At 45.5% G+C, this 72,089-nt stretch overlaps 3 protein-coding genes and 3 long non-coding RNA genes across 6 annotated transcripts; 2 read left to right on the top strand and 4 right to left on the bottom strand.

The window, feature by feature from the left end:
- Window positions 1-21,942: 21,942 nt before the first annotated feature.
- On the top strand, window positions 21,943-23,136 carry LOC127316005 (uncharacterized). Its single transcript, XM_051346432.1, has one exon. The coding sequence runs from the start codon at window positions 21,943-21,945 to the stop codon at window positions 23,134-23,136; it is 1,194 nt and encodes a 397-aa protein (XP_051202392.1).
- Window positions 23,137-31,271: 8,135 nt separating this feature from the next.
- Window positions 31,272-33,784, top strand: LOC127317380 (uncharacterized). The gene is made up of 2 exons (XR_007861097.1): window positions 31,272-31,891; window positions 33,472-33,784. It is a non-coding gene; the product is annotated as an uncharacterized lncRNA (long non-coding RNA).
- On the bottom strand, window positions 32,408-35,218 carry LOC127317379 (probable peroxygenase 5). Its single transcript, XM_051347940.2, has 6 exons — window positions 34,982-35,218; window positions 34,751-34,864; window positions 34,202-34,287; window positions 34,032-34,126; window positions 32,975-33,100; window positions 32,408-32,769 (listed from the first exon to the last, which is right to left on the bottom strand). Exons 1-6 carry the CDS (start codon window positions 35,067-35,069, stop codon window positions 32,619-32,621), a joined length of 660 nt encoding a protein of 219 aa, XP_051203900.1. The 5' UTR covers window positions 35,070-35,218; the 3' UTR covers window positions 32,408-32,618.
- A 2,799-nt stretch (window positions 35,219-38,017) lies between these two features.
- On the bottom strand, window positions 38,018-41,870 carry LOC127317378 (probable peroxygenase 5). The gene is made up of 6 exons (XM_051347939.2): window positions 41,696-41,870; window positions 41,445-41,597; window positions 41,212-41,297; window positions 39,243-39,343; window positions 38,478-38,603; window positions 38,018-38,385 (listed from the first exon to the last, which is right to left on the bottom strand). Exons 1-6 carry the CDS (start codon window positions 41,724-41,726, stop codon window positions 38,226-38,228), a joined length of 657 nt encoding a protein of 218 aa, XP_051203899.1. The 5' UTR covers window positions 41,727-41,870; the 3' UTR covers window positions 38,018-38,225.
- Window positions 41,871-52,487: 10,617 nt separating this feature from the next.
- On the bottom strand, window positions 52,488-54,856 carry LOC127317376 (uncharacterized). Its single transcript, XR_007861093.1, has 4 exons — window positions 54,803-54,856; window positions 54,651-54,714; window positions 54,463-54,541; window positions 52,488-53,005 (listed from the first exon to the last, which is right to left on the bottom strand). It is a non-coding gene; the product is annotated as an uncharacterized lncRNA (long non-coding RNA).
- Window positions 54,857-55,165: 309 nt separating this feature from the next.
- Window positions 55,166-56,947, bottom strand: LOC127317377 (uncharacterized). Its single transcript, XR_007861096.2, has 3 exons — window positions 56,094-56,947; window positions 55,854-55,985; window positions 55,166-55,240 (listed from the first exon to the last, which is right to left on the bottom strand). It is a non-coding gene; the product is annotated as an uncharacterized lncRNA (long non-coding RNA).
- Between the last annotated feature and the right edge of the window lie 15,142 nt (window positions 56,948-72,089).

Genomic DNA, 72,089 nt, shown 5'->3' on the forward strand with positions numbered 1-72,089 from the left:
TTTCCACGAAGCTTCTAGAAGACCGAAGAGGATAAGAAGTGGGTCCACGAGGCGGCCACACACTAGGGCGGCGCGGCCTGGACCTTGGCCGCGCCGGCCTGTTGTGTGGGGCCCTCGTGTGGCCCCCTGACCTGCCCTTCCGCCTACTTAAAGTCTTCGTCGCGAAACCCCCAGTACCGAGAGCCACGATACGGAAAACCTTCCAGAGACGCCACCGCCGCCAATCCCATCTCGGGGGATTCAGGAGATCGCCTCCGGCACCCTGCCGGAGAGGGGAATCATCTCCCGGAGGTCTCTTCATCGCCATGATCGCCTCCGGATCTATGTGTGAGTAGTCCACCCCTGGACTATGGGTCCATAGCAGTAGCTAGATTGTTGTCTTCTCCTCATTGTGCTATCATGTTAGATCTTGTGAGCTGCCTATCATGATCAAGATCATCTATTTGTAATGCTACATGTTGTGTTTGTTGGGATCCGATGAATATTGAATACTATGTCAAGTTGATTATCAATCTATCATATATGTTATTTATGTTCTTGCATGCTCTCCGTTGCTAGTAGAGGCTCTGGCCAAGTTGATACTTGTGACTCCAAGAGGGAGTATTTATGCTCGATAGTGGGTTCATGCCTCCATTAAATGCAGGACTGATGAGAAAGTTCTAAGGTTGTGGATGTGCTGTTGCCACTAGGGATAAAACATCGATGCTTTGTCTAAGGATATTTGTGTTGATTACATTACGCACCATACTTAATGCAATTGTCTATTGTTTACAACTTAATACCGGAAGGGGTTCGGATGATAACCTGAAAGTGGACTTTTTAGGCATAGATGCATGCTGGATAGCGGTCTATGTACTTTGTCGTAATGCCCTGATTGAATCTCATAGTACTCATCATGATATATGTATGTGCATTGTTATGCCTTCTTTATTTGTCAATTGTCCAACTGTAATTTGTTCACCCAACATCTGTTTATCTTATGGGAGAGACACCACTAGTGATCTGTGGACCCCGGTCCTATTCTTTACATCTGAAATACAATCTACTGCAATTGTTCTTTACTGTTCTTCGCAAACAATCATCATCATCCACACTATACATATAATCCTTTGTTTACAGCAAGCTGGTGAGATTGACAACCTCACTGTTACGTTGGGGCAAAGTTCTGTGATTGTGTTGTGCAGGTTCCACGTTGGCGCCGGAATCCCTGGTGTTGCGCCGCACTACACTCCGCCGCCATCAACCTTCAACGTGCTTCTTGGCTCCTACTGGTTCGATAAACCTTGGTTTCTTTCTGAGGGAAACTTGCTACTGTACGCATCACACCCTCCTCTTGGGGTTCCCAACGGACGTGTGTTTCAGGCGCAATCAAGCATTTTTTCTGGCGCCGTTGCCGGGGAGATCAAGACACGCTGCAAGGGGAGTCTCCACTTCCAATCTCTTTACTTTGTTTTTGTCTTGCTTTATTTTATTTACTACTTTGTTTGCTGCACTTAAACAAAACACAAAAAAATTAGTTGCTAGTTTTACTTTATTTACTGTCTTGTTCTCTATATCAAAAACACAAAAAATTTAGTTACTCGCATTTACTTTATCTAGTTTTCTTTATTTACTATTGCTAAAATGAATACTCCTGAAAACACTAAGTTGTGTGACTTCACAAACACAAATAATAATGATTTCTTATGCACACCTATTGCTCCACCTGCTACTACAGCAGAATTCTTTGAAATTAAACCTGCTTTACTGAATCTTGTTATGAGAGAGCAATTTTCTGGTGTTAGTTCTGATGATGCTGCTGCCCATCTTAATAATTTTGTTGAACTATGTGAAATGCAAAAGTATAAGGATGTAGATGGTGACATTATAAAATTAAAATTGTTTCCTTTCTCCTTAAGAGGAAGAGCTAAAGATTGGTTGCTATCTTTGCCTAAGAATAGTATTGATTCATGGACTAAATGTAAGGATGCTTTTATTGGTAGATATTATCCTCCCGCTAAAATTATATCTTTGAGAAGTAGTATAATGAACTTCAAGCAATTAGATAATGAACATGTTGCTCAAGCATGGGAGAGAATGAAATCTTTGGTAAAGAATTGCCCAACCCATGGACTAACTACTTGGATGATCATCCAAACCTTTTATGCGGGACTGAATTTTTCTTCGCGGAACCTATTGGATTCAGCTGCTGGAGGTACCTTTATGTCCATCACTTTGGGGGCGGCTACAAAGCTTCTTGATGATATGATGATAAATTACTCTGAATGGCACACCGAAAGAGCTCCACAAGGTAAGAAGGTAAATTCTGTTGAAGAAACCTCCTCCTTGAGTGATAAGATTGATGTGATTATGTCTATGCTTGCGAATGGTAGATCTAATGTTGATCCAAATAATGTTCCTTTAGCTTCATTAGTTGCCCAAGAAGAACATGTTGATGTGAACTTCATTAAAAATAATAATTTCAACAACAATGCTTATAGGAATAATTCTGGTAACAACTATAGGCCATATCCTTCTGCTAATGGTAATGGTTATGTAATTCTTATGGGAATTCTTACAACAATAATAGGAGTGTACCCCCTGGTCTTGAAGCCATGCTTACAGAATTTATTAGTACACAAACTGCTTTTAACAAATCTGTTGAAGAAAAGCTTGATAAAATTGATATTCTTGCTTCTAAGGTTGATAGACTTGCCTCTGATGTTGATCTTTTAAAATTGAAAGTTATGCCTAATAAGGATAATGAAAATAAGATTGTTACTACAGCAAATGCCATCCAAGTTAGAATTAATGAGAATATAAGATTGATGGCTGAATTGCATGCTAGATGGGAAAGAGAAGAAAATGAAAAACTTGCTAAAGAGAATAATGTAGCTAAAGTTTGGACTATCACCACCACTAGTAATGATAATGATTCACATGTTGCTAAACCTCCTACTATCAATGGTAAAATAATTGGTGTTGGCAATGTTTCTACTCCTAGTGCAAAGCGTGCAAAAATTACCTGAAACTGCTAAAACTGCTGAAACTGCTTGTGATAAAACTGCTGAAATTTTTCAAAACGTTGGGGACAATGATCCCATTGCTGTAGGTCATAATGATTTAGACTTTGATGATTGTCACATCTCTGAAGTTATAAAGTTCTTACAAAAACTTGCTAAAAGTCCCAATGCTAGTGCTATAAATTTGCCCTTTACAAAACATATTACAAATGCTCTCATAAAAGCTAGAGAAGATAAACTAAAACTTGAAACTTCTATTCCTAGGAAGTTAGAAGATGGTTGGGAGCCTGATACGTCTCCGACGTATCGATAATTTCTTATGTTCCATGCCACATTATTGATGATATCTACATGTTTTATACACATTATATGTCGTATTTATGCATTTTCCGGCACTAACCTATTAACGAGATGCCGAAGAGCCAGTTGCTGTTTTCTGCTGTTTTTGGTTTCAGAAATCCTACAAAGGAAATATTCTCGGAATTGGACGAAATCAACACCCAGGGTCCTATTTTGCCACGAAGCTTCCAGAAGTCCGAGGGAGAGTCGAAGTGGGGCCACGAGGTGGCGACACACCAGGGTGGCGCGGCCCAGGCCCTGGCCGCGCCGGCCTGTGGTGTGGGCCCCTCGCGTCGCCTCCTGACCTACCCTTTCACCTACTTAAAGCCTCCGTCGCGAAACCCCCAGTACCGAGAGCCACGATACGGAAAACCCATCGAGACGCCGCCGCCACCAATCCCATCTCGGGGGATTCTGGAGATCACCTCCGGCACCCTGCCGGAGAGGGGAATCATCTCCCGGAGGACTCTTCACCGCCATGGTCGCCTCCGGAGTGATGAGTGAGTATTTCACCCCTGGACTATGGGTCCATAGCAGTAGCTAGATGGTCGTCTTCTCCTTATGTGCTTCATTGTTGGATCTTGTGAGCTGCCTAACATGATCAACATCATCTATCTGTAATGCTATATGTTGTGTTTGTCGGGATCCGATGGATAGAGAATACTATGTTATGTTAATTATCAATCTATTACCTATGTGTTGTTTATGATCTTGCATGCTCTCCGTTATTAGTAGAGGCTCTGGCCAAGTTTTTACTCTTAACTCCAAGAGGGAGTATTTATGCTCGATAGTGGGTTCATGCCTCCATTAAATCTGGGACAGTGACAGAAAGTTCTAAGGTTGTGGATGTGCTGTTGCCACTAGGGATAAAACATTGATGCTATGTCCGAGGATGTAGTTATTGATTACATTACGCACCATACTTAATGCAATTGTCTGTTGTTTTGCAACTTAATACTGGAAGGGGTTCGGATGATAACCTGATGGTGGACTTTTTAGGCATAGATGCATGCTGGATAGCGGTCTATGTACTTTGTCGTAATGCCCAATTAAATCTCACAATACTTATCATATCATGTATGTGCATTGTTATACCCTCTCTATTTGTCAATTGCCTGACTGTAATTTGTTCACCCAACATGCTATTTATCTTATGGGAGAGACACCTCTAGTGAACTGTGGACCCCGGTCCTATTCTTTACATCGCATACAATCTACTGCAATAGTTGTTCTACTATTTTCTGCAAACAATCATCTTCCACACAATACGGTTAATCCTTTGTTACAGCAAGCCGGTGAGATTGACAACCTCACTGTTTCGTTGGGGCAAAGTACTTTGGTTGTGTTGTGTGATGTCTACTTCCCCCTCCTTTTCCTGTAGACAGTGTTGGGCCTCCAAGAGCAGAGGTTTGTAGAACAGCAGCAAGTTTTCCCTTAAGTGGATCACCCAAGGTTTATCGAACTCAGGGAGGAAGAGGTCAAAGATATCCCTCTCATGCAACCCTGCAACCACAAAGCAAGAAGTCTCTTGTGTCCCCAACACACCTAATAGGTGCACTAGTTCGGCGAAGAGATAGTGAAATACAGGTGGTATGAATATATATGAGCAGTAGCAACGGTGCCAGAAAATAGCTTGCTGGCGTGTAGTTGATGGTGGTAGTATTGCAGCAGTAGTAACACAAAGAAACAAAGAAACAAGCAGTAGTAACGCAGCAGTATTTAGGAACAAGGCCTAGGGATTAGACTTTCACTAGTGGACACTCTCAACATTGATCACATAACAGAATAGATAAATGCATACTCTACACTCTTGTTGGATGATGAACACATTGCGTAGGATTACACGAACCCTCAATGCCGGAGTTAACAAGCTCCACAATTCAATGTTCATATTTAAATAACCTTAGAGTGTAAGATAGATCAATTCGACTAAACCAAGTACTAACATAGCATGCACACTGTCACCTTCATGCATATGTAGGAGGAATAATACACATCAATACTATCATAGCAATAGTTAACTTCGCAATCTACGAGAGATCATGATCATAGCATAAACCAAGTACTAACACGGATGCACACACTGTCACCATTACACCGTGCAGGAGGAATGAAACTACTTTAATAACATTGCTAGAGTAGCACATAGATAAATTGTGATACAAATACATTGCAATCATAAAGAGATATAAATAAGCACCTCAATATGCCATTCAACAGTGAATAAGTATTCTGTGAAATATAGCCTAAGAGACCCACACGGTGCACACACTGTCACCTTTACACACGTGGGACAAGGAGTCTCCGGAGATCACATAAGTAAAATTCACTTGACTAGCATAACGACATCTAGATTACAAGCATCATCATATGAATCTCAATCATGTAAGGCAGCTCATGAGATTATTGTATTGAAGTACATAGGAGAGAGATGAACCACATAGCTACCGGTACAGCCCCGAGCCTCGATGGAGAACTACTCTCTCCACATGGGAGCAGCAGCGGTGATGAAGATGGCGGTGGAGATGGCAGCGGTGTCGATGGAGAAGCCTTCCGGGGGCACTTCCCCGTTCCAGCGGCGTGCCGGAACAGAGACTCCTGTCCCCCAGATCTTGGCGTCGCGATGGCGGCGGCTCTGGAAGGTTTCTGTGGGTTTCGTCGAACGTATCAGGGTTTTCGCGACGGAGGCTTTAAATAGGCGAAGAGGCGGCGCAGGAGGGTCGAAGGGGTGCCCACACCATAGGGTGGCGCGGGCCCCCCCTGGCCGCACCGGCCTAGGGTTTGGTGGGCCTGTGCCCCCTCCCTGGTGGCTCTCGGGTGTTCTGGATGCTTCCGGGCAAAATAGGAACCTGGGTGTTGATTTCGTCCAATTCCGAGAATATTTCGTTACTAGGATTTCTGAAACCAAAAACAGCAGAAAACAGGAACTTGCACTTCGGCATCTTGTTAATAGGTTAGTTCCAGAAAATGCACGAATATGACATAAAGTGTGCATAAAACATGTAGATAACATCAATAATGTGGCATGGAACATAAGAAATTATCGATACGTCGGAGACGTATCATTGTGCAGGTTCCACGTTGGCGCCGGAATCCCTGGTGTTGCGCCGCACTACATCCCGCCGCCATCAACCTTCAACGTGCTTCTTGGCTCCTCCTGGTTCGATAAACCTTGGTTTCTTTCTGAGGGAAAACTTGCTGCTGTGCGCATCATACCTTCCTCTTGGGGTTCCCAACGAACGTGTGAGTTACACGCCATCAAGCATATTTTCTGGCGCCGTTGCCGGGGAGATCAAGACACGCTGCAAGGGGAGTCTCCACAATCCAATCTCTTTACTTTGTTTTTGTCTTGCTTTATTTTATTTAATTTCTTGTTTGCTGCATTATATCAAAACACAAAAAAATTAGTTGCTAGCTTTACTTTATTTACTGCCTTGTTCTCTATATCAAAAACACAAAAAAATTAGTTACTTATATTTGCTTACTTATTTAAACATGTTTCCTTTTAATTTTACCGTAAAAGACATACCGGTAGGACGTGGGTCTATAGTTGGGAGAAATAATATAGAAGAATTTTTCAATCATGTTAGTACCGTTGAAAATTTTGAAGATAGACACTTGGTAGAACTTGCTCCTACTTATGAAATTGCTGCTGCTGCTTTAGTTCGCATGTTGGAAACTAAATTTGTTAATCTCAATCCTATAATCCAACACATGTTTCTTACGCTCGGTGATATGGAAGAAGGGGAAAAGAAAGATTTTGTTTTAGAAACCCTTCTTAGAGAATTTGGTAGTATAGCAAGAGAGGCTAGAAAGGTCTTTATTAAATATAAGATGCTTGGTTCTTGCACCAATTTTGTTAGTATCCTTGAAAAGATGGACATGGAGAGAGTAAGGTACACTAATAATATTAATGATGGTGGGGAGATCAAAGCACCAATACCATGTAAGCTCCTAGCGATGAATGAAGCGCTAGAAAATAACTATGCTTGGCTTGTTCCTGAAAATTTGTTTGATGAGAGTAGCAAGCCCAAGACTAATGAAAAGGGAGCCGCTGAAACTTATGTATCCAATATACTATGCATGGTTGAGAAAACTCCAAACCCCGCTGAAGATGCATCATCTTTCGATAATACTTGATATACACTTTCTGCGCCTAGCTGAAAGGCGTTAAAGAAAAGCGCTTATGGGAGACAACCCATGTTTTTACTACAGTATTTTTGTTTTATATTTGAGTCTTGGAAGTTGTTTACTACTGTAGCAACCTATCCTTATCTTAGTTTTGTGTTTTGTTGTGCCAAGTAAAGTCTCTATGGTAAAGTTGATGCTAGATTTGGATTGCTGCACAGAAACAGCATTGCTGTCTGTCACGAATTCGCGCAGAAGTCTCTGTAAAAAAATCAAAAACATCTGCAAATTTACGTGCGTGATCCTCAGATATGTACGCAGCTTTCATTAGTTTTGAGTTTTTCCGTTTGAGCAAGTTAAGTGCCCCTTCCTGGTTCGTATTTACGGACTGTTCTGTTTTTGACAGATTCTGCCTTTTATTTCGCATTGCCCCTTTTGCTATGTTGGATGAATTCCTTTGATCCATTAATGTCCAGTAGCTTTGTGCAATGTCCAGAAGTATTAATAATGATTGTGTCACCTCTGAACATGTGAATTTTTGATTGTGCACTAACCCTCTAATGAGTTTGCTTGAAGTTTGGTGTGAAGGAAGTTTTCAAGGGTCAAGAGAGGAGTATGATATACTAAGATCAAGAGGAGTGAAAGCTCTAAGCTTGGGGATGCCCCGGTGGTTCACCCCTGCATATTCTAAGAAGACTCAAGCGTCTAAGCTTGGGGATGCCTTGAAAGCTCTAAGCTTGGGGATGCCCCGGTGGTTCACCCCTGCATATTCTAAGAAGACTCAAGCGTCTAAGCTTGGGGATGCCCAAGGCATCCCCTTCTTCATCGACAACATCATCAGGTTCCTCCCCTGAAACTATATTTTTATTCAGTCACATCTTATGTACTTTGCTTGGAGCATCTGTTTGTTTTTGTTTTTTTTTGTTTGAATAAAATGGATCCTAGCATTCATTGTGTGGGAGAGAGACACGCTCCGCTATTGCATATGGACAAATATGTCCTTAGGCTTTACTCATAGTATTCATGGCGAAGGTTGAATCTTCTTCGTTAAATTGTTATATGGTTGGAATCGGAAAATGCTACATGTAGTAATTCTAAAATGTCTTGAATAATTTGATACTTGGCAATTGTTGTGCTCATGTTTAAGCTCTTGCATCATATACTTTGCACCCATTAATGAAGAAATACATAGAGCTTGCTAAAATTTGGTTTGCATATTTAGTCTCTCTAAAGTCTAGATAATTTCTAGTATTGAGTTTTGAACAACAAGGAAGACGGTGTAGAGTCTTATAATGTTTACAATATGTATTTTATGTAAGTTTTGCTGCACCGGTTCATCCTTGTGTTTGTTTCAAATAACTTTGCTAGCCTAAACCTTGTATCGAGAGGGAATACTTCTCATGCATCCAAAATCCTTGAGCCAACCACTAAGCCATTTGTGTCCACCATACCTAACTACTACATGGTATTTCTCCGCCATTCCAAAGTAAATTGCTTGAGTGCTACCTTTAAATTTCCATCATTCGCCTTTGCAATATATAGCTCATGGGACAAAATAGCCTTAAAAACTATTGTGGTATTGAATATGTACTTATGCACTTTATCTCTTATTAAGTTGCTTGTTGTGCGATAACCATGCTTCTGGGGACGCCATAAACTCTTTGTTGAATATCATGTGAGTTGCTATGCATGTTCGTCTTGTCTGAAGTAAGGGCGGTTTTCACAATCAAATGGTTTGAGTATGCATACTGTTAGAGAAGAACATTGGGCTGCTAACTAAAGCCATGAATCATGGTGGAAGTTTCAGTTTGGACATAAAACCTCAATCTCTTATGAGAATATTAACTATTGTTGAATGCTTAAGCATTAAAAGAGGAGTCCATTATCTGTTGTCTATGTTGTCCCGGTATGGGTGTCTAAGTTGAAGAATGATCAAAAGCGAGAAATCCAATACGAACTTTCTCCTTAGACCCTTGTACAGGCGGCATAGAGGTACCCCTTTGTGACACTTGGTTGAAACATATGTTATGCAATGATAATCAGTGTTAACCCAAGCTAATTAGGACAAGGTGCGAGCACTATTAGTACACTATGCATGAGGCTTGCAACTTGTAAGATATAATTTACATGATACATATGCTTTATTACTACCGTTGACAAAATTGTTTCATGTTTTCAAAATAAAAGCTCTGGCACAAATATAGCAATCGATGCTTTCCTCTTTGAAGGACCTTTCTTTTACTTTTATGTTGAGTCAGTTCACCTATCTCTCTCCACCTCAAGAAGCAAACACTTGTGTGAACTATGCATTGATTCCTACATACTTGCATATTGCACTTGTTATATTAGTCTATGTTGACAATTATCCATGAGATATACATGTTATAAGTTGAAAGCAACCGCTGAAACTTAATCTTCCTTTGTGTTGCTTCAATACCTTTACTTTGATTTATTGCTTTATGAGTTAACTCTTATGCAAGACTTATTGATGCTTGTCTTGAAGTACTATTCATGAAAAGTCTTTGCTTTATGATTCATTTGTTTACTCATGTCATTACCATTGTTTTGATCGCTGCATTCATTACATATGCTTACAATAGTATGATCAAGTTTATGATGGCATGTCACTCCAGAAATTATCTTTGTTATCGTTTACCTGCTCGGGACGAGCAGGAACTAAGCTTGGGGATGCTGATACGTCTCCGACGTATCGATAATTTCTTATGTTCCATGCCACATTATTGATGATATCTACATGTTTTATACACATTATATGTCGTATTTATGCATTTTCCGGCAATAACCTATTAACGAGATGCCGAAGAGCCAGTTGCTGTTTTCTGCTGTTTTTGGTTTCAGAAATCCTACAAAGGAAATATTCTCGGAATTGGACGAAATCAACGCCCAGGGTCCTATTTCGCCACGAAGCTTCCAGAAGTCCGAGGGAGAGTCGAAGTGGGGCCACGAGGTGGCGACACACCAGGGCGGTGCGGCCCAGGCCCTGGCCGCGCCGGCCTGTGGTGTGGGCCCCTCGCGTCGCCTCCTGACCTACCCTTTCGCCTACTTAAAGCCTCCATCGCGAAACCCCCAGTACCGAGAGCCACGATACGGAAAACCTTACTGAGACGCCGCCGCCGCCAATCCCATCTCGGGGGATTCTGGAGATCACCTCCGGCACCCTGCCGGAGAGGGGAATCATCTCCCGGAGGACTCTTCACCGCCATGGTCGCCTCCGAAGTGATGAGTGAGTAGTTCACCCCTGGACTATGGGTCCATAGCAGTAGCTAGATGGTCGTCTTCTCCTTATGTGCTTCATTGTTGGATCTTGTGAGCTGCCTAACATGATCAACATCATCTATCTGTAATGCTATATGTTGTGTTTGTCGGGATCCGATGGATAGAGAATACTATGTTATGTTAATTATCAATCTATTACCTATGTGTTGTTTATGATCTTGCATGCTCTCCGTTATTAGTAGAGGCTCTGGCCAAGTTTTTACTCTTAACTCCAAGAGGGAGTATTTATGCTCGATAGTGGGTTCATGCCTCCATTAAATCTGGGATAGTGACAGAAAGTTCTAAGGTTGTGGATGTGCTGTTGCCACTAGGGATAAAACATTGATGCTATGTCCGAGGATGTAGTTATTGATTACATTACGCACCATACTTAATGCAATTGTCTGTTGTTTTGCAACTTAATACTGGAAGGGGTTCGGATGATAACCTGAAGGTGGACTTTTTAGGCATAGATGCATGCTGGATAGCGGTCTATGTACTTTGTCGTAATGCCCAATTAAATCTCACAATACTTATCATATCATGTATGTGCATTGTTATGCCCTCTCTATTTGTCAATTGCCTGACTGTAATTTGTTCACCCAACATGCTATTTATCTTATGGGAGAGACACCTCTAGTGAACTATGGACCCCGGTCCTATTCTTTACATCGCATACAATCTACTGCAATACTTGTTCTACTGTTTTCTGCAAACAATCATCTTCCACACAATACGGTTAATCCTTTGTTACAGCAAGCCGGTGAGATTGACAACCTCACTGTTTCGTTGGGGCAAAGTACTTTGGTTGTGTTGTGCAGGTTCCACGTTGGCGCCGGAATCCCTGGTGTTGCACCGCACTACATCCCGCCGCCATCAACCTTCAACGTGCTTCTTGGCTCCTCCTGGTTCGATAAACCTTGGTTTCTTTCTGAGGGAAAACTTGCTGCTGTGCGCATCATACCTTCCTCTTGGGGTTCCCAACGAACGTGTGAGTTACACGCCATCAGAGCCCATCATTAAGATGAGGGTCAATGATTTTTATTGTAATGCTTTATGTGATCTTGGTGCAAGTATTTCTGTTATGCCTAAGAAAATATATGATATGCTTGACTTGCCACCATTGAAAAATTGTTATTTGGATGTTAATCTTGCTGATAATGCTATAAAGAAACATTTGGGGTGGATTGATAATGTTCGCATTATGGTTAACAATAACCTTGTCCCCGTTGATTTTGTTGTCTTGGATATTGAATGCAATGCATCTTGTCCCATTATATTGGGAAGACCTTTTCTTCGAACTGTTGGTGCCACCATTGATATGAAAGAAGGTAATATTAAATATCAATTTACTCTCAAGAAAGGTATGGAACACTTCCCTAGAAAGAGAATGAAGTTACCTTATGATTCTATTATTAGAACAAATTATGATGTCGATGCTTCATCTCTTGATAATACTTGATACACACTTTCTGCGCCTAGCTGAAAGGCGTTAAAGAAAAGCGCTTATGGGAGACAACCCATTATTTTACTTCTGCACTTTTGTTTTATATTTGAGTCTTGGAAGTTGTTACTACTGTAGCAACCTCTCCTTATATTTATTTTATTGCATTGTTGTGCCAAGTAAAGTCTTTGATAGTAAAGTCAATACTAGATTTGGATTACTGCGCAGAAACAGATTTCTTATTGTCACGAATTTGGGTATGGTTCTCTGTAGGTAACTCATAAAAATCTACCAATTTACGTGCGTGATCCTCAGATATGTACGCAACTTTCATTCAATTTGGGTATTTTCATATGAGCAAGTCTGGTGCCTCTTAAAAATTCGTCTTTACGGACTGTTCTGTTTTGACAGATTCTGCCTTTTGTTTCGCATTGCCTGTTTTGCTATGTTTGATGGATTTCTTTGTTCCATTAACTTTCAGTAGCTTTGTGCAATGTCCAGAAGTGTTAAGAATGATTATGTCACCTCTGAATATATGAATTATGCACTGACCCTCTAATGAGTTTGTTTTAAGTTTGGTGTGGAGGAAGTTTTCAACTTTCAAGAGAGGAGGATGACACAATATGATCAAGAAGAGTGAAAAGTCAAAGCTTGGGGATGCCCCCGTGGTTCATCCCTGCATATTTTAAGAAGGCTCAAGCGTCTAAGCTTGGGGATGCCCAAGGCATCGCTTCTTCATCGACAACATTATCAGGTTCCTCTAGTGAAACTATATTTTTATTCCGTCACATCTTATGTGCTTTGCTTGGAGCGTCTGTTTGTTTTTATTTTCGTTTTGTTTGAATAAGATCGGATCCTAGCATTCTTTGTTTGGGAGAGAGACACGCTCCACTGTTTCGTATGAACACATGTGTTCTTAGCTTTATCTTTAATGTTCATTGCGAAAGTTGGACTATTTCATTCATTGTTATATGGTTGGAAACGGAAAATGCCGCATGTGGTAAATGGTTTAATGTCTTGAATAATGTGATACTTGGAAATTGTTGTGCTCATATAGATCATGTTTAAGCTCTTGCATCATGTACCTTGTACCCATTAATGAATAACTACATAGAGCTTGTTAAAATTTGGTTTGCATGATTGATCTCTAGAGTCTGGATATTTTCTGGTTAAGGTGTTTGAACAACAAGGAGACAATGTAAAGTCTTATAATACCTACAATATGTTCATATGTGAGCTTTGCTGCACCTTTTATACTTGAGTTTGCTTCAAACAACCTTGCTAGCCTAGCCTTGTATTGAGAGGAATTCTTCTCGTGCATTCAAAAACCTTGAGCCAAAACTCATGCCATTTGTGTCCACCATACCTACCTATCACATGGTATTTCCCCGCCATTCCAAAGTACATTACTTGAGTGCTACCTTTAAACTTCTATTCTTTGCCTTTACAATATATAGCTCATGGGACAAATAGCCTTAAAAACTATTGTGGTGAAGAATATGTACTTATGTGTCTTATTTCTTAATAAGTTGCTTGTTGAGCGGTAACCATGTTTCTGGGGACGCCATCAACTCTTTTACCTTTGTTGAAAATCATGTGAGTTGCTATGCATGTTCGTCTTGTCTGAAGTAAGGGCGATTTTCATGATCAAATGGTTTGAGTATGTATACTGTTAGAGAAGAACATTGGGCCGCTAACTAAAGCCATGAATCATGGTGGAAGTTTCAGTTTGGACACAAAACCTCAATCTCTTATGAGAAAATTAACTGTTGTTGAATGCTTAAGCATTAAAAGAGGAGTCCATTATCCGTTGTCTATGTTGTCCCAGTATGGGTGTCTAAGTTGAGAATGATCAAAAGCGAGAAATCCAATGCGAACCTTCTCCTTAGACCCTTGTACAGGCGGCATAGAGGTACCCCTTTGTGACACTTGGTTGAAACATATGCTATGCAATGATAATTCGTGTTAATCCAAGCTAATTAGGACAAGGTGCGAGCACTATTGGTATACTATGCATGAGGCTTGCAACTTATAGGATATCTTATACATAACGCATATGCTTTATTACTACCGTTGACAAAATTGCTTCTATGTCTTCAAAATGAAAAGCTGTAGCACAAAAATAGTAATCCATGCTTCCCTCCGCGAAGGGCCTATCTTTTACTTTATTGTTGAGTCAGTTTACCTACTTCTTTCTATCCCAGAAGCAAACACTTGTATCAACTATGTGCATTGATTCTTACATGTTTACCTATTGCACTTGTTATATTACTTTGTGTTGACAATTATCCATGAGATAAATATGTTGAAGTTGAAAGCAACCGCTGAAAGTTATATCTTCCTTTGTGTTGTTTCAAAGCTTTCTACTAAGAATTTATTGCTTATGAGTAACTCTTATGCAAGTCTTATTGATGCTTGTCTTGAAAGTATTATTCATGAAAAGTCTTTGCTATATAATTCACTTGTTTACTCATTATCTTCATCATTGCTTCGAATCGCTGCATTCATCTCATATGCTTTACAATAGTATTGATCAAGATTATGATAGCATGTCACTTCAGAAATTATCTTTGTTATCGTTTACCTACTCGAGGGCGAGTAGGAACTAAGCTTGGGGATGCTTCATACGTCCCAAACGTATCTATAATTTCTTATGTTCCATGCTACTTTTATGATGATACTCACATGTTTTATACACACTTTATGTCATTATTATGCATTTTCCGGCACTAACCTATTGACGAGATGCCGAAGAGCCAGTTGCTGTTTTCTGCTGTTTTTGGTTTCAGAAATCCTAGTAAGGAAATATTCTCGGAATTGGACGAAATCAACGCCCAGGGGCCTATTTTTCCACGAAGCTTCCAGAAGACCGAAGAGGATAAGAAGTGGGGCCATGAGGCGGCCACACACTAGGGCGGCGCGGCCTGGACCTGGGCCGCGCCGACCTGTTGTGTGGGGCCCTCGTGTGGCCCCCTGACCTGCCCTTCCGCCTACTTAAAGTCTTCGTCGCGAAACCCCCAGTACCGAGAGCCACGATACGGAAAACCTTCCAGAGACGCCGCCGCCGCCAATCCCATCTCGGGGGATTCAGGAGATCGCCTCCGGCACCCTGCCGGAGAGGGGAATCATCTCCCGGAGGTCTCTTCATCGCCATGATCGCCTCCGGATCGATGTGTGAGTAGTCCACCCCTGGACTATGGGTCCATAGCAGTAGCTAGATGGTTGTCTTCTCCTCATTGTGCTATCATGTTAGATCTTGTGAGCTGCCTATCATGATCAAGATCATCTATTTGTAATGCTACATGTTGTGTTTGTTGGGATCCGATGAATATTGAATACTATGTCAAGTTGATTATCAATCTATCATATATGTTATTTATGTTCTTGCATGCTCTCCGTTGCTAGTAGAGGCTCTGGCCAAGTTGATACTTGTGACTCCAAGAGGGAGTATTTATGCTCGATAGTGGGTTCATGCCTCCATTAAATCTGGGACAGTGACAGAAAGTTCTAAGGTTGTGGATGTGCTGTTGCCACTAGGGATAAAACATCGATGCTTTGTCTAAGGATATTTGTGTTGATTACATTACGCACCATACTTAATGCAATTGTCTGTTGTTTACAACTTAATACCGGAAGGGGTTCGGATGATAACCTGAAAGTGGACTTTTTAGGCATAGATGCATGCTGGATAGCGGTCTATGTACTTTGTCGTAATGCCCTGATTGAATCTCATAGTACTCATCATGATATATGTATGTGCATTGTTATGCCTTCTTTATTTGTCAATTGCCCAACTGTAATTGGTTCACCCAACATCTGTTTATCTTATGGGAGAGACACCACTAGTGATCTGTGGACCCCGGTCCTATTCTTTACATCTGAAATACAATCTACTGCAATTATTCTTTACTGTTCTTCGCAAACAATCATCATCATCCACACTATACATCTAATCTTTTGTTTACAGCAAGCCGGTGAGATTGACAACCTCACTGTTACGTTGGGGCAAAGTTCTGTGATTGTGTTGTGCAGGTTCCACGTTGGCGCCGGAATCCCTGGTGTTGCGCCGCACTACACTCCGCCGCCATCAACCTTCAACATGCTTCTTGGCTCCTACTGGTTCGATAAACCTTGGTTTCTTTCTGAGGGAAAACTTGCTACTGTACGCATCACACCCTCCTCTTGGGGTTCCCAACGGACGTGTGTTTCACGCGCAATCACTAACCCTTGAAGATTTCCAAAGCCTACGAGAGGAGGCTCTCGTTGCTGCGGTAGACGATCACTTGCCGCTTTCAAAAGCGCGTAGAAGATCTTGATGGTGCCACAATCGGGCAGCACCTCCGTACTCGGTCACACGTACGGTGTTGATGACGACGTCCTTCTCCCCGTTCCAGCGGGCAGCGGAAGTAGTAGATCCTCCTCGGAATCCCGGCAGCACGACGACGTGGTGGCGGTGGTGGTGGAGAACTCTGGCAGGGCTTCGCCTATTTGCTGCGGGAGTATTATGTGGAGGAGGAGAGGCTAGGGTTTGGGGAGAGGGGGTGGCTAGGGCGCCGGCCATGGGCAGCCCTAGGTGGTGCGGCCAAGAGTGGCTGCCCCCTCCCTCTTCTCCTCATTATATAGGTGAAAATCCCCAAGAGTTGTAGTCCAAGTCTTCGAATAAGACCCCAACAACAAAACCTCCCATAGGTGGGAAACCTACTCAAGGAGGGAGTCCTACCCAAGGTGGGACTCCCACCTTTCCTTTGGGTGGGGTGGCCGGCCACCTATGGTGGAGTCCACCTGGGACTCCACCCTTTAGGGTTTGGCTGGCCATGCAAGGTGGAGTCCCTCCGGGACTCCACTTTCCATGGTGATTTCTTCCGGACTTTTCTAGAACTTTCTAGAACCTGCCATAAATGCACCGGATCATTTCCAAACTTGGAATATGACTTCCTATATATGAATCTTATTCTAAGGACCATTCCGGACCTCCTCGTGATGTCCTGGATCCCATCCGAGACTCCGAACAAAACTTCGAACTCCATTCCTTATTCCATATCTACTTAAACGACATCAAACCTTAAGTGTGTCACCCTACGGTTCGCGAACTATGTAGACATGGTTGAGACCTCTCTCCGACCAATAACCAATAGCGGGATCTGGAGATCCATAATGGCTCCCACATATTCAACGATGACTTAGTGATCGAATGAACCATTCACATACGATACCAATTCCCTTTGTCACGCGATATTTTACTTGTCCGAGGTTTGATCATTGGTATCTCTATACCTTGTTCAACCTCGTCTCCTGACAAGTACTCTTTACTTGTACCGTGGTATGTGGTCTCTTATGAACCATTCATATGCTTGCAAGCTATTTAGACGATATTCCACCGAGAGGGCCCAGAGTATATCTATCCGTCATCGGGATGGACAAATCCCATTGTTGATCCATATGCCTCAACTCATACTTTCCGGATACTTAATCCCACCTTTATAACCACCCATTTACGCAGTGGCGTTTGATGTAATCAAAGTACCTTTCCGGTATAAGTGATTTACATGATCTCATGGTCGAAAGGACTAGGTAACTATGTATCGAAAAGCTTATAGCAAATAACTTAATGACGTGATCTTATGCTACGCTTAATTGGGTGTGTCCATTACATCATTCACATAATGACATAACCTTGTTATTAATAACATCCAATGTTCATGATCATGAAACTATGATCATCTATTAATCAACAAGCTAGTTATACAAGAGGCTTAGTAGGGACTCCTTGTTGTTCACATAACACACATGTATCAATGTTTCGGTTAATACAATTATAGCATGGTATGTAAAAATTATCATAAACACAAAGATATATTATAATAACCATTTTATTATTGCCTCTTGGGCATATCTCCAACAAATATGACTTGAATGACATGGTGCTTTTGACAAAAACTGATGATTGGGTTCGGATGCGATACCTTTCCAATTTTAGAGTACCCCCACAATACCTGATTATGGGTAGGGCTTAACCGGAAATGTATGCACTTTAGTATGGGTTCCCTCTAACAAGCGTCATAGGGGTTATGCCGAGGCTGCCTCCGTGAAATGTGCAATGACGTGAAAAAAGGTGAATATCCTACCCAAGCCCTGTGCAGTTCCCAGGATGGCAGATTGCCATCACTGGGAGGCCAAACTCATAGGGGGGGTGCCTATACTAGGGTATGTAAGTGAAAAGTTAATGATTGATGATCCGCATACTGAGTATGATTATTCAGGGCTATCCCTGACGGATGTAATGAAAAGTTGTGGCACAAGTGTACAACCTCTGCAGAGTGTTAAACCTATTCGAATAGCCGTGTCCACGGTCATGGACGATTGGATGTCCATACTGTTCCGTTGTCAGATGTTTTCTAATAATGACTGGTGAATTGAAAGGTGAATTTGACTTGATCACAACATAGTTGTGGGAATGAAACTAATGTTCCCACTTGAGTAAAGTTAGGCAAATGAAGAGTCTTTTATTACTAAGTGTTTTTATGCAAATAAACCTAGAGCTTAGAACCCCCTGATACGTCCAATTTGCATCACTATTTTATATCATAATTTGCTGTTATTCATTGATATATTTCATATTGGGACACAATACTTATGTTATTTCATCTATTTTGCATGTTTCATCATTATTGGAGGATCGAGCACCGGAGCCAGGATTCTGCTGGAAAAAGCACCGTCAGAACGCAATATTTCGGAAGATCAACTGTGGAAGGAAATTATACCAAAAATCCTATTTTTCAAGATGACGAAGGAAGCCAGAAGGAGGAGCCAGCTGGACCCAGGGTGGGCCCACACCATAGGCTGGCGCGGCCCATGGCCTGGCCGCGCCACCATGTGGTGTGGGGGGCCCACAGCCCCTTTCGCCTCCTTTTCTTCGCGAAATCCTTCGTCCCGAAAACCTAAGCCACAGAGGGTACCTCGCGAAGAGTTACAGCCGCCTCTGCGGGGCGGAGAACACCAGAGAGAAAAGAGCTCTCCGGCGGGCAGGAATCCGCCGGGGAAATTCCCTCCGGGAGGGGGAAATCGACGCCATCGTCACCGTCATCGAGCTGGACATCATCTCCATCACCATCATCATCATCTCCACCATCATCACCGCCGTCTCCACCGCTGGACACCGTCACCGCCGTAGCAATTTGGGTTTGATCTTGATTGTTTGATAGGGGAAACTCTCCCGGTATCGATCTCTACTTGTTGTTGATGCTATTGAGTGAAACCATTGAACCAAGTTTATGTTCAGATTGTTATTCATCATCATATCACCTCTGATCATGTTCCATATGATGTCTCGTGAGTAGTTCGTTTAGTTCTTGAGGACATGGGTGAAGTCTAAATGTTAGTAGTGAACTATGGTTGAGTAATATTCAATGGTATGATATTTAAGTTGTGGTGTTATTCTTCTAGTGGTGTCATGTGAACGTCGACTACATGACACTTCACCATTTATGGGCCTAGGGGAATGCATCTTGTATTCGTTTGCCAATTGCGGGGTTGCCGGAGTGACAGAAACCTAAACCCCCGTTGGTATATCGATGCAGGAGGGATCGCAGGATCTCAGAGTTTAAGGCTGTGGTTAGATTTATCTTAATTACTTTCTTGTAGTTGCGGATGCTTGCAAGGGGTATAATCACAAGTATGTATTAGTCCTAGGAAGGGCGGTACATTAGCATAGGTTCACCCACACAACACTTATCATAACAATGAAGATTATTTAGCCGTATGTAGCGAAAGCACTAGACTAAAATCCCGTGTGTCCTCGAGAACGTTTGGTCATTATAAGTAAACAAACCGGCTTGTCCTTTGTGCTAAAAAGGATTGGGCCACTCGCTGCAATTGTTACTCTCGCACTTTACTTACTCGTACTTTATTCAACTGTTACATCAAAACCCCCTGAATACTTGTCTGTGAGCATTTACAGTGAATCCTTCATCGAAACTGCTTGTCAACACCTTCTGCTCCTCGTTGGGATCGACATTCTTACTTATCGAAAATACTACGATACACCCCCTATACTTGTGGGTCATCACCCCCTTACTATAGTTGATAGTGCTTACACTAGTATTAGTTTGCGAGTACTTTAAAGTACTCATGGCTGTGTCTCTGGCTATTCAAATGGCCAGACTATGAAGAAGAGCACCAGTATCAGGAAGATGGACAGCAGAACGTCTATGATAACTAGGACTACCTCCTGACGTCAGGTGTTGCCTGTGGAACAGATGGACCGCTACTACGTTTCTTCCGCTATGTGTTTTGTAATTGATCATTAGATCAACTGTTGTTGTAAGACTGGATCATGTGATCCCTTGTTGTAAGATGATTATGGTTTGTAATGAATGATGTTCTATGATATCAATTGTTATGTCTCGCAAAAACAATATTCCTGAGATTGCGATGTATGGCATAACAGGCATCCGGAATTAAAAATCCGGGTGTTGACACTTGGCTTGAGTGGAAGGACCCACAAAGATTTCATGGGTTCGAGTAACCCTTGCGCCACAGAGGATATGGATATCTTTTATGCAACCACATATATCACGGCTAGGAATGGATGCAATTGTGCAAGATGTCTTTTTGGGAGACCCCATGGCTCGATGGAAGGAAGCCCAAAGATTTCGCATCTTGTATCTTTGCTACATAAAAAATGAAATCGTGTAATGTCAACCAAGCCACGAAGAACAAGGCTTGGATTGGCAAAGTTATCTCTGGTAAAAATTTCTCTTTGAGCATCTTACACAATTTGTGGAGTTTTGGGTACACTTGCAAAATGTGCAACTTGATGAAAACACAGAAGACGACATTAATTGGAATCTCAAGGAAAAAAAACAATACTCATTCAAGTTGGTCTATGAAGTGCAATTTTGGAATTGATATCCTTCATCACATATAAGACGGTATGAAAAGCTTGGGCTACTCCTAAAGCAAAAATAAAAACGCTGCTCCTCCAAAATAGAATATGCACGGCTAACCGCTTACAAAATAGAGGATGACCAAATTGTGGGTTATGCCCCTTTTACAAACAAGAAACGCACTCTGTTTTCATCCTTTCGCCACTTCTCGCTACACTAAGCCTATTTGGCAATTTATCAAAGATTGGATGGGCATCCAAGACGTTCATCCAAACTAACAGATGGATACATCCCAACCACAAGGCCATAGCAACCCTAGCTTTGCTTGTCACATTGGAAGTTTGGAACGAGTGTAACGCAAGGGTTTCCACAATAAGCATGTGACACCCCTTGTAATCTTAGAGAAAAAGAGAAGCCTCTTTGTGGGTTATCGCGGGCGCAAAGTACCTAGTTGAAATAATGTCGGGTGAGTATTTCCATGTAATTTTTATTATTCGGACTATCTTATCAAAATTATTCTCCTTAATTAGTTTATTGGGGCAAAGTTTTTGGTCCTGTTAAAAAAGTGTTATGAAGGTGTACAGTTCCATAATTATTGTGGCACATTTAGAAATATCTATATACATTTTGTGAATAGGGACAAGAATTATGGAATGAGGAGTACGAAGGCAATTGGAGAAAGTATCCATTTTTTTGCTAAAATCAGGGATTTGATCGACCTCAATCTCGATTTTTTTTATTGATCTCGAAAAAACAGGGATTTGGTCAATATCAATCTCCAACAGAAAACAAAAGGACTGATTGATATGATACCATAACGCGCTCTACGTAACACCAAGCTGTGACTGGTAGAGAGATCGATCTGCCTATGGCGGCAGCGCCGGCAGCACTGCATCACGGTGACCCAACAATCAGATCCTGGTCGGATCTCCCGCTGGACCTCGCCGCAGCCGTGCTCCGGCGCCTCCCGTCACGGCCCCTCGACCGCGTCCGCTTCGGCGCCGTGTGCACGCAATGGTGCGCCGCCGCGCGAGAGAACCCCGCCATGCCCCCGCACTTCCCCTGGCTCGCGCTAGCCGACCAGACCTTCTACAGCCTGCCGGCCACCGCCTTCCGGCCGTTGCCGGTGCACCTCGACGGCCACCGGCAGCTGCCGCACGCGCAGACCTCCTGCGGTGAGTGGCTCGTCTTCGAGCGCCACGACGGCGCCATCACGCTCATGAGCCCACTCTCCGCCGCCGCCGGCACCATAGTGCTTCCCGGGCTCCACACCCTCATAGACCCTCCCCACAACGGCGAGCCTTCCAAGATCGCCTACGACGACGTCCATGGGCCAGCCATCCGGAAGCTTGTCGTGTGCTCGGATAACCTCGTCGCCGCGGCGGTGGTGCACGAACACAACGTCAAGCTGGCGCTGTGCCGGCCAGGGGCGGCCTCGTGGTCGTGGGCCATCGTCGGCGGCGCCAACGTCATCGTCCAAGACATAATACTGTACCAGGGGCAGCTCTACGCCTTCAGCCGCGACAGGTGCCTCACCGCCGTCTCCATCACCGTCGACGACCACCAGCCGGCCGTGTCCAGCGTCGACCGCGTCATCAACAGCGGCTTGGATTCGTTCCCGTTCAACCCATGCTACCTGCTGGAATCCGGCGGCGCGCTGCTCATGATCTCCAATTACACCAGTAGGTCGGGAGGCGGCCATCCGATGGCGGCAGCGGCGGCCAGGTTCACGGTGTATGTGGCGAGCTTCGAGCGGTCGCGGTGGACGATTGCGCGTGGCGACATTCTGGAAGCGGTGTCCAACGGCCGGGCGCTGTTCCTGGGGCCATGGTGCTCCCGGTCTGTCGCCGTCGGTGGGCACGACCAGCACGGGAGCGTGGGAGGAAACTCCATCGTCTTCTTCACCTATGAACGCTTTTACGACGACCGGAAGAGGATGCCCTTCTGCTGCGGCGTCTTCAACCTCAAAACGCGACGGTTGCAGCAGTCTCTCCTGCAGGTGTCGGTGCAGCCTCTCGATGGTTTCCGGGCGACATGGCTGTTCCCTCCCAGCCAGGCATGAATTCGTCACCACCGCGCAACAATTCTGGCATTTGCAAATCTTGCATCGTCGTGTTATACGAGTACTACTAGTCTCCTATGCATTTTCATCGTCAGTGTTGTGTGAGTGACAATATGTAAGAGCATCTTCACCGACGTCCCTAATAGCAACCACAATATTTTTGTTGGGACCGGCGGCTCGATTTAGGCTCACACCAGCGCGTTCAAAAAAGCGCCAGTCAATTTCGAGCCCAATAAAAATATCGGCCCCTACGAAGAGGACGCCGATGGTGGATTAGGTATGCCTCTTCCATGTCAATTTGATCATGTAGTATTGGATAGCTTGTTCATGTCTTGCAATGTATTCATGCATTGCTTGCTCTTCATGTATTTGTGGTGAAGATGGTGTCCTCCTTCTCCATCGAGAATAAGGAGACGGCGGATAGGGGCGCCGCCATGTGGAAGACAATGTTGGAGAAGTAAGATGTGAAGATTGGGTTGAAGAGCGAGAAGGTGGCGGCGGCCAATATGGTAGCTCAAGTTGGCGTCATGATAGCTATGAACGAAGTGACGCACCTATCATTGATCAAGATGACTCAAGAATCCAAGATCTTGATTACGGACATGGAGAGCATGGATGCATTGGCGAGGGCGTGGCATGGGATGTACCGCGAGCGCATCGGCAAGGAGGTGATGGCGATGCAAGCTGCGGCGGCGTCCTTGGAAGCATCGACCCTGTAACATCCCAAATTTCAAATCAATGAAGACAAGAAGTTTCCAATTCTCAAAGTTTGGAACCAACAAAAACTTTAAATTGCATATAGTGCCATGCATAAGGTTTGTGCATTATTGTATGAGATTTCCATGATGTTTGCTTGTGTGCTTATGTGCTACAACCTAAAACCCTCACTTGATCCTTTGAAGATCACCAAGCAAATCAAAAAGGAAGAAAAGAAATAAAATAGAAAAAATCTCAAAACCCTCACATATGGTTTATGCCATTTTTGCAATTCTTCAACCTAGACCATTTTGGCTTGCACCATTAGTTGGATAATGTTACTAAACACTTATTAACACTTTTGGAATCAAAGAAACTCAAATCAAATCAAATTTGAAATCAAATTGTGCTCACATGCACTAATGGTCAAATCTGCCATTTTTAATTTGATCCCTACTTTGAGCCTCTGTATTAAGAGATTTTCAAACCAAACAAATCCAACTCTTCGCACCTCATCCAAGACCACATCAAGGTGAACAACTTTGGTAAAGACCACCCATGCAAATTCATCCTAGATCAAAAGTTATGCTCAAGCAAAGTTGGAACTTTTTAACAGATTCAACATCATACTCAATTTGAAATTTTGCAATTCTTTCTAATTTTGAAAACCACCACCACCTTTGTGTGTCCTTGATCATGTGAAGCAAGTCCAACAAGTTTCATTCAAAATTTCCAAAATAATTTTCATGCGGCCATTACATCAAACACCTTGTGATCAAATCCAAACCAAATCAAATTTCACTATTTGCAATAGTGCTTGGCCCAATTCTGGTTACCACTTGCCTCCACCATGTTCCCTGGTCCCCTCTCAACCAAACCCATGCATAGAAAACCTAGAGGAGGGCTAGGCATGGCCATGCCAATGGCATGCCGGCTATGTCACTGATACGTCTCCGACGTATCGATAATTTCTTATGTTCCATGCCACATTATTGATGTTATCTACATGTTTTATGCACACTTTATGTCATATTCGTGCATTTTCTGGAACTAACCTATTAACAAGATGCCGAAGTGCCAGTTGCTGTTTTCTGCTGTTTTTGGTTTCAGAAATCCTAGTAAGGAAATATTCTCGGAATTGGACGAAATCAAAGCCCAGGGGCCTATTTTCTCACGAAGCTTCCAGAAGTCCGAAGGAGAGACGAAGAGGGGCCACGGAGGGGCCACACCCTAGGGCGGCGCGGCCCCCCCCTTGGCCGCGCGGCCCTGTGGTGTGGGGCCCCCGTGCCGCCTCTTGACCTGCCCTTTCGCCTATAAAAAGTCTCCGTGACGAAACCCCCAGTACCGAGAACCACGATACGGAAAACCTTCCAGAGACGCCGCCACCGCCGATCCCATCTCGGGGGGATCCAGGAGATCGCCTCCGGCACCCTGCCGGAGAGGGGAATCATCTCCCGGAGGACTCTACGCCGCCATGGTCGCCTCCGGTGTGATGTGTGAGTAGTCTACCCCTGGACTATGGGTCCATAGCAGTAGCTAGATGGTTGTCTTCTCCCCATTGTGCTATCATTGTCGGATCTTGTGAGCTGCCTAACATGATCAAGATCATCTATCTGTAATTCTATATGTTGCGTTTGTTGGGATCCGATGAATAGAGAATACTTGTTATGTTGATTATCAAAGCTATGCTTATGTGTTGTTTATGATCTTGCATGCTCTCCGTTATTAGTAGATGCTCTGGCCAAGTTGATGCTAGTAACTCCAAGAGGGAGTATTTATGCTCGATAGTGGGTTCATGCCTCTGTGAATCTGGAGGAGTGACAAGAACCACTAAGGTTATGGATGTGCTGTTGCCACTAGGGATAAAACATTAGTGCTATGTTCAAGGATGTAGTCACTAGTTACATTACGCGCAATACTTAATGCAATTGTCTGTTGTTAGCAACTTAATACTGGAGGGGGTTCGGATGATAACCTGAAGGTGGACTTTTTAGGCATAGATGCAGTTGGATGACGGTCTATGTACTTTGTCGTAATGCCCAATTAAATCTCACTATACTCATCATGATATGTATGTGCATGGTCATGCTCTCTTTATTTGTCAATTGCCCAACTGTAATTTGTTCACCCAACATGCTGTTCGTCTTATGGGAGAGACACCTCTAGTGAACTGTGGACCCCGGTCCAATTCTCTTTACTGAAATACAATCTACTGCAATACTGTTCTACTGTTTTCTGCAAACAATCATCTTCCACACAATACGGTTAATCCTTTGTTACAGCAAGCCGGTGAGATTGACAACCTCACTGTTTCGTTGGGTCAAAGTACTTTGGTTGTGTTGTGCAGGTTCCACGTTGGCGCCGGAATCTCTGGTGTTGCGCCGCACTACATCCCGCCGCCATCAACCTTCAACGTGCTTCTTGGCTCCTCCTGGTTCGATAAACCTTGGTTTCTTTCTGAGGGAAAACTTGCTGCTGTGCGCATCATACCTTCCTCTTGGGGTTGCCCAACGAACGTGTGAAATACACGCCATCAGTCACCCATGCCACATGCAAACCCTAGCCTCTCTCCACTCTAGCCATGCCAACCTTGCCATTCTGCCCCCCCCCCCTCGCTCTACTGAACCCCTTGGTACCCGCCCTTGCCGGAAAGGAGCACGACAGTGACCAGACAAACGCGCGCCCGCGACGCCCTGGCACGCCAGGATCGGCATGGCCACGTCGACGCGTGCCTGCCGGAGCGCTCCACGGGCACACGTCGCCGCGACGATGCAGGCCACCCCCGGACCCCCTCTCTCGTCCAGCGACGCGCCACTGCTCCAGGAACCACGCAGACATCTCCTTGTCGCCGACCCGCACCCGCCGTCGCCGGAGACAACAACTAATCCCGCCGCGGACACACAGATGCTCGCTTGCTCCGACCAAGTTGGGCACCGCCTAGTCTCGCCGTCGCCACCAAGAGGACCGCCAGGACGTGCTGAACAGGACGCCGCCCTCGCCTACCCCTCTAGCTCGCCGCAGCGCCCGCGCCATGGTCGGCCTTGCCGCAGCACCTCGGTCCCCTTCCGCCCCTATAAAAGGAGACTTCCTCTCGCTCAGTTCTCCACACCAGCACCCTCCCCTCCTCCTTCTCGACCTCCTCGACCACCTCCCCATCTCGATTAGCCACCGTCGCCCTCCAATTACCCCCTCACTGCCCGTTACCGCCGCAGAAGCTCGCCGTCGATTGGCGCCTCCCCAGGACGCGCCGCCGGTACCCGGAGCTTCGCCGTCGTCTACACCTTCATCACGCACACTGCCAACCCTCGCCACGCCGCCGGTGAGCCATCGACCCCCTCCCCTCGCCGCGCCAGAGCTCGCCTCTCGCCGTCGATGACAACGATTGTGATCCGTCGGATCCTCGTCTAATCGTGCGGCCACCTTTAAACCATATTGTTTCGCTGTGTATTAGACACTGACGGGTGGAGCCCCCTGTCAGGCAGCCCACGCGTGCTGGACGCGTGGTGGGCTGGGCTTCTCCGGTTTAAATTCATTTTGTCCCGTTTAGTTTTCCCGCGCGGCCCACGAATTCAAATTCGTATTTCTAGTTTAAATCAAAAATTGCTTGCAGATACTTTTTCAAATTTGAATAGAATCAGATTGTCTCAACCAAATTTGATGAATTGCATATGGTTGGAAAGCTATAGAAAAGATCTATCCAACCCCACTGGCCTCATCATGATATTCTTTGTAGAATTAATGTGACAAAAATAACAAGGCAGAGAATTTTGTAACTTCAAACAATTATTAAAAATCAACCAAAAATGCTTTTGAGTTATTTCCAACTGTCATAAATCACATTTCACATACTCTACATGTTTATGAAAAAATATGACATGGTTACTTTGTGTGATCATGGCCTAGTTTAAATAAAGGGCTCTATGGCTATTTCTAGTCAATTGATATTGTCCAAAACTATTTAATAAATCATATGAGATGTTTTCCCTCATTTAAATCTTGTCTCAAGTAATTCAATATGAGGTAGTAACCATGTTCTACATAATCTCATATTGACTTAGTTGATGATATTAACTTATGATCAAAGTAGTATTAAATTGCATGAGGTACTCTACCTCATTTAAATCATTTTCTCAAATGATGATGATGAATGGTTGACCTTGGTCAACATGGATTCATGCATGATTTGTTGGAGGAAATTAAATCTTAACAAGATTCAATGAGAGGAAATTATTTCCTCAAAGAACTAAAGAGAAGCACTAGTTAATAATTGTAATGAGAGAAAATTATTTTTCTTCAAGTAAGAAAACAAATTCAACTCACATGTTATGTATGTGATGATGCTAGGATAGTTTGTGTGAACCCCTTTGTGTGCTTAGACTAGGTCTTAAGCTTGTTTGGTGATTGTTATCTCGTATCCGTTTTTAGACGCTAGTACCAAGGAGTACCAGGAGGAGGAGGTCTACTACCAGGAGGAAGAGGACCACTTCGATCAGTACACCAACCAAGGCAAGCTAATATTCTTGCAAGTGCAAAGCTCTCTTGAGTAAGGAACCATTTCCTTTACCTTATGTGCAATGATCCCATCCCAAGTTTTACCCTTCAAGCTTTTACTTTATTTATCAAAGCTTACTTTTATAGTAAACTTTGGTCTAAGTATAGAGTAGAACAAGAGTATCAAACTTAGCCTAAAAAGCTGATGAGTTAAGTAGCACCCCTCATGACTAGTGGTTAGTGCTAACAAATAAAATTGACTACTCTAAATGGGAACTGGTGAAGTGCAATGACTTTGAAAGTTTTGAAGGTGAATATGACTTGGTGAATTTGATAAAAACTGATGGTTGGTTCGAATGCGATACCTTTCCAATTTACAAGTACCCCCGCAATACCTGATTATGGGTAGGGCTTAACTAGAAGTTTATGTGTCTTAGTATGGGTTCCCTCTAAACAAGCGTCATAGGGGTTATGCCGAGGCTGCCTCCGTTGAAAGTGAAATGATGTGAACTGACGTGAAATGAGGTGAATGTCCGGCCCAAGCCCTGTGCAGTTCCCAGGCTGACGGTTTGTCTTCACTGGGAGGCCAAGCTCATGGGAGAGGTGCCTATACTAGGATATGTAAGTGAAAGGTTATGGTTGATGATCCGCGTACTGAGTTACGATTATTCAGGGTTATCCCTGACGGATGTAATCAAATGTTGTGGCACAAGTGTGCAACCTCTGCAGAGTGTAAACCTATTCGAATAGCCGTGTCCACGGTTACGGACGATTGGAAAGGCCATACTGTACCGTTGTCAGATGTTTCATGAAAAGGGTTGATGATTTGAATGGTGACTTGACTTGAATCACAACTGAGTTGTGGGAGTGACACTAATGTTCCCACTTGAGTTAGTTAGCAAATGAAGAATCTTTTATTAAATGCTTATGAACTAAAATTGACTTTATGCAAATAAACCTAAAGCTTAGTACCCCTTGAATAAAATTGATAAGTACTTACATTAGTATTAGTTTGCGAGTACTTTAAAAGTACTCACGGCTGTGTCCCTGGCTATTCAAATGGCCAGACTATGAAGAGGAGAAGCAGTATGAAGATGACGGCCAGCAGGACGTCTACACCAACTAGGAGTTCTTCTAACGTCAAGCGTTGTCATGTGGATTAGATAGTCCACCTCTATTACGCTTCCGCTATTTGTGATGTTCGTTGATCAATAGATCAACTATTATTGTAATATTGGATCATGTGATCTACTTTTGTAAGACGATTATGGTTTGTAATGAATGATGACTTATAATATCAACTGTTATGTCTCGCAACAACAATATTCCTGGGATTGCGATGTATGGCATAATAGGCATCCGGACCTAAAAATCCGGGTGTTGATGCCTGTGCCGGCGTACATTCCCACAACAACATCGACGAATATGGTTGCGCCCGCCTCCATGCCTCCACTGGCGTCCACTGAGCACGTCCCAGTGAACGTGGTGCCGAAGGTGATCGCCAATGAGGAGGACGTCGGTGAGGTGCAACCGCCGTTGACGCCATACATGTGATCATTTGGCCTTGAAGCCCAACCCTTTTTTTTTGCAGCCGGGACTATGAATGACGAAGGTTTGGTGGCTGAATGTTGGCCTAGACTTGTATTCGAAAACCTTAAATTCAAATTTCTACCCACGTTTATAAATTTTTTTTATACAAATTTCTTTATTGAGGTTGTCATAATGGAGCCACCGCTACGAGAAACCCTTTCCTAAACAGAGGAAAATGTGTTCTCCATACGCCCTTATACGCTGGTGCCGGCGCATCCTCGAAATAGGATTTCGCCCCGCTATATTAATATAGCAACCACGATACAACAAGCATGCCGAGGCCGCAGCACAACCAAGCCCAAAGGAACCAACAGAGAAAGAAGAAAAAGAAAAAGAATGCCAACACCGGCAGATCGACAAGAACGAGGACAACCTGCCACCGTTGCGCCTTCCGGAACAGTCCTACCACGCTCCTAGCACTCCGAACCACTGCGTACCAAACAACACCTTCATCAAGGATAACGACGATAACGCCGCTGTTGTCCGGACTAATCCTAGGGTTTCCCCCGGTACACGGAGGGGATTAGGCGAGGGGGTACACCCGACGCCCTCCAGGAAGGCAAGGCGGCGCCCTCGGGCGTCACCGCGATGGTGTCGGCAAAGCCAACATGGATTTCTCCCAACCCCCAACACCACCACCCCGTTCATCCGAAGTGCTCCACCCAACCATCCGCCCACAAGCACGCGCCACCACGGTCTTGACGTCATCCTCGCTGTCTCCCCGGTGGTCCTCGACGCAGGGCCTAGGATGAGGTGACTGAAGATAGCAGGGCCGGGGGAAACAACACCGTAGCCAAGCGGGAGGGAACTACCTCCACCGCAATCGCGGGAGCCGACCGGACATTGCAGCACGGGCCAACCAGGCCCGCCTGGCCCGGTAGGCCCACGCCGCCAAGCTGCAGCTAGCCGGCCATGGCGCCGCCGCCACCCTGCCATCACCACCCTAGCACCGCCGCCGGACAGGGGGAGCTACAGCTCGCCCAGCCCAGATGGGGCCCAAACTGGCCCAGATCTACGTGGAGCAGGATCTGCCACCACCACCCCGGCCGCGTCGTGCCGCCGCTAACGGCGACACCGCCGCATCTCCGACCACCCCGACGCGCGGAAACCACGCCGCCGCGCCAGACCGCCGCCGCCTGAGTCCACCGCCGTCCCGAGGCCCCCTCGCCCCCGTCAAGCCGTGGGTAAAGTCCGGCCCGCCACTGCCGACATCGCACGGGCAAGGCCCGGCGGCGCACGCCGACGACGGTGGCAGGGGAGAGGAGGGGAGGGGGAGCTGGGCACTAGAGCGGAGTGGCCGGCCGCCGCAGGGGGGGCGGCGCGGGTCGCCAGAGGGGAAAGGCAGGGTGAGGCTTCTACTCCCTCCGACGATATTGGCACTGCCGTATGAAAATCTTAATCGGTGCCGGCGCATCTACGGATGGTAGCTGCGACAGTTTTATAGCTTGTGGCTGTAGGACGCGATCTCCAATTCACCGCACCCGCGCTGCCTACCGGGACCTCATCCCGGTCCACGCCATGCCGTGCGTGCACCGCGGGGGCGTCCCCCAATCAGGTGCGCGAGCCCCAACCCAAACTCCACCTTCCCATGATCAGCTACCACTACCACACCAACAAGCACTGGTGGCACAACACGGTTACCATTTGCATCCGCTTGCGCCTGCTGCTAAGGTCCTGGTGCAGGTCCAGTGGCATGTAGCGGATAAATTCCCCAGTCCGGAGACTCTAGATGAAGAGATGGACACCTGCTCAGGCGATCTGGTACTCGCGCGCATAAGGCGTTCGACGGAATGCAGCAGAGGGATGTGGTTCATTTTGACCTGCTAAATTATCACCAGCGAGTGCGAGCCAGACTGGTCGATATAGATTCAGAGAAAGGAAGAAGATATCCAGTGCTTGAAGATTTGGTCAGCGTGTAAGAAAGGTGAGAAGAAAAGCTGGGAAGGGTGAGAGGAAGAAGGGATCTAGAAAATGACAGGTGCGCCCCACTGCTCCTTTATTTCCTCCTGTTTTATTTGTGCATGTTGCATTGGGTGAACATGGAAACAAGGCGTCATTCACATCGAGCACAACATCAGGGATAAACCGGGTCAAAGCAACCCAAAATAGCCCTGCACGTAAATTTGATTGGTATATGATGATGGAGGGTGCAAATGAGATGGTTTTGGCCCAGCTACTAGCTTGGCGCTAATATAAATTGCTAACCTCCTCTTGTATTGCACAGACCAAGCCAAAGTTCTCCTCCATAGCATTGGTTTTCCAAAATAATGAATCAACACTACTATCAGCGGATAACATAAGGTGATAAGAATATGTATAGGACTTATGAGAAGAGGTATGGCTATGGACTTATGGTAGGATATGGATCGGACATGGTATAACTGCATCAGACTAAATAGAGCTTAAGATATGCAAGTGCAAAAACCAATTGCAGCTTCAAAAATTAAGTGTGACTTCTTTTTATATCACAGCCAAAATCTAACACAAACGAGTATAGAGGAAAAAAAACATACTATGCAAACGCACTGCTTAATAATATGTATTGTATTTTACCAGCTAACTGAAACACATTGTGTTTCCTTTCTCAGTACTTATGTGCAACAAAATGTACATGCCCGATAAATATCGTATTTTACCAGAAATTAATATTTTATACACATATGCTTCCCAAATTATGTGGAAATCATATACATGTTAAAGCCCAATCACATTTCACTTCGAGATGACCTCCGTTTTTCCTCCAACTTGACAAACTCACTCGCATCATATATGCCTCTTATGCTATCCTTGTGAAGAAAACCATCCTTATCACTTGAAAGCTTGTATGACAGCCCCCACTCTTTTACTGGCCCTCCCCTATATATTCAAAAGAAATGAAAACTTAGGAAACTTTATGATCCATATTTATCATTTGACCCTTTTGTGAGTTTCTAAGAGGAAAGTTAAGATACACAAACCTAGGTGATAGAATCACATGGCACACGTTCATTAGTTATATTGACAAAGCCAAAGTTATTGCACGAATGTTAATTCACAGTAACCAAGTGCCAATGAAACTTACCATGATTGAGGGTCTAGTGGATCACGATTTGATAAGATCAGCTCCTCCACCTCCAAGGATGTCAGCGCATCTGATCTAACTTTTGCATGCTTTATGAAAATTTCTTCAAATTTTTGTGGAACAAACCTACAGCTTCACATGCTCAGTAGATGTATAGAGATTTGAATAATCTTAATAAATTACTAAGCACTGCCGGTGTTATCTCACTAGAGAAAATGCTAAAGCATAGATATATTATATCAGTATATCACCAAATGGTCAAAGCTATGTCAATAATATTTAAGTTGGAAGTTAGAGCAGTAGGTCTCAATTGCTTAGTGCATGTGCTCATTGTGTTGGATATGCTAATGCGACATATGTTTGGAAATTGGTTAAATAGAGTAGAGAGACAATCTAAAGCTTTCATCCAAATTGGGGTTTCTGCTTTATGTTGGTCTATTTGGAGAGCAAGAAATGATGTTATCTTTAACAAAAAACAATCTTTTCATTACTTGCAGGTTATCCATATGATGGCATACTGGGTTCAGCTATGGGCCTTCCTTTCGCCAGAGGGACAGCGGGATGTCATGGCTTCTGGATGCACACGGCTTCAGACGGTCGCTCAGGATATCTTGTGCCAGGCTGGCTGACGACATACTAGGAGGCTACAGTGATGTGTAGTGCTACTATGTTTTATTTGTTTCGCTGGTTGATTCTTGTATCAACTGTAGGCGATGATTGAGCTGTAAGACTTGTAAGACTAAATATTAAAGTTTTTTTAATAAAAGGCCGTGTGCATCATCATGATGCAGAAGCCGGGGTTACACTCTCCATTTCGAAGAAAAAAAAATTATACATTTGTTCTTGATGTAAGTCCCACCTCAAAACACCATAGATTGATTATGATATGACCGAAGATTGGTATTGATTTAACCACTAAACCCAGAATAGGTTAGGATATATATATATTAAAAGTCTGAGCAAATTGTAGGCTGTACTTTTGTTACTTTTACGTTACAGTTTACATCGTGCACAGTGGCCTGTACAAGATATCACATAAGTAGGCGATCTGAATTACCTTCCATTAGCATCGTATGCACCTGTATCACTTCCATGCATCCCTTTGTGGATTTGGTCTATGTATATATTAATCTGGGGCAATGGCGCATCAACCTGAATTTAATACCAAAATTGTAAATGCCAAGTCCATTGTGTGAGCGCACATGTATATCTGTGAGGGAGTCATACCGGGCTCGTTTTAGGACCAAGAGCAGCATGCACCGAGGAGGCAGACTCTCTAGAAAATGCAACATCACAACCAAGTGCAACATATCCTACAATACAAAGCATATTAAGGTAATAATTAACATATGCTTATTAGTTATATATGTCATATGGGGTCCAACATATACACCCAGCCACAAAGATGAGGAGAGGATGCCACAAGGAAATCCTTTTTCTTTGTTACCCTACAAGACAAAGCATATTAAGCATACAGACTTCACCTTATTTGTTATCCTTTTTCTGATTTTTTTATAGAGCATATCAAGACAATCTAGACATAGCAAAACTGTTAACTTGAGCTACCTTAGAAGCAATTTTTTGGATTAATTCGGCGCAAGTAAAGCTTCTGGATTTTTTTCCTATGTACGATTAAACCATCTAGTTGAGCTTAGTTTCTGCTTCTCAAACAGTAGACACACTATCTTATTAGAAGAACTACAGATACATATGATGGTTCTGACTCTCAACAAGAACAATTTAATTTTGCAGAATCAGATGCATAACAACAATCACCTTCAAATGTTTCTGAAGGAGTAATAATTCCATCCTTGTTACGGTCGAAAAAAGAGACATGTTTTTGGAGTTCCGTCATGTTAGCAATATCAAGATATGCCGTCGCATGCCCCCCTTAATTAGAAACATAGAAATGATATTCATTAGACAAATCTAGAACTAACAATGATATTCCTGGAAGGAACATCTCAGAAACAGAGGAGCAAACTGCAACACTTATCAAGGACTTACAACTAAATACCGATACAAACAGAAGAATAGTCACCGGCGGCATCTGCAGAGAGGCTGCTGCTGACAGTCGTCGCCAGCCCACCATCATCGGTGGTTATTTCTTCGGCGGCTGTATCACTGGATGTGCACCTCACAAATGGCAACGCATGGCCATGTTTAAGTAGCTCAGGGAAGAGCTAAATATGAGGAAGTCATCTCTCTGTGGTAGTACTGGACCCTCTTTCTTCTTTTCTGAAATGAAGTAAATAATTCAGTTGTCGTTGGAGAAATTATGATTGATGTGCACGGCTATGGACTACCAGTTTTTTCTATGCAATCATGAGAGAATATATGGGTAGGTGTAAGTAGAGAACAAAATGAAGCCACATGTTACATAACTACTATGCGGTGGTCCTTGTGTTCACTTGGCAGAAACCAAACCACAGTTTAATAGACCGTAGGTTGGGCAAAAAATAGGAGAATCTCTTAGAAAATAATATATGTCTGGTTTTACTAGTTGCCTTCTTTGTTTAGAAAACATTATTGGCTGAAGAACTTATGAGACTGAAATTATTGTAATTAATTAGAACTATTCTGAATCATCTGTTAGAGACAGAAACAAGCAAGAGTTGTAAATGATGAAAGGAAATATGAGATAAAACATTTATTTTCGCACCACACTAGTCTAAATTTACAGATCTAACAACTCACATAAAAGTAGAACACATTATTTTATTTTATTTTACCTTTTTGCTAACTCTCGGTCACCCGGGATTTTTGTTAGCACTCGGTCCATCAGTCAACTTCTCTAGATTCCCGTTGGGCTAAGTTTTCCTTGTTTGTCTTTGGATTTTTTTTCTGGTTTGGGCCAGCCCATTAGTATGTTCACGTCTTTTTAAAGTTATAAGCTTGTAGTTGTTTTGGTAGGCCTTTTTCTTGTTGGCTTTTGATCATTTGGCTGACCTTTGTATTTGGTCTGTTTCTTTTGTGATTTTTTTTGTCAAAAAATGACCACGCCACTGTAGCTGAAGCCTCCATTGGAAACCTATGCATTTTTTTACGTGCAAGTGCATAGAGATGCGCAATTGCACATATATATGCGATTGAAAACCCATGCCATTTTTGTGTAAGTGCAATTGCATATATGTGTATAATTTGAATGTATCTTCATAAATATATTTAAGTTCCGTTTGTTCACCATAAAAATCTATGCAACTTTATGCACTACAAGAATCTATGCATATGTTTGCTCTCAGAGATACAAATGCACATGGACGTTCGATTTCGTTTTTGTGTAACTGTATTTATTTCCCATCCTTTTGTAACTGCAATTGTCACACATGCCTTTTTTCTTACTTAAAAAGTCTAGTTAAAAACAGAATTAGATTAATTTGCGGTCATGTGATTTAAAGCCCGTCAAAATAGCCAGAAGAACATGGGTCCACATGAACCCAAATTTTAAGAAATATTAAAAATCTTGTTTCAAACTTTATTAAAACTATGAATAAATCATGCCTGTACATATTGGCTTGACACTTATTGGTGCAAAAAAAAAAAAATGATCGTACGCCTATGTAGCATATACAAAAATGGAGAAAATAGAACTTCGTATTGGGTGCATAGTCAAAATCCAAGTTATTGTATGATTCATTGAACACTTATACATACTTTTATGTTTTATTTTCAAACTTGACATGCACATACTTGAATACATTTTCTCTAGGCATGATTTATGTTGTATTTTTTTTAATTTAGCTTTTTTCGATTTTACTGTCCATCAGCGTTCACATCTACCCATATCCACCAAATATGTACACTAATTGCTTACCTCTTGTATCTTCTTCCTCTTAGGAGATCCGCAATAAACTTCTGCAAGGAAATGAAAAGCGTCCTTTGTTTTTTCTCAAGAAAAAATTGTCCACAAAACCTGCGTTGCTACAGCCTACAGTGCTTAATTTTTTTAATAATTGCGCACGGTCATAAATAAGATGGCATCTAGAGTGTTTTCTCATTTCCTCTTAGCAGACTACTTGCCATTTTCCTGAAAAGCAATACTTACGTTTTATTCTTCTTACTCCAGATGCAAAGCTTTACCATCTTTAGAATTCATTAGGCTCGGTTTGTTGTTGGATGCAACTCCTGCAGCTCTTTGATTGTTAGAGCATCAGGCCTAGTCTACAGCATGCTTCTTGCATATCTCCTCAAACTCTTCATTAACAAACCTGCATACATTTTGTACCTCTAATTGTCTCAAATATACACCTGTCTTCATCTGTTGCATATATTTTGTACCTCTAAAGAAGGCATGTGCAGATCTTCTGGTCTTAAACTACTTCGTGAAAGTGAGAACAAGTGACAGCCAATGCCTCAGACTTGTACTACTGTCTTTTGCACTTTAATCAGATCTGCTAGTGTCATTTGTCAGTATGTAATTGGATTTTCCTACATCCCAGGCCCATATTCCGAGTCCAAGTCCTAAACAACGGATAGCTGTTAATCCCATGTGCTATACACACCAAATTAATTTTGATGCCACAACCACAGCTTGGCATCAGTCACCTCCTTCAGAGTTTAGTCAAAGGGGCAAACGAACAAAAGACACTGCACCACTCCCAACTGCTCCCCTTAACATTTTGTTTCACCTTAACCTTTTGTTTCATAGCAAGTGGTTCGACAGTCATCCATCCGGTCATAATATATGTCACAATTCAGTTGTTTCTTCAGTAGCTGTATATCTCTTCACTTGAATGATGTGTAATCCTTTATTTAAGAAATCAATGCCTGATTCTACTACCTGGTATGTTTCTAGAAAATTGTACTGGCAGCTAAATAAACGAGAGCTGATGAACTTCTGAAACAGAAAGTTTACAAATAGCTTATTCCAGCTTCTGCTTTGGCATGCCCACACAAGCCAAAATGTATTCGAAACACTACTGGCCAAATCCAACAGAGCATCTGGTTGATACAAATTAGTTAGCTTGAGACTAGTAACAAAGCACGTATGTTGAGGAGAATGAGACAGAACAAGGTGGAATCATCTGTTTGTGGAGAAATAAATAAGCAAGACTAGTGATAAGATGTTAAAGTAAAAGGAAGTGTGAACAGAGAACTTCCCAATTTACATTTTTTTTGCCCTCAATCCATAAACATGAAACAACTGAAATCAAGATACATCATTAATTATGGAAACCACACTCACGAGCACACCATAATTTACAAATACTTGGACACAGCCACAAATTAAAGGCTATCAGGTGAGTTTTCATCATTTCTTCTTGGTAAATTCCTTAGCTTCCTTCCTCTCCTTTTCCAACCTCTCAAAGAGGCTGCCGTCGTAGACTGCCCTGACAGTCTCCTTGTGAAGAAAACCCTCCTTGTCTTTGCACAGTGAGTAGAGAACTTTCCACTCTGTGAAGCCACCCACTCTGCAATTGTTTGTTCCAGAGAAAAATATATAAGATTAAAAGAACATTGCTCACATTTCCATTGTTCATACTCCCGATGAAGTAAAACTTACCGTCCTTTTAAGTCGTTGGGCTCCCTGTTTGCTTGAAGCAACTCATTCAGCTCTTTGCCTGTGAGGGCATCAGGCCTGGTGTGGGCATGCTTCTTGAATATCTCCTCAAACTTTTCAGGAACAAACCTACAGGTTGGGCAGACTGTAAGGTTATAGCAAGCATGGAGCCATGCTAGCCTACTGCGTCATATTTTTGCACCTCTTAGTAAGCTAGCCAATTCTTCAAAAAATTATTATTGTCTCCCCTTCCAATATAAATTAGCTCCTAGTACAGTGTAATTTATCGGCAGTTGGACTTTTGTACCACCATAAAACTTCCGCATGCAGTCGACAATACCTTGATCTCATGTGTCTCACATTGGGAAGTAGTTAATTGTTGAGTGTGTCGCACTGTGGCATCTCTTCCTTCGGAGTTTGGACAAAGGGGAATAGAACAGATACAAGATACTAGTCCCATCTGCTACCCTTAACCTCTTGTTCTCTCTTTCATATAAAGATCTGTTTGGTAGTCGTCAAGTTGGTTCAATTCTTTTTTTTCTTTTAGAAAGTACTCCAATTCACATCTCTATGTCTATCTCATTACTTTCATAATCTTCAGTTAATTATGTGGCATATTTTTTTTTATCTAAGATCCCTTCTGTAAAGCAGAGTCAGAAGCAAATACCAAAACACAAGGTTAATTCTTCCATTGGAATACTGGCATGACCTGTCCTAGAGCGATTGGGCACATAGTAATATGAGTATATATATAATAATAATTAGTACCTTCCTTGGGCATCGTACACGCCCGAATCACTCCCATGTTTTCCCTTGTGGATATGCTTTACGTAGATGGGGAACTTGAAAGCTGGAGCCTTCATGTTCTCCTGCAGCACAGCAGCAACACGGTAGGGTTAACAACAGTTAACGATTCGATCAGCTTTTCGCTTTTTTTTTTATCAGTAGCAGTCCCAATTTCGTGTTGCTGTTTCGAAGTCATGCTGTAAAGTCTGAAGAGATAGATGAACCAGAAAGCCTGACTCTGCTACTTTGCCCAGTGGTTCGCTTTCCTTTGTGGCAAATAATTTTGGTGTACCTTTTCCAGTTGCGATGTGTGTTGGCATGTACAGGCCTTCACGTTAGGAATCATATGTTTTGGTTTTCAGCTGGGAGTTGTCTAGTCATATGGCACTCAGTCGATGAAAACTTTGAACCAAGCTTGCGGCAGCATCTGTTTTACATTACCACGAGATGCGCCTGCACCCTTGCTTTTGTCCAGAAAGGCAAAATAACCATTTGTTGTTGGTAGTTTTCAAACAACAATGGCTTCTAGATGGTCACGAGGAAGGCACAACCATTTTTTTTTATGTTACCGCAAGTTACAACCAATTAACACTCGTTCTTGCTTTTCGAAACTCATACCGATATTTTATTTTCAGCTTTGAACCACAGTGGTCAGTTTCTAGATGGTCATGTGGAATGCACGCCGATGAAAGAGCAATACTATTGTTGGCCATTCCATTTTTTTTTCTTCCCTAAATGGCGCTACTTTGTTACTCTTAAGTAGCAACACCAATATACAATTTAAATGACGCCTCAACTTTGCACAACCGCTAAAGAATAGTATCGACCATATAGCTTTCTCGATAATGGAAGGTTTATTGCTTAAAAGGTTAGACCTATATGGCCGTGCTTACATGTTCGTAGTGTTAAGCTTCATGCACTAGCCACTTGAACCAAAAGTCCGAACTGATGGAAAGGGCTAGGCAATCTACTTATACACTTCACAACACCCCTACTCGCGTGTGACGGGAGAAGAGAAAGTCAATACGTAAAAGAAGAAGAGAACACCGAAACAGCGGTGGCTAAAGAGAGGGGCAACAGCAATTTTTAGGCTTAATTGCGAAAACCATGTGAAAGCCAGGATTTGAACTTGAGACCTGGGGCTCTGATACCATGTTAAGCTTCATGCACTAACCACTTGAAACAAAAGTCCGAACTGATGAAAAGGGCTAGGCAATCCACATATACACTTCACAACACGTAGTACTTGCCAGCTTAATAAGAAAAGGAAAACACAATTGATTTTCATAAAGTTTGTTTGTCTCGTTGCAGAAGGCGTACCTAATTCTTGGCAGTAAAATTCTTGGCAGTTCATTTGCTCTTTGCCGTTCTGTGCCAACAGTGACCCACATGACGTCTACGACGTACGTAGTACTGTCAGAAGTTCATGTGTGTGCCCGCAGACGAGATTAAACTGCTTATAATGCAGACGCTTTAAATTTGTGTGATTGTGTCCGACTCGTTGTTTGTAGCCGCGTCAGTATGCAAGGTCGTGTGACCTAACGATCTGCGTCTGGCATTTTGGAGTAGACGAAGTCATAGGCTAATCCCAACAATCCTTAATCTGGGCTATGTAGCCAATGAAGAGAATATTGGAGTATTTGGCATTTGGTGCGAGTATTTAATTAGGACTTGGCACAACATTTTTCAGGTGGTCCGGCTAGTCTCTGCTGCTCTGTACTATCGTGCACTGGAACCTTGAGAAGTACAGTAATTGAAAGCAACTAGTACTAGGCAAAATAACCAAGGCAACAGAGCAAAACTATTAAACTAACCAAAGTGACCCTGATTAACTCTGAAAGCAGTAGTATAACAGTGAAAGAGTGTTCGACCGGTGACCCACAAAAAGAGATGATGCATGATCAGCGAGGGAGTGAGAGGAAAGAGAGCGAGAGGCTGCGCGTGTGCATACCGGTACGGTCTTGGGCCCTAGCAGGCCGTTGATGAAGACGGCGCTGAAGGCGGAGAGCGCCACCCCGCAGCCGATGGCGCGGAACCCTGCCAAGAAGCAAGCTCACTCCATTGTTAGGATTCATGACCACGACACAACACAGCTGCCGATCGATCGATCTCAGGCATCCAAGGGAATGTGTAGATATTTTCTTGGTAGCAAGAAAGAGATGTGTGGGTGGGTGAGTTGATTACCTTGGTAGGTCTCTGCGGGGTAGATGACGCCGTCCTTGTTCCGGTCGAAGAAGGCGACGTGCTTCTGCAGCGGCGTGAGCTCGTGGTTGTACACGTCCGCCATGGTCGCCGCCGCCGACGAGGACGGCTCCTCCTTCTTCGGCTGCTTGCCCCCTGATCGCAGAACACGCACTGCGGTGAGCGCGCGGCAGCGGGCGCGAGAGGCCTCAAGACAGAGCCATGTACGTACGGCAGGCCGATATAGAACTCACCTGCAGCGGTGACCGCGGTCTTGGCGGCCATGGATTTGGATCCGACCAGGAGAGGGGAAAGGTGGCTGCGGAGCCGGAGAGAGAGAGAGAGATTTAATTGGGCTTTGGAAGATGCCGATGAGAGGGGTAGAGGACGCAACAGAAGAGAAGAGAGCGGGGCGGTTGTAAAGATCCGTGAGTGATGGAAGGCTTGTGGGTGGTGCACTGGTATCCGTCCTGAGCATTCGTGGGGTATATATGCAGTACCTTTGTGCGCCTGGCCCCGTCGAACGCGCAGATCACAGCGCATGATCAGTTTCTCCTAGGTTTAGCCCTCGCTGACGTCGCGCCTCAACACCTCCGTGAACGCGTCCTTAGAGCATGTACAGTGTGAAACGTTTTGAAAAGTACTTACAAAACTAAAATGGTTTTTGTTAAGCACATACTAGAAAGAGCACTAACTAGCACCTCTGCCGACTCCTACAAGTAAGCATTGGTGCTTACGAAAATACCTGATTTTTTTTCTTATGTAAACACACCTTTAAACACCTAGAACGTACTGTAGGAGTACATGTGTGTGTGTGTGTGTGGGGGGGGGGGGGGGGGGGGCTGCCTCTTCAACGTGACCGCGCCGCTGGCCGAAGATCTCGGCCCAGTGCTTGACGTTGCCACAGGCCAAGAGCGCCAACACGATGAGCCGATGTAAGGGTCTTGTTGTGGGCATTCATCTCGCGCATCCACCGCAAGGTGTTCGACTGAGGCGCATGAGGAATGACGATGCTGATCGAGCTTCCAACTTGGTATGAGTCGCATGTCAAGCGAGGTACCAGTTGTTGTACAATGCCCACACCTCGTCGGTGGTGAGGTTGCGTGGCCCGACGCCGTTTTCGGTCGTGGCTCCCTCACGATGATTTGCCATTGCTCTTGTCGGTGGCGAGGTTTTGTGCCTAGGGATTCTGCATGCGAGGGATAGGTATTGACGATGGAGAGAACCCGCATGTATTTATGGCTAGAAGCAGGCATGCGAGGAGGCAAATGCGCGCGATAACTCTGAAGCGTGGGAAAATCGCACTCCACTATGTGGGAAAAGCGCAACAACGATGAGACACGTCGCCGCTAGGAAACCAACATCACCTTAATGAAGGTTGACTGGTCGGCCAACTTGTCTTAGTTAAAACCTGACTAGCTGCTGTTATCACCAGATTTTGGCCAAATCAGGAGGTGGGCCGTAAGGGAGATGGGCTTGGAAGATTACACGTGGAAGATCTCTGAAGCGGCCTTGCACGAAGATTTTGGGCTAGATTGCCCGTGTATCTTTAATTATAGTAGATTGCATCTTAGGTTAAAAGTTAGAGTTTGTATCGTGCACGGTGGGGATTGTTCCCACGTTAGAAAGTCCCCTGGACTATAAATATGTATCTAGGGTTTATGAAATAAACAACAACCAACGTTCAACCAACCAATCAATCTCGGCGCATCGCCAACTCCTTCGTCTCGAGGGTTTCTACCGGTAAGCATCATGCTGCCTAGATCGCATCTTGCGATCTAGGCAGCAGAAGCTTCATGTTGTTCATGCGTTGCTCGTACTGAAGCCTTTTTGATGGCGAGCAACGTAGTTATCATAGATGTGTTAGGGTTAGCATAGTTCTTCGTATAACATGCTATCGTAGTGCAACCCTTGCATATCTAGCCGCCCTTACACCTATCTTAGGTGTAGGGGCGGCACCCCGCTTGATCATTATTTAGTAGATCTGATCCGTTACGGTTGCTCCTTGTTCTACAAGGATTAGTTTAATATCTGCAATAGTTAGGCCTTACAAAGGGTTGGAGGATCCAGCGGCACGTAGGGTGTCGTTTGCTAGTCCTAGGCAGGATGTTCCGGGGATCAACCTCGTGTTGGTTTTTAGGCCCTACCTAGGATCGGCTTACGATCACCGTGCGTGGCCGCGAGGCCCAATCGTGAGTAGGATGATCCGATTATGCGGTGAAAACCCTAAATCGTCGTAGATCACATTAGCTTTATCTTGATCAAGCAGGACCACCATATATTCGTGCACCTCGTACGAATCATGGGTGGATCGGCTCCCTAAGCCGATTCACAGGATAACCTGAGAGCCGATCGAGGCTCGTATTTAATGTTTACGTGTATGCCATGCAGGAAACTAAGCGAGGCATCTCCATCACCTTCCTGGCCAGGTATAGGTCAGGTGGCACGCCCTTGCATCAGCATCGGACGTGTGTACCAGAGGCTTTGCGGGCCGTCGCTCAGAGGGACCAGGGCCAGCCGAAGCCCTAGGTTGTTCCCGGCTCTACTGTGTTGCCCGTCGCTGCCCGTCGGTGGGTTTTGACCGCAACACATTCTGGCACGCCCGGTGGGACCAGCTTCGACATCAACCACCTCGCCATCTACATCTGAGATGGCGGACGGCACTCCAGTCACGTACGAGGATCTGACCGACGAGCTCAAGAAGAAGTATGACGAGATCAAAGTCATCCTCGAAGCCGACCTCATCGGCTCTTTCCACAGAACCCGTTCACATGGCATCAGGTGGAAGGGGTTCTCACCTAATGGTGCACTCGATGGGATAGACCTCTCTGCCCCGTCGGAAGAACGCACCAGGTCCCTGCGGCAGGAGATCAACTACTTGGTGGCTCACTCGCTACACCGCCACTCTGAGAACCTGGTAAACACGTTGGAGCGTGTCGCTCTTCGCGTGATCCAGGAGATCATGAGGCACCAGTACTCGCCGTCAGGACCAGCTCTCGGGACGCATCAAGGAGAGTTGCCACTCCAGTCCCGTCCACCGCTGCCATTTGCGTTGGCAGCACCAGAAGTGCCGACTTCACCGGCATTCGTCGTCTACAAGATCGGTGGTGACCCTAGTGACTACCAGTTCTTGCATGAGGCACCTAAGGAGATCCCTCACGGGTACACGTGCACGTATGTGCCAGATTGCGGTAACTGGGCGCTCACAAACCAGGCCACAACATCCGGGACTTCTGGGAAAACAGGAGCGACGTCGGCGACAGATCTTGAGAAGCGAGACGTGGCTAACTAAGTACGCCACCCCGACGAACCTCCAGAGCTCAGCTCCTGCGGTTGGCTCGAGCTGGAAAAGCAAACATGGCTGGCTAAGTACGCCACCCGGCGAATCTTCGAGTTCAACTCCTGCGGCCAGCCACGGCGGATCGAATCAGCACCATGCGAGAGACCAGTTCGGCATGGTGCCGAAAAGGAGGGCAATCGGCTATTCCAAGCCGTACCCTGACGACTACGAGTTGATCCCGCTACCACCTAAATATCGGCTCCCTGATTTCTCCAAATTCAGTGGATCAGATGGTTCCAGCTCCATCGAGCATGTGGGCCGATATTTGGCACAGCTAGGAACGGCCTCAGTGTCGGATTCACTACGCGTGAGGTTCTTCTCACAGTCCCTCACGGGATCGGCTTTCGGGTGGTACACCTCGTTGCCACCAGACTCGATCCGGACTTGGAAGCAGTTGGAAGAACAGTTCCATATGCAGTATCACTCAGAGGCTTCCGAGTCTGGCCTTGCCGATCTAGCACAAATACGTCAGAAGCGTGGAGAAAATGTGACGGAATACATCCAGCGCTTCAGGAATCTTAGAAACCGATGTTATTCGGTTCGTGTGACTGAAAAGGAAGCAGTCGAGTTGGCAGTAGCGGGCCTTGCAACACCGCTCAAGGACATGGCCTCCCAAGCAGACTACCCCTCACTGGCGCACATGGTTCAGAAACTGTCGGCATATGAACAGCGCCACCCGGACCTGTACCAGGACAAATTCAAGCGTGCAGTAGTCCTGGTCGAGGCAGAGGAAGACGAAGTTTCTGCGGGAGATCAAGAGGTAGCAGTGGCTGAGTGGACTCGGGGGGCAAACCCCGTGTCCTGCAAATGGGTAAAGCCACCAGGCCCGCCCAGGGGGTTTGATTTTGACGTGACCAAAACTGAGCAAATCTTCAACCTCCTGCTCAAGGAGAAGCAGTTGACGATTCCCGAAGGTCTCAAATTCCCCACGGTACAAGAGCTGAACGGAAAGCCATACTGCAAATGGCATAACTCGCTCTCCCATACCACCAACGACTGCAGGGTGTGGCGTCAGCAGATCCAAATGGCGATAGAAAAAGGACGTCTGATTTTCAACCAGTATGCCATGAAGGTCGACACCCAACCCTTCCCCGCCGTTAACATGGTGGAAGGCACTTACCCTGAAGGTTGCCAGCCAGGATCCTCGTTCAGCATTAACATGGTAGGACCTGGGCACCACTCTGGCAAAGATGGAGACGAGGGCAGCTGCTCTCGTAGCAAGGACACAGAGGAGGCCGCTCCACGCGATCGGCTCCGTCATGATGGCAAGCGCTACGTCACAGAGGGAGAAGTGAAGAACATAAGATATCAGCGACCCCTCTCTGATCACCTCCTCAACAAGTATGTGAGTCAGTATGACCAACGCCGACGATCCAGCGATGATGATGAAAGAGATCGTCTGGCTAGAGAAGCCAGAAGACATCGTCGGCACAATCACGATGAGGAGGAGCACGAGCGCCGTGCCAAAGGAGAATCAAGGGAGCAAGACTACAACGGTAGGCACTGGGACTGCCCCTTCTTCAGACACTGCTGGGATTCAGGAATGAGCCGATTGCCCACAATCGGCAATTGCCCAGAATGCAACCAGAAGAAGAAGGAGGCAGCCAACGTGTCCGTGTTCAAGCGCTTAGGGCCTCTCCCGCCACAAAGCAAACGTGCTGAGTGATACGTCTCCGACGTATCGATAATTTCCTATGTTCCATGCCACATTATTGATGTTATCTACATGTTTTATGCACACTTTATGTCATATTCGTGCATTTTCTGGAACTAACCTATTAACAAGATGCCGAAGTGCCAGTTCCTGTTTTCTGCTGTTTTTGGTTTCAGAAATCCTAGTAACGAAATATTCTCGGAATCGGACGAAATCAACGCCCAAGTTCCTATTTTCACCGGAAGCATCCAGAACACCCGGGAAGGACCAGAGGGGGGGCACTGGGCCCCCAGATGATAGGGTGGCGCGGCCCACCCCCTGGCCGCGCCGCCCTATGGTTTCGTCGCCCCTTCGACCCTCCTGCGCCGCCTCTTCGCCTATATAAAGCCCCTGGATCGAAAACCCTGATACGATTGACGAAAACCACAGAAACCTTCCAGAGCCGCCGCCATCGCGAGGCCAAGATCTGGGGGACAGGAGTCTCTGTTCCGGCACGCCGCCGGAGCGGGGAAGTGCCCCCGGAAGGCTTCTCCATCGACACCGCTACCATCTCCACCGCCATCTTCATCACCGCTGCTGCTCCCATGAGGAGGGAGTAGTTCTCCATCGAGGCTCGGGGCTGTACCGGTAGCTATGTGGTTTATCTCTCCCATGTACCTCAATACAATAATCTCATGAGCTGCCTTACATGATTGAGATTCATATGAGTTTGTATCACAATTTATCTATGTGCTACTCTAGCAATGTTATTAAAGTGGTTTTATTCCTCCTGCACGTGTGTAAAGGTGACAGTGTGTGCACCGTGTTAGTACTTGGTTTATGCTATGATCATGATCTCTTGTAGATTATGAAGTTAATTATTGCTATGATGGTATTGATGTGATCTATTCCTCCTACATATGCATGAAGGTGACAGTGTGCATGCTATGTTAGTACTTGGTTTAGTCTTTTGATCTATCTTACACTATAAGGTTACTTAAACATGAGCATTATTGTGGAGCTTGTTAACTCCGGCATTGAGGGTTCGTGTAATCCTACGCAATGTGTTCATCATCCAACAAGAGTGTAGAGTATGCATTTATCTATTCTGTTATGTGATCAATGTTGAGAGTGTCCACTAGTGAAAGTGTAATCCCTAGGCCTTGTTCCTAAATACTGCTGCGTTACTACTGCTTGTTTCTTGTTTCTTTGCGTTACTACTGCTGCAATACTACCACCATCAACTACACGCCAGCAAGCTATTTTCTGACACCGTTGCTACTGCTCATATATATTCATACCACCTGTATTTCACTATCTCTTCGCCGAACTAGTGCACCTATTAGGTGTGTTGGGGACACAAGAGACTTCTTGCTTTGTGGTTGTAGGGTTGCATGAGAGGGATATCTTTGACCTCTTCCTCCCTGAGTTCGATAAACCTTGGGTGATCTACTTAAGGGAAAACTTGCTGCTGTTCTACAAACCTCTGCTCTTGGAGGCCCAACACTGTCTACAGGAAAGGAGGGGGAACGTAGACACCACTGAGTCCCCTCGATGGGAAGATCTCGAGGATTCAGAAGACGAGGGACAAGAAGAAGAAGAAGACAGGTACCACCGTCCAAGGTGGTGCCCTGATGGACTCAGCCGTTCCCAAAAGCGCAGGGTTCAGCGATTGCGCGGCCTGGAGGAAGCCGAAAGGTTATACTTGCATACGCTAAGGAAGGCACGACCTGATCTGGCTGCGAAAGTTCAGCGAACCCTGGACGAAGAGGGTCGTCCACGGAAAATGGAGTGGCGTCCCAAGCAAAGGAAAGCCGATGATGAAACATCGGCTGGTACAAACATGGTGCTCGTCCTTCCGACGGAGCTTAGTGCTCCACGATTACACGATGCACTCAAGGTGGACGACAGCAAGCGCATCAACATGATAAGGTCCGAGGTTGGGCTGGTTTTATCCACCAGCCTGACCGAGTAGCGAGAACAAACCGATGAGCAAACGGGGCGAGGCTGATCCTTGTGATCAGCCCCAAAAATTATGAAGGGGCATTACAGAACCTTCAGTCAGCGCTTCAATCGATATGGAGGCCGATTCCAGCAATCGGCCAAAATTATCTTCACCACATGTTCTGCTTGTGTTCAACATCGATCTACTGGGCAGCGGCCACGGCGGCGGATGAAAGTCAGCCCGAATCCTCGCGGAGCCGACGTGCAAGTACAGTGCCTTGGCTAACCACAAAGCCGATATCTGCAGTCACCTGGCAGATTCGGCTCGGGGGGCATATAGTCAGATGAACATTTGCAGATAAACATGTGTAAACATGTGTGCAGTGAAACATTGGGGGCCGGTTGGGAAAAATCGGCCCCATCGACCTACCGGCTATGTGCTCAGGGCTCACATTGTCGCCAAGATGGTCAACCCTTTGCGTCAGTTAAGCTGTTGGTGTTTCATTTACAACATCGGCGTTCAGTGGAAGAAAGCTGATCAATGACCTGTGCATCCTCGCCGGTATTCTCGCCTTGATTAAGGCTCGGGGGGCAGCTAACTTGGTAGATGTTCTGTTTTGGGAGCCGATTGGAGTCGCGTCGACTGACCCTGCATCGTAATCTTCTCTGAAAGCAGTTCAGGTGTTGCAAAAGAAAACTGCTAAAGCTACGGAGAGGAACCGGAAAAGGAGGCCGTCGGCTTTACAGGTTTTGGACCGTCCTGTTGCTGCAAGAAAACTAAAGGGACTGGATTCTCAAAACAGCCGATGAGTGGTCATCGGCTAAGGGATTGCGAAAAATTATGGTCAGATATCAAATCGCAGCCTGAATTTGAGAAGTGCTTGACTGGCGGTCTAATCGACATTTGAATCCGGCTTCACGGGCGTCCAAAGGAAAAGGAATCCGATACGTTGTTATCGGTCTTGGTATGACAAGCGGAAGGAGTGAAATTGGATTAATTGAAAGAACAATTTTCATTAATTCAAAGGAGCGGCTTTACAAGAAAGAGCCGATGGCTCTCAAAAGACGGATCTGGTGCCTAGTGCACTGCTACTACTAGTCCTACTCTACTAGTCGTCGCTGTCCTCATCGTCGCCGTCGTCGATGTCATCAGCGCTGCTCCCAGGAAGCTCCTCGTCGCTGCTACCCAGCCCTTGGCCGGAGCTTCGTCTTCCTCGTCATCATCATCATCCTCGCTGTCCGCCCAGGAGCGGAAGCGCTTGGTCGGCGGATACCCGATGGAGGAGGAGGACTCTTCCTCCTCGTCATCATCATCGTCTTCGCTGTCCGCCCAAGCGCGGAATCGCTTGGCCGGCAGAAGCTTAGCGGGGGAAGAGGGGCCGCCCTCCTCTTTTTCTTCCTCTTCCTTTACTTCTTTCCCCTTCCCGTCGGGGGAGGTGGGTTTCGCCCAAGGATGGAGGTCGTCTTCACTTTCGCTTATCAGCTCCCCATCGATGAGGAACTTGAGGTCCTCTTCCCCATCGGTCAGAGGCAGGTCACCCTCTGGCGCGTGATCGGAGTTCCACTCCGGCTCGCTCGAAGAGAATGACTGGAGGGAGAGGCCGGAGGAGACAGAGGAAGAGGAAGACATCGCTACAGGGGAAGAGGGTTTTTTGGTGCCGATGGCTGGAACAGAGGAAGGGGATGAAGAGGGCTAATCGATCGGCACAGTTAAATAATAAGAAGCTTGGTGGAAATTTAATGCCATTGCAGTTTCCGAGAAAGTGATGCCAAAGCTATCGAATTTTGCAGAGAAGCTGGAAAGACAGGGCATCATGATGAAGAATCTTTGCGGCAGTGTCTGCTGTGCCACGACATGACCCTTCGAAGGAAAAACAGGGTGGTTTTGAAATTATCATTGCCAAAACCAGGGGGGCATGTGTTATCACCAGATTTTGGCCAAATCAGGAGGTGGGCCGTAAGGGAGATGGGCTTGGAAGATTACACGTGGAAGATCTCTGAAGCGGCCTTGCACGAAGATTTTGGGCTAGATTGCCCGTGTATCTTTAATTATAGTAGATTGCATCTTAGGTTAAAAGTTAGAGTTTGTATCGTGCACGGTGGGGATTGTTCCCATGTTAGAAAGTCCCCTGGACTATAAATATGTATCTAGGGTTTATGAAATAAACAACAACCAACGTTCAACCAACCAATCAATCTCGGCGCATCGCCAACTCCTTCGTCTCGAGGGTTTCTACCGGTAAGCATCATGCTGCCTAGATCGCATCTTGCGATCTAGGCAGCAGAAGCTTCATGTTGTTCATGCGTTGCTCGTACTGAAGCCTTTTTGATGGCGAACAACGTAGTTATCATAGATGTGTTAGGGTTAGCATAGTTCTTCGTATAACATGCTATCGTAGTGCAACCCTTGCATATCTAGCCGCCCTTACACCTATCTTAGGTGTAGGGGCGGCACCCCGCTTGATCATTATTTAGTAGATCTGATCCGTTACGGTTGCTCCTTGTTCTACAAGGATTAGTTTAATATCTGCAATAGTTAGGCCTTACAAAGGGTTGGAGGATCCAGCGGCACGTAGGGTGTCGTTTGCTAGTCCTAGGCAGGATGTTCCGGGGATCAACCTCGTGTTGGTTTTTAGGCCCTACCTAGGATCGGCTTACGATCACCGTGCGTGGCCGCGAGGCCCAATCGTGAGTAGGATGATCCGATTATGCGGTGAAAACCCTAAATCGTCGTAGATCACATTAGCTTTATCTTGATCAAGCAGGACCACCATATATTCGTGCACCTCGTACGAATCATGGGTGGATCGGCTCCCTGAGCCGATTCACAGGATAACCTGAGAGCCGATCGAGGCTCGTATTTAATGTTTACGTGTATGCCATGCAGGAAACTAAGCGAGGCATCTCCATCACCTTCCTGACCAGGTATAGGTCAGGTGGCACGCCCTTGCATCAGCATCGGACGTGTGTACCAGAAGCTTTGCGGGCCGTCGCTCAGAGGGACCAGGGCCAGCCGAAGCCCTAGGTTGTTCCCGGCTCTACTGTGTTGACTTCTATGATCTTAGATGGACTAGAAACGCCGAACAACCTATTGATCCTGGGTAGAAAGAAAACTAGTTTTCTAGTATTACATCAGTCTTTTGCATTCATGATACCACCTATGATATCTCGGTGAATCTTGCCGTGGAAAAACGAAAACGCAAAGGTAGAGAGGAGATTGAGGGTTTAATATCTTGTCGTCCATATAATTCCTCCCTCTAGAAATGTAAGACGTTTTAGCCATCCCATAGGTTCACTCACTTTTGTTTAATTATATACAGTCTACTTTTAATGTATACCTTGACTCTTTTCAGTTTATATATATAGTCTATCTTAAAAATATCTAAAACAGTGCACGGAGGGAGTATTAGACAAAACCGCGCGCGTCGTCGCGCCTACGCCACTTGGGAACAGGATCACCAGGTTGCGTCGCGGTGCCGCAGAAGGGATCGGGAATGATATATATCCCGCAGGCTGACTAAACTGCACGCATGGGTGAAGGCGCTGGACAAGCCTCCGACGGATGGCCTAGCTAAGATTGATGCGTGGTTCGCGTGCGCCGCATACCGATCCTCTGCCGGCGTGGCCCCTTGGATGTTGGCGTGCTCGTCGGCACCTGCCATGCCACCCGTGCGTGCACGCGGCTTCTGCCCATCTCCTCTCTACGATTCATCGTCCATGAACTCGGCGTGTGTGTTCTTTCTTACGTCATATGGAGCAGAAAGCTTTGTCGACCTTCTCGGCGTCGCGTACGTCGCGCTCGTGCGTGTCTGCTTTTTCCTGACTTGTGACGGACGACACGCCAACGGATGCCCGTTGCCCGACATGCGGTGCCGCTACCGCTTCTGGGCCTTTCGGCCTGCCTGAGCCGCTCATTTCTTCTCTACGTTTCCAGGGTTCTCTCAATGTCGCCTTCGCCCAGAACCCACCATATGCATACTAGATTTTAATATGCGCCTTGGCGCACGACCCCGTGAGACTAATTGTAGGAGGGAAAATGATAATAAATTTTCTGAGATTTTAAAAAATGTAGCGAACCACACAAAATTACAAATAGAAGAACATTCATTTACTTACCACCAGGGAAACATATATAAGAAAAATATATTATACCAACTAATAGTTGTTCATTCTGCCGAGAGCAACAAAAACAAGTGAACACCAAAGGCCACAGCATGGTCTTTAAAAGCCATGGCAGAGAGGACATATAGAAAAGATAAGCAGATTACATATCATCTGATAGCACGCCGACTAACTAAGAGGATCTACAGAGCCAATAGAACCAACGCAAGACACAGCCATCCAAACTAAGAGACCGCTAGAACAACAGCACACCGCGCAAGTCCTATAGGCTTGCATTCCATCGTAGTTTTAGTCATGAACATGAATCCATATAAACCCTGAAATAAGTGTGCAACTTGCATGGCTGATTCGTCGCACTGAGATCGCGAACTAAACGACACAGTTGACCAAAAAAAAGAACCAGGTGAGCCCGGCTCCCTCCTGGACAACAATGATCTCAAGCTCCATGCCTCCATGGATGGAACCATCACCGTCCACCTCACGTAGGTTCTTGGGTCTAAATTAATTCATCTTCTAGGTATAAACCTGAAAGAACATAAAAAACAATAGTGATTTAATAATTTGGAAGAAAGAGCTAGGAAAACATAAGTGTTATAAAAAAATCTATTCTATGCAAAGGCAAACAAAAATGCTGACATATAGCAAAGACCATCGCACTACTTGTTCTGACAGAAAATTAAGTAATTCGCGAAAGGGAACCTGGACCAGCAATATGTGTGTTGGATGGACCAGAGCACAGTTCATACTACAAAATGCTACTCGGTAAGCTATTTGTCTGTGAGAGTGATATGAACTGTGTCAAGAGAGGCGAGATAAGAAAAAAACACAAGTATGTGAGAACCTCCAAACCAATAGATATATGATGTGGCAACACAAACTCTTGAGCATACACATCTTCTTCGAATATAAAAGTTTCACTTTCTGTAAGCATAACCTAGATGACAAGAGGGGATAATGGTGAAAATGATTAAAGGTTAGGCATAGAAGAAGTTTTCGATTGCAGTATTTTGCTTTCTTTAACACACATATAAATGACACCTCCTCTTCCACCTTTTTATCCATTTTAAATTAAATTCAAGCTATTAAATTTGTAGACATATGTAATATGAAATTTTTATAACAATGATAGAAAGACATATACTGCAAAGTTCGGTTCTTGCTATGCCCTAACCATTCTAGTTCTGTTAGTCTATCACCTTATTAACCCTTAATTACTTTGAGCAAAACAAATTGGCATAGGACCGCATATTACTCTCATCTGATGGTTCAGTTTGGGAAAACGTATGTTAGTTGAAATCATGCTCTATGGATTGGGAAGCCTATTCAAAAAAAAAAGTGGTATTGGAGAATAAACCTGAACGTGAGGGCACAGGAATTAGCACACTACAACCATTCAGCTGTCATTGGGAGCATTTTAAGCCAGATTTTGAGTAGCATAAATTAGATTGGAAGAAGACCTAAAATAAACAACCCGGTTAAAATTTGGTGCCTACTTTTCCAACACATCAAGAAAGAAAATACTTGAGCCCGTGCGAGGTAAAGATCAGCAAGTAAAACAAAAAAAAGTAGACTGCAAGAAGACCTAAGCACATCTAGCTAAGCATAAGAGCAAGGTGGTTACCACTTTAGTATAAAACCAACATCAGATCCTAAAGCTTACTCACAGTAGAGGAGGATAATCCAGCAGTAAATGTACCACCCGAGGTAGCTCTCAGGCAACAATTTTCAGTAAGATGACAACATGCAAAAGGAAGGAAGAATAGAGGAACCATACCAAGCAAAATTCTAGAGAAGCAAATTCTCAAGGCACAGGAAAGTAGAAAGTGCAAAGGTGCACCAGAAAGGGAGAAACCGGATATAAATCAGTGGACAGAAGCATAGCATAATAACACAAATCAAGCATGAATAAATCGCAACCATTACATGTCATACAATATTTGACGCACAATTCAAGAAATAAGTCTAAAACGCTGTGCATGTACCTGGTGCGGTGGTGTCAGGCTGCATCAGCATTGTCACTTCAGCCTTTTATCCCCAGTTCCCCACTAACTTTCTGAGCTGCTGAAGGAATAAGGGGATTATCAGCCAACGCACACACACACATAAAAAACCAGAGAGAGGGAAACGGACATGTAGATCAACAGCGATGTTGAGATTCATCCCCAAGCACCTGATCTCATGATGGTGGCAGCATACAGGTTGTGAGGCGGCAGATAAGGCCAGAATCAACACAGCTGGAGGTGAAGATGTTAAGATAGAACTTCTGGGAGATATAGTAGTTGTTGAGCCGGATACATTCGGGGTGGCTGGCTGGAAGTTTACCTTGGCTCGATGTACTTTTGCCCTTCTCTATGATGGCGGCGGCCACGATCCTCATGCAATTAGATATAGTTAAATTGCATATATACAATCACATACACCAAATCTCTCAATGAAGATCAATGTTAGGCAGTCATTTTTTCCGATAAATAAAAGGTGCAATATAAGTAACTTAAATTTGAAAAACAACCCACTTTTGGTTCTTCATATTTGTTCAACAACAAAAATTAAAAGAGCATAAAACAAAATCGAGACCAACTGCGTGGATTTCTATCGAACAAACACAACATGCACAAACAAAAAGGATTTGTCATTTGCAGGGATTAAATCGAGAGAGAATCACAAGGAAAGAGAGGGATTTGGGTACCTAAGCTCCATTTGAGATCAGCCATAGCAACCACCTGTGTTACTCCATGAAGACAAGAGAACACCACAAATAATCTGCAAAGCAAATTAATGACATGCCAAAAATCCAAATGGTCAAAGGCAAAACCAAATCGACCACCGTGACAATGAACTCCTAATCGGGCAAAACTTTTAGTTATTGTAGACACCAGACATAATTCCCAACAACTGATAAAAAAGTTCTGATATATATAGCCATTGTAAACACCAACAACAGCTTGGAAGACAACAGCAGATCTACTTTCATAGATTTAATGTGCGCTCATCTATATGTGAGGAAACAATGGTCACATGGTTAATTAGCAGCCACCAGGCAGTAATACGAACATGAAAAAAATAACGCTAAACGGAAGAAGATATCAGAAGTTGCAAACCTGCACAAAGTTATGATAGTTTTAACCTATAAACTCGAAAGAAGGCAAAGGGAACAGAAAACTATTCTGATGTTTCAAATTATTGTTTCATGATGAACGGCTCAAAGTGTCCAGCTTTCAGAATGTAGTGCCTAATATATGAACTGGTAGTGTCCAGAGGTAAAATAAATTGTGCTCGTAAGGGATTGATCCCCCCTCCTATCATTGCTCATATTTTAAAAACAATAGAGCTGCAGAAGGTAGTAACTGCTCAATGTAATAGTATGGGAATTTACCTAATCTATAAGCATCACATGCGGAAATTAATTTTGATTATTTGGAAAATATAGCAGCTGATGAGCTAGAAGAGCAACTATAGCAGCATGGGAAGCTGCTCCAGGAGGCCGTCCTTGCTCAGGTTTCTCAACCTTCTCTTACCAACGAAACAAATCAATCAAGTATCAAACCATGATGACACGAGTAAAACTTAAATAGGAACAACTGGTTTAGAAGAAGTTGCAAGTAAAGTCACGAACCTTGAGAGATATACTTGCCGCTGGTGCCAGCGTTGGAGGCATGAACCCCCTAACTCATGAGCCAGAGTATGCGCACACCCTCATACTGTCATACACGATCACCGCAAGCTGGTAAACGTGTTTTCTCAACTGTCCACAACAATTGAGCAATATTTACTGCCACGATGCAACGGTTAAGCAGCCAACCAAGCAATATTTCGAACTCCGGGGCATATCAGATTTGGTTCCAATCACAAGCAACCTGCTAGATAGAGCTAGATAGAAAGCTTGTAGGTATAAGCAAATGATGATGCCAATTCACATGGTACCTTTTCTAGACAAACAACATAGCGTAATAAGAGGAAATATCTATCTTTGCAAGGAAATAATTTACATTCCCAGACTTTAAACATAGTGCCTCTCTATAACATGGATGATGACATGGCTCTCTCTCTAAAATCAGGAATTCCTCATCCCATCTAGCTTGCCCTGAAGAACAAAATTCTTGGAGGAATTATCAACAAACAAAAGGCACAGGAAGGCAAAGCCTAGTAATCAAGTGAATGGTAAAGCAAATTCGTGATTCAAAGATTATATAATTTATGTGCTCTTTTGGACAGAGGGGCGTTATTTAAAAACATCAAGTGCATCACAGTTCCTTGTTTCTCTTTTTGTCTTGAAAAAATTAGGCTAAAACAATTACCAAGAAAAGTCAAAAAAATCTAATTATTAACATATTTTAGCAACATCAGATTATATGGTCTAGATTTAGAATCTAGTCAATCAAAACATTAGGGTTCTGAACAAGGAAAGGGAAAGAATGTAGAGGAAAGAAACTCAACCTCTGTAACTGGTTGCTGCCACTGTGGGTATCTTCTCAGAGATTGGAGGAGAAGGCGTTGATGCAAGGTACCTGCTGCTAACGGCAGGGGCAAATCGGCCGCCGACGGTTGAAGCGCGCGGTCGGTAGAGGCGGCGCGGAGAGGAGAGCAGGGGCGGCGGCTCTGAGGAGGAGGCAGGGGCGGCGGCGCTGAGGAGGAGGCGGCGTCGGCGCTGAGGAAGACGCAGGGGCGGCGGCGCGAGCGCAGAGGATGGCCGGGAGGATGGTGAGGCGGAGCGTCGCTGCCGCCAACTCTCTTCGGCGACCATCGCCCCTGGCCCGGGAGTATGGAGAGGGCGGCGACGCGAGAAGGGCGGCCGGGGCGAGGCGACGGAAGAAGAGCGGGACCATGCACCCGATTGGCGCGCTCCCGCGGCGCGGCTGGTGCTGGGCGTGCTCATCGGCTCCGCTGTGCTGCTCGGCTGCGGCGCGGCCCTGGCGGCGGCGGCGGCGGCGGAGGACTCCATCAGGGCTCGGGTGGAAGAGAGGCGATGCGGGGATTGGGGAGAACCACCCCACGTCCTGTCCTGGGATTGGTGGAGCGCTAGCGACGTCGGGCCGAGAGGGCTTTTAGCGACCCATGGATAAAATGCGGGTTCGTGCGAGGGCCTCGCGCCCTGGACGGAACGGCCGGCCGGGATCGCTCCACGTCAGCTCGATCGGACGGCCCAAAATCCAAACGCCTGTGAGAGCCCCATGGGGGTGCAGCAATCATACCGTGAGATGCATAGTACTACGACACACTGCTGGTGCGCTGGGACCACCATTCTCCCAAAGCACTCCACCCTCCGTCGCCCACTGCACGTTGCCGAATTCCGTGCGTGGCTCCCGTCGCCTGGCTGCCATGCCGCCCCAAGGCCTGCCCCCGTGTACCTAAAACTGGGTGGCGCCATCACCGCTCATGTCCACTCTCAAACTGTCCACTGCACTACTACTGCAGCTCTCCGCCCACTTCAAGATGGCCCTGTTTGTATGCGCGCAGTCAAAAGAAGAATAAGCTACACAGATCATTTATTCATGTTTCGGTCTTTCGGAGATTAGAAGAGCATGTCTAACAGCCTCTTACTTTTCTGCCCCGTGTTTCGCGATTTTTTCGCCTCGTATAAAAAAGTGCTCGTCGATACACCGTTTCGTCTAGCAGACCCCATATTTCACCCCGTAAATTCGTAAATTTAAAACCCCAGGAAACTTGTTCATATTCATAGTTCGTCGATCATACAGGCGGATCAACGTATATACATACAAAATGCGCGATCCTAAATGGATCGCGACTTCTAGTCGGAGAGATCGACGATGTACGCGTCCGCCTCCACCTCCCGCAACTGCGCCTCCTTCACGGCGGCGATGGCCGCCGCCTTCTCTTTCTCCTCCGCCCTCTTCTTCTCGGCGTCGTCCTTGAGGGACTCTTCTATCGCCTTCAAGAAGTCGGGGTCCTCCTCCTCCCTCCTCGCCGGCGAGCGGAGCTCCTCCACCGCTGGTGCTCCCGATGGTCACGTTCCAAGCCTCCTTTGCCCGGCGTTGGTGCTCCCACTCGGCGCGCCAGTTGTCGAAGGCGGGGCCGCTCATCGGCTTGAGCGGCGGATCCTCCTTGTACCAGCGACCGCCCGCCGCGAACTCAACGAGCTTCGGCGGGACGTACGCGGCGCTGGCATACCTGCAGGCAGCACGGAGGCTCCCGGCGGCGGATCTCTTGCATTGGAGACGCCACGCATCCTCCACGTTGTCCGGCGAGCGGGATCGCTTCGATCCGCTCGCCGGCGAGGCGGTACTGCGGCGGCGTGCGTCCATGCCGAAGCTGGGGCGAAATGCGGAGCTAGGGAGTGAGGGATTTCTCGCCGGAGCTAACTAGGGAGGCGGCGGCGGACGGCGGAGCTAGGGTTGCGAGTGAGGGGTTGGTATAAGTAGAGGGAGGCGGGGCGGATTTCCTGGGCCCCGTATTCCGCCGAAACGGGCCAGCCCGAATACGGGGCTTGCTAGACGGTCCAAACTGCGCATGCCCCGTATCCCGCCGGAATTTTACGGGGTGGGCGGGTTATAAGGGGCCTGTTAGACATGCTCTAACAGCATCTTCATTCCCCGAAATGGCCTACCGCAATAGATATCCATTCTTCCACTAAGAGTATCTCCACCGACGCGTTCCATATAGTCGTCAGCAGGGGCGCCGGGGAGCGCGCCGGTACATCATCCTTCATTTGGGGGAGCTGCTCCCACACCGGCGACAACTCCAATAGATTATTTGAATTGAAAAATCAAACAAAAACATATAAATTAAAATAGGATTTCAAATATGAAGTTTGAGCCAACACACGACCACTAAATTTCAATAGGTTTCCGATTATGAAGTTTGGGCCAACATACGGCCACCGAATCGCCGTCTCCGGCTGCAAAAAGAAACTTCGGGGTCCAAGCCAACTGATCAGATGAACGGGGTCAGGGGCGGCTCAACCTCGATGATTGCCGCATCATCAGCGATCCCCGTCGGCAGAACCGTCGCTGCAACAAGATCCACGGTTGCCGGCGGAGACATGAACGTGGAGGGTGCCGGTGGAGACATGAACGTGGAGGGTGCCGGCGGAGAAATGAACGTCGAGGGTGTCGTGGGAGACGCCAACGCAGCTCGCGCCGCCATCACCTCTTGACCGATGCTCTCGCGGTACATCTCATGCCACACCCGCGCCAACGGGTCCATCTTCTCCATGTCGGCTATCAAGATCTTGGATTCTTGAGACATCTTCGCTGCCTCCACCTTCTCCCTCTCCAACTCGATCTTCCTGCCTTTCTTGTCAAGGATTGCCTTCCACAATACGGCGTCCCAATCTGCCGCTTCCTTGTTCTCCACCGAGAATGAGGTTATCATCTTCTCGAGGGAGGCATCCATGGCGGCCAATACCGACGCCGCATTCCTCTCGGCCTTGGCCTTCTTGTTGCCAATGGGGCGCCCGGTGGATGCGCCGGCTGGATCGACCGGCCCTTCTACCCCGTCCTTGTTTAGAGTGAGGTGGAGGCCCTCCACCTCGGACCACACGAGTGCCACCGGAACGCCAGCACGTCGTCGTCCTCGTCGTGTTCACGCCGGTGTCAGCGTCGATCAGCTCCTCATGGACCTCCTCCTCATCTTAGTCCTCCTCGGCCTCTTCTTCATACTCGTCGACGGGGGGTTCGTAGGCTTGGCCGCGTAGGAAGCCGTCGAGGATCTCGTCCCCGACGGCAATCTACGCAACAAGTTACCTACTTGCTGTCGCCGCTGGTGTCTACGATGCACATAACACATAAAAAGTTAGGAAATTCACCTCGTCGTCGCCCCATGGACATGCCGGACGCGCTGCCGAACACCTGGTGGGTGCTCCTGCCCTCGTCGGGGAAGAGGTTGAAGGGAAGGCCGGGGCCGTCTGTCACATGGCCATCGGTGCGGCACGGGTCAGAAGATGAGTTTAGGTCGACGGGGAAGCGAAAGGTGTTGCTTCCCCTCGCCACCAAATCCGGCGAGAACGGCGCGTTGGTGTCCAAGGTCATGTCGCTGTCGGGGCACTCGGGGAAGTAGCGGGCGTGGCCGTCCATCTGCGACAGACGCATCTGCGAGAGCGACGGCCCTCCGCGTAGTACCCCGGCGACCACGGTGAGCTCGAGACGTTGCGACCTGTGGGCTGCTGGCTCCCTTCGGACTGGCCCAAGCTGAGACACACTTTGGCAGCAGCGACCACTTTCGCGGCTTCAAGAGCGGCGATGCGGCGCCTTCTGCGGTCAGACGTCATCAGGATGCGGCGGAGGGTCTCGTCGTCCCACGCCTCCTGCGACATGTTCGTCGGCTTCTCCTTCGGCGCCACGGTGCACGGCTTCGGCGGCGCCTTCGTCGGTGCCTTCGCGGAGCCTTTCTCTTCGGCGCCATGGCGGCGGTGAGGGTTTTTCGGGTTGGAGACTGGATGGGAGATGGAACAGCGGGCGGGAGAAAAGAGCGGCGAAGGGGACAGGATTTTGGTGGAAACGATGTATAAAATTTTGGGATGGGTGGCTGATAGGGGCTCACACGCCCAAAAGTTTCCACCTCGCGAGGTACCGGCGCGCCCGATATTCGTGCCCTTTGCTAAGGGGCCGGCACGGGGTTGCCGGCGCTTCTATTGAGCTCGAAAAAGCACCAGCGCTATTTGGGACGTGTCGGTGTGAGCCCGTTTTGGTTCCCGGCCTCCAAATCGCTATCGAAACCGCTATGGGTCTAACAACGCCACTTCTTTCCGACACCGCTAACTGTTCATCTGTGGATCGGGTTGTCCTAATCTGCCCCCTGACTACGTGTATTTTTTCTGTGCGGCATCTCTAAAGTATTTGGAGAGACCTTTAGAGGGCGCTCCTAGAGATGTTGTAAGCACCAATCAGTTAGTACTTTACTAACGTCTGGAGATGTTCTTCTCCAATTTCTGATCATCTATTCTCCTGCATTTGCTGACACACCCATGCATGAGTTTTATAATCATGCGGTATTTTTAGGCTAGTCATTCTGAGGAGTAACTTAAACTGGCAATATAGTAACATATATGGGAGTGGTGTTTTGTTATATGGGAGTGTATGTTCCCTTAATTTTAAAATGCATGTTAGACACATTTTGAAATATCAAAAAATTGAAATAAAAATTTCGCACGTACATCTTCATGTGCTACACGCTCACAAACTCGTTCCATGAAAAATCGATTTGTCGTGTGGCGTGTGCAAAAAAAGATAAAATTCGGTGCTAAAACAAAAACTTGTCACAAGATAAATTTTCTCTTTTTCACTAGACTACAAAAAATATTATTTTTTCACGAAACTTGACGAACACGCATATATTATGAAGATGTACATGTCAATTTTTTTGCAAATTTTTTTTGACACTTGAAAATATGTTTTTATGATAGAGGGATCATACGCACCCCAAAGCCGAAATGAATTGCTGATTTGCCATATTGTTAGTCAAAGTTACTAAGTTACTATCATCAAAATGGTTTGTAACTTTTGTATGTCTGTATACTGTGTTACTTATTATGTTATAAACTCATCTTGCGTTGAGGTATATGATGTTATGCAACATAGCTGTTGGATAATTAGGCAGAATTTTCATGATTAATTTCAGAATATAAAACATGATGACAACAACTACTAACATGTGAAACTCGAACTTACTAGATGCATTAATCAACATGAGTAGCAGCAGCGCAAAGGGTAAAGCATCCATCGCTAAACAGATCGAGATATGTCGCACGTACCGATCTGGTGGAGGTGGTGGTGGAGGTGTAGCAGATGATGTCGCAGCTGTAACGTTGTTGATGACAACATTGTTGACGATGGGTCGAAGTAGACGGTGTTGAAGACGACGGTAGGCAGTACAGCCCGATTTGGACGGAAGGCGGCCCGTGATGAAGAGCTTGAGCAGTCACGCAGAGCGCTTCCCAAAAACCTAATTCGCCCTCTCCTGTACAGGATCGCAAGGACGAGTGGTTCCGGAGACCTGCTCCCCCGTTCACCGATGCACATCGGCGCACAGGATGTAGTAGGCTACGATGGCGGCACAAGCAGAGAGAGGTGGCAAAACGCTAACTCGTGTATTAGATGTGTTTCTGCGGTAGCCGGGCAAGAGATTATATAGGCTCAGGAGACCCTAGGCAACGTGGGCCACGTCCACGTCGCACGAACGTTTCGAGTCGGTTACAGATAGCCAACGATCCGGGAGACCCGAACCGACTAACTGCGACGCGTCCGTCTAGGACTCTGTTCGTTTTCCTGAGCTGCAAAAGTAAGGAAAGTCTCGGCTCGAGTCTCAATCCACTCACCACGAGCGCGGCGCGCGTCGTGACGTGTCGTGTCAAGTCGAGACGAGCGAGCGAGAAGGAGGAGCGCGCGTGAATCACCCCTATTCTTACTGACTTACTAGTGGTGGAACAACCCACCTTATAAGATGGTCTAACATCCTCCCAACTTTCCATGTGGGACTAAATTTCCCACCTCTTGCCACTCTCTAGTGAGCTACCACCAACTTGGGCTCAAACTCACAAGGCTGCCACTATGTGGGCTTTGAGATTTATAGGAAAATCTGAAATCTAGTATGGGCCATTAAGTGTGGGCTCAATATTTTGACAATCCCCCACCGGATCTCAAATCCCCATTTAGAGATTTACCAATACTCGCTGCTTGTTTATATACCAGTGTTTCAGCGGAGACTATTAAGTTGAACTTCCGCCTAGAACCTTAAGCTACACCCATTCACACTTGAACAATGGACTAAGCCTTGAGTTGCAAGTTTTGCGTAAACAGGGTTTCACTCAAAGTCATGACCAGTACATGGCTGCCAGTAGCCTATCCCGCGGGTGAAGCATATGCGTCATACTTTGTGGTCTCTTCATGAGTTTACTAGAGATCACCCAAATCTCATAGACTGCAACGTTTAACAATCAGACTCATATAGGTGTGTTACTTCAAGAATGCTCTGTAGGATAGCATCTTTGCTAAAATAGCCAACATAAACACATTAAGGCTTGTTGCCAACCTACCTTACAGCAATTGAGAGTTGTGCATCTTCACATAGAGAGGGTTACATAATACTCTCCTCAATTAAACCACTAGTTTGTTCTTCCAAGGTCATAATTCACGGGATCTCCGATCACAAAGATTGGGTTACCACTATGGTGTAACATCAACGGGTCTCCAACCCATCTCCCTCGATGCACTTTCTATCACATTACGTGATAATCCCTTTGTAAAGGGATATGCCAGGTTTTTGTCTGTTTGAATATATGTAAAAGTTATTACTCCGGAGTGACAAGGTATCGACTTGTCAATGCCTACGGATTGTAGACTAGGGTTTTCGTAGGAAGTAGAGGGCAAGTAGATCTCAAGGGTTCAGCCGGAAAAGTACTCGACTGCTAGAAAACAAGGGATATGTTGACAATGAAATCGATCATCTCTTCGTCCCTCGACTCCCCCTTATATAGGAGGCGAAGCCGAGGGTTTCGTATTACACAAGTTTACAGATTCCGGGAGACTCTTTGAGTTCGACCCATAAAGTTACAAATCTCTTTATTCCTAATACAATTCTATCTTTCCATATCATCAACTAATTGGGCTTCCGAGCTTCATAGTCGTTGACTCATGGGTCATTAAATCCCGGGTACCATCTTCGGCAGGCCCACTGGGGATGTCTATGTCAGTAGCCCCCGAGATTTTGCTTTAATCGAAGAATAAAGAAAAATCTCCATCCTTACAATTAACACATGATTTCTTCGAGTCACTAAACTGTTATCACCAGATTTTGACCGGATCAGAGGTGGGCCGCGATTGTAATGTCCCAGGTTTAGAGACGATCGAGGGGTAGATTTTAGAAAGGGATGTGCATTGCATAGTAAATTCTAGGGAAATTTCGCGCTTTTAAACAAAAACTGCATCGAAGGGGAACAAGTTTCTCTCTCGGCACCTTACAGGGTTAGGGTTTCGAGAGTGCGACAAACTTGCATCTCACTCAACTAGTTTAGGGTTTGGAGAAGAGAGGGGAGAGTTTGCATGATTGAATTATTTATAAAGTGACATAGTTGAATTCAAACCAATGTTGAATTTGAATTTCAAATTCAAACATTAAATACTTAACCTAAATAATTCAATTGTGAGGAAATTCATTAAGTATATAATCAATAATAAACAATATGAACAATTATAATAAAGTAAAGCTCATTAGGGGAAACTTTGAGCTTTATTGATTAACACACAAGATACATTGTTTTTACAATATTCATAATGGAAATAAATGAATATTACAACACATTACAAGAATTGGTGAAATTGAAAAATAAAAGAAAATTAAAAAGAAAAGTACAAGTAATGACCCTAGTCTAAATACTACAAGATCATCTTCACTTGATCTTGGATTTGATGAACTCCATGTCCATTTTGATCAATTGTTGATCCCTGCACAAAATCACAACAAAAAGAAGTTATGCCAAGTGGCATAGCCACTTGGCAGGTTAGAAATCAAATGAAAATAGGAAATGAGCAGATAGGACCAAAGTGGCCGAGCTGATCCATGCCATAGTCATGTTCCAGGTCCAGGTGCACAGCACATGCCTACACACACACACAGCCTGCTCACAGGGCTGTGTGCATGCAGCACACACACACAGTGAGTCACCAAAGTGACAAGCAAGAGCTGTCGACCAGGGAGAGCAAGGGAGCACCACATATAAGCTTTTCAGAAGCAAACCCTAAGTCATATCCATCGACAGGCTTCACTGGTAAGAACACAAGAACACAAGAACACAAGAACAGCCACTGCTGTTCAATCTGCTAACTCATCACAGCACTGAATCAAGCCTCACAAGATCACCAGGAGGAGCAGGGCAAGTAAACCAACCACAAGTTCATCACAGAAGCAAAACCTCTACATCAACAAATCATCTAGGAGCTGGAGTGAGGTATAAACAAGATCAACCTGAGCAAAACTCTGTTTTGCTCATAAATAAGCATGTGCATAACATATACACAAGCCAGAGGGTATGGTTACCATGTGTGCATCATCATTTGGTGATCAAACCATTTGATGCTGGCAAAAAGGGAATTAAGCCAGAAGAAATCATCCCAGGGAAGAAATGGTCAAACCCACTGTATTAACACTGAGGTAAACCAAAGCATCCAGCAAGGAAAAGATTCACAGCTAGCCTACCCAACTCACCTAGCACTACATGGTTTGCTAACCATCAGACAGATAGGCACTTGTGCCTATTCTAGTTTGTCAACAACAAAGAGCACTGGAAGGATTGCCCAGAGATGTATCCACCAAGCCTCAATAATCCACAGAGAGGGGGAGCTACCCATGACAGCATCAAAGAGCTGCCAGGGCCACCTCAACCCATAACCAAAACCTTAAGCCACCACATCATCACCCAGTAGGGTTCAGTAGAGGGCTAGGGTGCCAACCAGTGGTTGTCATCCAACTAGCCCTAGCTAATTCAATTAATATGATCATCACTGCAAGCAGTTCACATCATTTATCCATCTAATAAAGCAAGCTAATACAGATAAATGAACTACACAAGTAATCAAAGCACCAGAGCCTTGCAGATGATCCAAAGGATCATTGCAAGCATCAACTGATGCTTGAGCAAGCATCATCACACACCAGGCCAAGCCTGTGTGATGCACACACATCACCCAGAGAGCAACAGTGAGGCACAGACAGGAAACAACATCTCTCACAAGCAACTCATGATCATGTGATCATCAGAGCTTGCTAGCACTGGTTACAGATGGCTATAGCCAAGCATATTATCAATAATTAGCCAGCTACTGAAGAAATCCAACCAATTCATAACTGAATAAATAGATAACTGAATTAATGACTTTATAATTGTATCCAGAAGCACATCAAAGGCTTGATGAACCACTGGATCATAATACACAAGCAAGGCACATATCAAATCATCACTGAATCACACTGATAAGCCAACAGTAATGCTAAATTGAGCATAATCATGAGTCTGAACACCATGAACTAGCCCCAGGGGCACTGGCACTTGCAAATATGCAAGGATTAACTACCACAATCAAACCAGGGACAGGATTAAACATACACAATATGTTCCAGAGACAGTAAAAATCATTGGAGCAAGCCAGTAGACCATGAGCATCACTGGATGCTCATGAGCAATCACAGGAGGGCCATAGCCATAGATTATCAGGAACAGAAATAGCTAGGAAGCACAGAAGCATGGTAGTAACAGACACGATGGCGGCATACGCATAGCTGTAGAGCAAGCACACTAGCTAGGAGCCATGGCGCATGTAGGCAGCAGCCGTGAGCACATCCACAGAGCAGCACAGGCACAAGGAACAGCAAGCAGTGGCCAGAGCTACTGAGAGAGGAAGAAGAACAGGCACACATGGGAGAAGAAGAGGTGGAGGACGTACCAGAGTCGAGCAGGCCAACCACCATGGCGGCCACGGCGGCACACGCCAGGGCGCGGCGGCGCCAGGCCAAGCCAGGCCATGGCGGCGCCACAGCATCACCCCATCGTGGCGGCCACAGCACCACCTCGCCCGGAGCTTGAGGAACCACGGGATCAAGCGGATCCCAAACCCTAGGCATGGCGGCGAGGGTCGATGGCGAGCGAGGGACGGCGTCAGCTCCAAATCGACGCGGAGAGAACGAATCGCTGTCGTCTGGCGGTTCGATTGCGCCCCATGGCGTAGGCCATGGCGGCCGGAGACCGCCGGAAGCGGCCGGCGACGGTGCGGGCGACGCAGGTCGCCAATGAGAGCGGAGGGGATTAGGGTTAGGACGAGCGGCGCGTGGTGCGGGAGTGAGCGACCGACCGCTCGGGTCGGTTGGACCCGAGCTGGTCTAGCCCAACCCACTGGGCTCCACTGACAGGTGGGCCCAGGGGCAAAAAGGACATTTCATAATTCAATAAAAACATGAAACTTTGAAATTCAATAGAAAATTATTAAAAGCTCTTAAAAATAACTTAAAAATATGAAAAAGGATCAGCATAAAATTCTCTATTTAAATAAAATATCAAAGAGAATTTTTGAAAACAATTAAGAATAAGTCCTATTTTAAGGATATAAATAATGATTTAAACCACACATATTATTTTCAGTAATGAAAATAAGTCCATCAATGCAATTGGACTTTAAAAACACCTTGACAACATTTCAAGGTTGTATTTTACTTTAAATCAAGTATTCCCAAATTATTCTTAGTATTAACCTCTCACATGAAATAATAACGACATCGGAAGGGGGGAACAAACCCTAAAACTGGAATCATGCATAACTGCTTCTTTAACCATTGCCCTTATCGGACAATGATGCTATTTTTCAGAGACAGAGGACAAGGGTCAGTCCACACCTTCCAACTGCAAAACTTTGCAGTGTTCAGGCAAGTTCATCACTTGCTCATATCATTTGAGTATTTTTATCAAATTACTTGCAAAGTATTATGGTTATCACTATTGCACAAAAATCAAAACTACTACTTTCATAACTATGAATATGACTATGTGGTGGGCAATGGAACCATGGATTGTGTTGATATGGTGGAGGTTCCATTGCACTGGTTTATATCCATCTAGGATTAAACAACAAATGTCTTGATGATTCTTGTGCCGTAATATCCGTGTTAACCATAAGATCCGGATTGGGACTGAGTAGTCAAAAGTGTTTCCACCTCTCGTTCATCAACGGATGCGCTTTACCGTAGTACACTTGTAATCCAAGGGGGCAAGCTGGTGAGGCTGGGGAGTCCTAAGTCCCCACGGCATAGTCCGTAGTACACTTGTCGCCCGAAGGAGCAAGCTGGTGAGGCTGGGGAGTCCTAAGTCCCCACGGTATTGCGGTCTATGATGGGTTGCAGCTACCGGCGAAGAAGTTTGGTTCGATCCCAGACTGTCGTCGTGGTCGGGGTCCACCCTGAAATATATGGGAATAATGGGACCGGCGAGGACCCAGGGTCGGGCGAGCAACAAAGGGTGGGTGTTCGAGGTAGCGGAGGAACATGATTGGCTAGACCTTATACCGGGCCTCACACCGAAGGAAGTGTGGACGGGAAAGCTGCCCGGTTGGCACCAAGGTTAAGATCTCTTATGGGTAAAGCAACACACCTCTGCAGAGTGTAAAGAAGCTGTGACTGTCACTCCCTGTTCCGGGATGAGGAGCGAACGCGGAAAGGAGCTCCATGAAGTTCTAGTAAACCGGTGAAGGCTGACGGACATAGCTCTTTGAAATAAAAGCAATCTCTTGAAGAAACGTTTAACAAAACTTGCATTGGTATTAGACTTTCTGGTCTAATATCGTAGTTAGTACATTAAACACCTCTTATCTATAATGAACTTGTTGAGTACGCTCGTACTCATACCACTCTTAAATCCCATGCTTAGATTGTCTGAATCGTCTGGAAGAGGACTGCGACAACAATCAAGAAGCCGAGATCATCGGCTACGATGAACCTGACCTCTCAGGAGGAGTTGAAGGCGTAGACTATCTCATAGTCTACGGAACCGGGGAGGATTCCGGTGGAAATCAAGCCTAGAAGAACCGAGTAGTAGTTGTAGCCGAGCAGCACGAACTCTTAATATTTAGCTGCTCGAGGAAATAAATGTATCACTTAATGAGACTTATATATTGTAAACTAAGTTGGGTTCGCCTGGAACCCAGGAGTATTCCTCTGAGGACCCAAGAGGAGCTCCGAGACGACATGTGTATGTTAATTGTGAATGAGTAATGGACCTTGCTATGTTCTGTTGTACTACTCTGAGGGATGTAATATTTGCGGAATGGTACTTCGTGAATGTTATATCAACGGCTGGCATACTACAACATGCAGTGGTATGCAGGGTCACCACAGTTGGTATCAGAGCAAAAGCTTTGACCTTAGGTTGGAACCTAGTAAATGGGACCAAACGTTAGGAGTCAAATAGGACTAGTAAAGAATTCTCTAAAAATATGGTGTATATTCAATTGAGAATACAACAATCATATCTTTTAGTGCGATAATTCTTTATTATCTCTATTATGATGCATTATTACTAATCTTATAATCTTTCTATTTCTACAGCCAACATGGCAAGTTCACGACCGGGAAGAAACGTGAAAGTTATGGATTCCACACTGAATGAATACCAAGGAGGACTTGCAGATATCTTACGAGCCATGTTACTGGAATTTGGGTGCGATCCCCAGATTCCAGTAAAGAAATACATGTTCTATGATGGTCCGGTGTTGGCCAAGTGCAGGGTAGGACTGCGACTTCCCGAATCTTTGGGAATGAGCGTAGTCATGCCAGCTGGGGAAGCTAGGACAACCAACACAGCCTACGATATAGCTGTTATGAGAGCCATAACCGACATACGGGAACATAAGACAAAAGAGCTTATGGATTCCGAGTTCTCCCATATTCCTCATAATCAGGAGGAAGAAGATCCCATGCTCAACCACTACAAATATGCTAAACGCAAACCCATAGCAGCGGCAAAATATATGGATAATAGCCGTAACTTCATATCATTACTCTTTCAGTTGAACCATCATCTGATAGGAGCAATTGATACGATGCTTGAGGAATTCACTGAACCCAAGGAGGAGAGTAGGGGGAAAGAACCTATGGAGAATGTGGTGCATACACCAGTTTACTCAGCTGGTGACTACATCAGTATTGATCCACTTGAGCGTGAACCTACACCTGTTACACCTGGGAACTATCTGGGAAGTTCCTATGGGGGATACGAGGGCGGAGAGGAATCCGGAAACAATCAGCGTTCCGAGACTCCTATCGAGAATTCCACGGGTTGGCGTTGGGGATCGGATACTGGAACCCATAGTACTTCTGTGTATTATGGTGGGGATATGAATGATGACGCAACAACCCAGAATCAGAGTTATCCAAGTAATGAAGGAGTTGATGGAGGATATCCGACACAAGTTGAGTCGGGTATGAGTTTTGGTAACCCTTATGGTGGGGCTACAGGGGAGTACACCCGATGGGTGGACTATGATGCACTCAACGATCAGTTTGTGAACAATGATTTCTCCTTAGGATCATCATCTGATTCGGATTACCAGCCAACGGGGAGACCTTATGTTCCAGGGTCTATCAGGAGGACGACACGTTCGACCGGATGGAAGCCTGGGATGTACCGGGAGTAAAGATCAGCTAGAGTCCACCAAGGGAGGCGAGGCTATAATACACAAGTACCACGTGTATTATAGTTTGTAATATTTGTATAAATTTGTACATATACTTTAATAAGTGAGTTTGCATACTCACATCGACTTGAGTATTGTAATAAGACCACTTAAGTATGTATATACAGGGTATATGTTTTGTATGATTTGGATTTGCTTCTTGATTTCCATTGCGTGACTAGTTCTGTGCACAAAGTTGAGCTCAGAAAACTTGCGCATGGAGTAATTATGAGTATCATCTTGTGTTGCAGAACTAGGGGGATTATGTCGGGAACGCTAGGAGACGAGACTGAAGCACAGCGCATGGAGCGCGAAGCAAAACAAAAGGAAGAGGCTGAGGGTGCAGCCAGAGATCAGATTCCACCACCACCACCACCCATGACGCAGCAAAATTTTATCCAGTACATGCAGCTGGTAGAGGAGCGACAGCGTGTAACACTGGAGCAGCAGAACAAATTCTTTTAGGATTTGTTGCAGCAAAACAGGGTGGAGAGACCTGAGAACCCGAGAGTCACATTAGCAGACTTCCAAAACACCAAGCCTATATCTTTCGCATACTCGCCCGAGCCAATGGACGCGGAAGATTGGCTTATGGATACTGAGCGAAAGCTCAATACTGTTGGATGTAACGACCAAGAGAAGGTTCGTTATGCTACCCATCTGCTATGTGGACCTGCCGCATCGTGGTGGTACAATATTGTAGCCGTTTATCCGGCTGGAAAGGTATTTACCTGGGAGGAATTTGCAAGGAAGTTCAGGGAATCCAATGTCCCTGAAAGTATAGTGGAGCTGAAGCGTCGAGAATTTGAAAGTCTCGAGCAGAAGGACAAGGCAATCCTGACCTATGTCAGGGAGTTCTCTAAACTGTCCCGGTATGCTGTTGAAGAAGTCAACGCCGAGGACAAGAAGAAGAAAAGGTTTCTGCGGGGGTTAAGTCCCCAGTTTAAGGTACAGCTCCGTATGATGAGAGCGACGGAGTTTCAAGAGTTGGTGGATGCAGCCATCACTCTAGAAGATGATTTCAAGCAATTACAGGAGGAGAAGAGGAAAAAGGCTAAGTTTGAGCCTAAAAGATTTTCCAATAACAAGCCCAACACCAGCTTGAGTTTCAAGCCCAGATACAACAACAACAACAACAGCAACTACTACGGTAGTAGGAAGAACCAAGCATTTCAGACTGCAAACCAAATAGTTTGCCGTGTTTGTGGAATTAAGGGACATACTTCGAAGGACTGTCGCAAACCCAGAATCATCTGTTTCGGGTGTCGCCAGGAGGGGCACATGATGAAAGACTGTCCTAATAAGAAGAATGGAGGAGGTCAATCTGGAGGAGGAGGAAGTCGAGGAGGAAACACCGGAGTCAACTGGAAGAATAAGAAGCCCTTCAGCAAGCTAAACTGTACCAGTCTGGAGGAGGTGGTCAACTCTGACCAGGCGGTGATAGG

Source organism: Lolium perenne, chromosome 7, assembly GCF_019359855.2.
Source record: "Lolium perenne isolate Kyuss_39 chromosome 7, Kyuss_2.0, whole genome shotgun sequence".
In the NCBI taxonomy this organism is placed as follows: Eukaryota; Viridiplantae; Streptophyta; class Magnoliopsida; order Poales; family Poaceae; genus Lolium; species Lolium perenne.

Excerpts from the sequence above, each read along its gene's own strand:
- LOC127316005 (XM_051346432.1), top strand. The coding sequence starts at position 21,943 with ATGGCGGCAGCGCCGGCAGCACTGCATCACGGTGACCCAACAATCAGA.
- LOC127317379 (XM_051347940.2), bottom strand. The coding sequence starts at position 35,069 with ATGATGGTGGGCTGGCGACGACTGTCAGCAGCAGCCTCTCTGCAGATG. Across the intron at positions 34,865-34,981 it reads GTTTGTATCGGTATTTAGTT|GGGGGCATGCGACGGCATAT; the intron begins GTAAGTCCTTGA and ends TTTCTAATTAAG. Across the intron at positions 34,127-34,201 it reads TTGGTCCTAAAACGAGCCCG|GTTGATGCGCCATTGCCCCA; the intron begins GTATGACTCCCT and ends TATTAAATTCAG.
- LOC127317378 (XM_051347939.2), bottom strand. The coding sequence starts at position 41,726 with ATGGCCGCCAAGACCGCGGTCACCGCTGCAG. Across the intron at positions 41,298-41,444 it reads CCCCGCAGAGACCTACCAAG|GGTTCCGCGCCATCGGCTGC; the intron begins GTAATCAACTCA and ends GCTTCTTGGCAG. Across the intron at positions 38,604-39,242 it reads GTGTACGATGCCCAAGGAAG|GTTTGTTCCTGAAAAGTTTG; the intron begins GTACTAATTATT and ends CCCAACCTGTAG.